The sequence below is a fragment of the Bufo gargarizans genome, chromosome 3, assembly GCF_014858855.1.
Source record: "Bufo gargarizans isolate SCDJY-AF-19 chromosome 3, ASM1485885v1, whole genome shotgun sequence".
In the NCBI taxonomy this organism is placed as follows: domain Eukaryota; kingdom Metazoa; phylum Chordata; class Amphibia; order Anura; family Bufonidae; genus Bufo; species Bufo gargarizans.
In genome coordinates this window covers 567,936,207-568,007,874 of record NC_058082.1, presented here as the reverse complement: position 1 = coordinate 568,007,874, position 71,668 = coordinate 567,936,207, and the positions used below count along the sequence as shown (strand labels likewise).

General features: G+C 49.1%; 3 protein-coding genes across 3 annotated transcripts; 2 read left to right on the top strand and 1 right to left on the bottom strand.

Annotated features, from left to right (window-relative positions):
- The first annotated feature begins 17,979 nt into the window (after positions 1-17,979).
- On the top strand, positions 17,980-22,116 carry LOC122930733. The gene is made up of 2 exons (XM_044284308.1): positions 17,980-18,146; positions 21,012-22,116. The coding sequence occupies exons 1-2, from the start codon at positions 18,001-18,003 to the stop codon at positions 21,973-21,975; spliced, it is 1,110 nt and encodes a 369-aa protein (XP_044140243.1). The 5' UTR covers positions 17,980-18,000; the 3' UTR covers positions 21,976-22,116.
- A 2,810-nt stretch (positions 22,117-24,926) lies between these two features.
- On the top strand, positions 24,927-34,106 carry LOC122932866 (serine/threonine-protein kinase SIK1-like). Its single transcript, XM_044287515.1, has 14 exons — positions 24,927-25,049; positions 26,025-26,169; positions 26,250-26,366; positions 26,698-26,761; positions 26,846-27,007; positions 27,273-27,397; positions 27,488-27,611; positions 29,015-29,217; positions 29,301-29,417; positions 29,502-29,591; positions 31,048-31,192; positions 31,271-31,474; positions 31,575-31,746; positions 31,821-34,106. Exons 2-14 carry the CDS (start codon positions 26,026-26,028, stop codon positions 31,966-31,968), a joined length of 1,815 nt encoding a protein of 604 aa, XP_044143450.1. The 5' UTR covers positions 24,927-25,049; position 26,025; the 3' UTR covers positions 31,969-34,106.
- A 1,363-nt stretch (positions 34,107-35,469) lies between these two features.
- On the bottom strand, positions 35,470-37,933 carry LOC122933083 (alpha-crystallin A chain-like). The gene is made up of 3 exons (XM_044287840.1): positions 37,745-37,933; positions 37,181-37,303; positions 35,470-35,784 (listed from the first exon to the last, which is right to left on the bottom strand). The coding sequence occupies exons 1-3, from the start codon at positions 37,931-37,933 to the stop codon at positions 35,575-35,577; spliced, it is 522 nt and encodes a 173-aa protein (XP_044143775.1). The 3' UTR covers positions 35,470-35,574.
- Positions 37,934-71,668: the final 33,735 nt, after the last annotated feature.

Below are 71,668 nucleotides of genomic sequence, written 5' to 3'. Positions count from 1 at the left end.
GAGTACTCCACCAACATGGCCAGTGGCGATGACACCGTTATCAGCGTTACAATACCACTTCTATGTCTCCTTGAGAAAACACTTAGGGCGATGATGGAACAGGAGGTGGCCCAGGAGGAGGAGGAGGAGGATGAGGAAGAGGGGTCATTTTTAGCACTTTCAGGCCAGTCTCTTCGAAGTGACTCAGAGGGAGGTTTTTTGCAACAGCAGAGGCCAGGTACAAATGTGGCCAGCCAGGGCCCACTACTGGAGGACGAGGAGGACGAGGATGAGGAGGAGGTGGAGGAGGATGAGGATGAAGCATGGTCACAGCGGGGTGGCACCCAACGCAGCTCGGGTCCATCACTGGTGCGTGGCTGGGGGGAAAGGCAGGACGATGACGATACGCCTCCCACAGAGGACAGCTTGTCCTTATCCCTGGGCAGCCTGGCACACATGAGCGACTACATGCTGCAGTGCCTGCGCAACGACAGCAGAGTTGCCCACATTTTAACCTGTGCGGACTACTGGGTTGCCACCCTGCTGGATCCACGCTACAAAGACAATGTGCCCACCTTACTTCCTGCACTGGAGCGTGATAGGAAGATGCGCGAGTACAAGCGCACGTTGGTAGACGCGCTACTGAGAGCATTCCCAAATGTCACAGGGGAACAAGTGGAAGCCCAAGGCCAAGGCAGAGGAGGAGCAAGAGGTCGCCAAGGCAGCTGTGTCACGGCCAGCTCCTCTGAGGGCAGGGTTAGCATGGCAGAGATGTGGAAAACTTTTGTCAACACGCCACAGCTAACTGCACCACCACCTGATACGCAACGTGTTAGCAGGAGGCAACATTTCACTAACATGGTGGAACAGTACGTGTGCACACCCCTCCACGTACTGACTGATGGTTCGGCCCCATTCAACTTCTGGGTCTCTAAATTGTCCACGTGGCCAGAGCTAGCCTTTTATGCCTTGGAGGTGCTGGCCTGCCCGGCAGCCAGCGTTTTGTCTGAACGTGTATTCAGCACGGCAGGGGGCGTCATTACAGACAAACGCAGCCGCCTGTCTACAGCCAATGTGGACAAGCTGACGTTCATAAAAATGAACCAGGCATGGATCCCACAGGACCTGTCCGTCCCTTGTCCAGATTAGACATTAACTACCTCCCCATAACCATATATTATTGGACTCCAGGGCACTTCCTCATTCAATCCTATTTTTATTTTCATTTTACCATTATATTGCGATGCTACCCAAAGTTGAATGAACCTCTCCTCTGTCTGGGTGCCGGGGCCTAAATATCTGACAATGGACTGTTCCAGTGGTGGGTGACGTGAAGCCTGATTCTCTGCTATGACATGCAGACTAATTCTCTGCTGACATGAAGCCAGATTGTCTGTTACGGGACCTTTCTCCTCTGCCTGGGTTCTGGGCCTAAATTTATGAAAATTGACTCTTACAGTGGTGGGTGACGTGAAGCCTGATTCTCTGCTATGATATGAAGACTGATTCTCTGCTGTCATGAAGCCAGATTGTCTGTTACGGGACCTCTCTGCTCTGCCTGTGTGCTAGGCCTAAATATATGCCAATGGACTGTTGCAGTGGTGGGTGACGTGAAGCCTGATTCTCTGCTATGATATGAAGACTGATTCTCTGCTGACATGAAGCCAGATTGTCTGTTACGGGACCTCCCTCCTCTGCCTGGGTGCTGGGCCTAAATATATGCCAATGGACTGTTGCAGTGGTGGCTGACGTGAAGCCTCATTCTCTGCTATGACATGCAGACTAATTCTCTGCTGACATGAAGACAGATTCTCTGTTACGGGACCTCCCTCCTCTGCCTGGGTGCTGGGCCTAAATATATGCCAATGGACTGTTGCAGTGGTGGCTGACGTGAAGCCTCATTCTCTGCTATGACATGCAGACTGATTCTCTGCTGTCATGAAGCCAGATTGTCTGTTACGGGACCTCTCTGCTCTGCCTGTGTGCTAGGCCTAAATATATGCCAATGGACTGTTGCAGTGGTGGGTGACGTGAAGCCTGATTCTCTGCTATGATATGAAGACTGATTCTCTGCTGACATGAAGCCAGATTGTCTGTTACGGGACCTTTCTCCTCTGCCTGGGTTCTGGGCCTAAATTTATGAAAATTGACTCTTACAGTGGTGGGTGACGTGAAGCCTGATTCTCTGCTATGATATGAAGACTGATTCTCTGCTGACATGAAGCCAGATTGTCTGTTACGGGACCTTTCTCCTCTGCCTGGGTTCTGGGCCTAAATTTATGAAAATTGACTCTTACAGTGGTGGGTGACGTGAAGCCTGATTCTCTGCTATGATATGAAGACTGATTCTCTGCTGACATGAAGCCAGATTGTCTGTTACGGGACCTTTCTCCTCTGCCTGGGTTCTGGGCCTAAATTTAAGAAAATTGACTCTTACAGTGGTGGGTGACGTGAAGCCTGATTCTCTGCTATGATATGAAGACTGATTCTCTGCTGACATGAAGCCAGATTCTCTGTTACGGGACCTCCCTCCTCTGCCTGGGTGCTGGGCCTAAATATATGCCAATGGACTGTTGCAGTGGTGGCTGACGTGAAGCCTCATTCTCTGCTATGACATGCAGACTGATTCTCTGCTGACATGAAGCCAGATTCTCTGTTACGGGACCTCTCTCCTCTGCCTGTGTGTGTGCTGGGCCTAAATATATGCCAATGGACTGTTGCAGTGGTGGCTGACGTGAAGCCTCATTCTCTGCTATGACATGCAGACTAATTCTCTGCTGACATGAAGACAGATTCTCTGTTACGGGACCTCCCTCCTCTGCCTGGGTGCTGGGCCTAAATATATGCCAATGGACTGTTGCAGTGGTGGCTGACGTGAAGCCTCATTCTCTGCTATGACATGCAGACTAATTCTCTGCTGACATGAAGACAGATTCTCTGTTACGGGACCTCTCTCCTCTGCCTGTGTGTGTGCTGGGCCTAAATATATGCCAATGGACTGTTGCAGTGGTGGCTGACGTGAAGCCTCATTCTCTGCTATGACATGCAGACTGATTCTCTGCTGACATGAAGCCAGATTCTCTGTTACGGGACCTCTCTCCTCTGCCTGTGTGTGTGCTGGGCCTAAATATATGCCAATGGACTGTTGCAGTGGTGGCTGACGTGAAGCCTCATTCTCTGCTATGACATGCAGACTGATTCTCTGCTGACATGAAGCCAGATTCTCTGTTACGGGACCTCTCTCCTCTGCCTGTGTGTGTGCTGGGCCTAAATATATGCCAATGGACTGTTGCAGTGGTGGCTGACGTGAAGCCTCATTCTCTGCTATGACATGCAGACTGATTCTCTGCTGACATGAAGCCAGATTCTCTGTTACGGGACCTCTCTCCTCTGCCTGTGTGTGTGCTGGGCCTAAATATATGCCAATGGACTGTTGCAGTGGTGGCTGACGTGAAGCCTCATTCTCTGCTATGACATGCAGACTGATTCTCTGCTGACATGAAGCCAGATTCTCTGTTACGGGACCTCTCTCCTCTGCCTGTGTGTGTGCTGGGCCTAAATATATGCCAATGGACTGTTGCAGTGTTGGCTGACGTGAAGCCTCATTCTCTGCTATGACATGCAGACTAATTCTCTGCTGACATGAAGACAGATTCTCTGTTACGGGACCTCCCTCCTCTGCCTGGGTGCTGGGCCTAAATATATGCCAATGGACTGTTGCAGTGGTGGCTGACGTGAAGCCTCATTCTCTGCTATGACATGCAGACTAATTCTCTGCTGACATGAAGACAGATTCTCTGTTACGGGACCTCTCTCCTCTGCCTGGGTGCCGGGGCCTAAATATCTGAGAATGGACTGTTCCAGTGGTGGGTGACGGGAAGCCAGATTCTCTGCTATGGAACCTCTCTCCAATTGATTTTGGTTAATTTTTATTTATTTAATTTTTATTTTAATTCATTTCCCTATCCACATTTGTTTGCAGGGGATTTACCTACATGTTGCTGCCTTTTGCAGCCCTCTAGCTCTTTCCTGGGCTGTTTTACAGCCTTTTTAGTGCCGAAAAGTTCGGGTCCCCATTGACTTCAATGGGGTTCGGGTTCGGGACGAAGTTCGGATCGGGTTCGGATCCCGAACCCGAACATTTCCGGGATGTTCGGCCGAACTTCTCGAACCCGAACATCCAGGTGTTCGCTCAACTCTAGTGATGATGAGTACAATAAAGGAATTTAAGAGGGGACTGGATGTATTTCTGGAGTGTAATAATATTACAGGCTATAGCTACTAGAGAGGGGTCATTGATCCAGGGAGTTATTCTGATGCCTGATTGGATTCGGGAAGGAATTTTTTATTCCCCTAAAGTGGGGAAAATTGGCTTCTACCTCACAGGTTTTTTTTTCCTTCCTCTGGATCAACTTGCAGGATGACAGGCCGAACTGGATGGACAAATGTCTTTTTTGGCCTTATGTACTATGTTACTATGTTACATCCTGGCGCAGTTTAAGTCCATTCTACTTGCAGTGGATTTTTTGTGTGACTCCGGCCCACAGCAGTTAAAGTTAGCCTCTAAGGCTATAGCCCTCTCTTCAGTGGGTAGGAGGCCACTATGGCTAAAACTTTGGGTGGCAGATAATGCCTCCAAGTATAATTTATGCAGCCTCTCTTACGAGCCAGGAAGGCTTTTTGGGGCCGAACTGGACCACATTATGGAAGGTCTTGCCGATAAAAAAGGTAAATGCCTCCCTCAAACCCCTAGGGCTAGGGGTAGGCAGGGTAGAGGGTCCAGATCCTTTCAGGGCCAATCAAGGCCTCAGCGATGCCGTGGGTCCAGGAAGAGAGAATTATATAGGACAATAAGGCTGACCAGTGACGGCCCTCCCCTTCTACCAGATCCAGTCCTAAATTTGACTCCTATTCTTTCAGACCTCCAAGTCAGAGGCCGTTTAACTTTTTTTTCTAAATACCTGGACAGAGTTTGTTCCAGATCCCTGGGTCCTGAATATAATAAGGACAGGGTACACGATAGAATTTCTTTCTGTTCCCCCAGAAAAATGTGTTTTGACAAAATTACTTCCCCGCGAGAAGCAAGTGGTGTTGGAGGAGTCTATACTGGAATACAGGCAGAAAGGAGCCTTGGAGGAGGTACCTACAGAAGACATTGGGTCTGGCATTTATTCGCCAGTTTTTCTGGTTCCCAAGGCCACAGGAGGTTGGCGCATGATCATAGGTCTCCACTACCTCAACCGATTCATAAAGAATAGGCGGTTATGGATGGAGTCCATAAAATCGGTAATCAGCATCCTAAGCCTTAAAGGATGCCTATCTTCACATCCCTGTGTGCCAGGCCCACAGGAAGTATCTACGAGTGGCAGTGAGTCTCAGGGGGACAGTGAAGCATTTTCAGTTTGCCACTCTTCCCTTTGGCATCACAACCGCCCCTTATATCTTCACCAAAGTGGTGATAGCTGTAGTAGCTCCCCTCAGATTGAGAGGCCTGGAGATCATTCCATATCTGGACGTTTGGCTCCTCAAAACCCACTCGGTAGAGACTCTTCATCTTCTGCAGGCTCAGTCCTTCCTCCAGCGTTTGGGCTGGATTATCAATTGGCAGAAGTCGGAGATTTCTCCCTCCACTACCTGGAGGTTTCTAGGGTTCATAAAAGGTTCTGCCAACATGACGCTCTACCTTTCTCTGGAAAGGAAGTTACGCATTTCCAAGACTGCAGATCAACTTATGGTTCCTCTCCGGGTAACTATCAGAGTATTGATGAGGATGTTAGGCCTAATGTCAGCAGCCGTGGATGCGGTTCCTTGGGCCTTGTGGCATATTCGCCCTCTTCAAGCGGAAGTTTTGAGTCTATGGGATCGAACTCCCAGAGGGCTAGAGAGAAAGTGCTCCCTGTCATCTCTAGCCCACCGCTCGCTGAAGTGGTGGAAACAGGTCAAAGATGGGAGGTCCTTGATCCAACAAGGTTGGATCCTGTTGATGACAGATGCATCCCTTCTAGGCTGGGGTGCCCATCTAGGGGAACTTCAAGTTCAAGGATCCTGGAGCCCTCAAGAGCGTTTGATGTCATCCAATCTAAGAGAACTCAGAGCAATCCGGATGGCTCTCTTTTATTTGTTTTCCCCTTATCAGAAACAAGGCTGTAAGGGTTCGCTCGGACAATTCTACTGCAGTGTCCTACATCAACAGACAGGGAGGAACAAGGTCTCAGTGTCTACTCTCAGAAGTAGGTCTAATTCTGTCTTGGGCAGAGCAGAATCTTTCCCACCTCTCAGCAGTCCACATTCGGGGGTCCCTGAATGTGGTTGCAGACCAGCTCAGCAGAGGAGTCCCAGCTCTAGGAGAAATGTCTCTGAATCGGGAGATCTTTCATCAGATCACTCTCTGGTGGAGTCACCCAGACATAGATCTCATGGCGACAAGACTCAATACCAAAGTGGAAACGTTCTGTTCCCTGTATCGGGAGGACAACTCCTTGGCAGTAGACGCTCTGTCAATTCCATGGAAGTTCAGGCTGGCCTACATCTTTCCTCCCATCGCCATGATATTGATGAAGATTCGGCAGGACCAAGTCTCAGTAATAGCCGTGATTCCATTCTGGCCCAGGAGGTCTTGGTTTACCCTGCTCATGCAGATGAGCCGAGGGCAATAATGGAAGCTTCCCCCAATGCAGAACCTGGTGTCCCGGGGCAATCACCCTTCTAGAGCCTGAAGGGCTATCAGCAGTGGTCTTAATAACGATGTCTCATTCCAGAGCTCCTGCGACAGTTAAGGCCTACGCCAGGGTAAAGCGTATTTTTCTTCTATGGTGTGCATCTCATCAAATACCATCTCAAGGTCCTCCAGTATCTGCTATTCTCCAGTTCATGCAGGATGGACTAGATAAGGGCCTCAGCCCTTCTACACTCAAGGTACAGATCTCAGCCCTGTCTGCTGCCTTTGGCAGATCTTTACATCAAGACCCTCTGATTAAGAGGTTCCTTAAATGAGCCCTACGTCTTAAGCATAGCACTTTTAGACCTATACCGCAGTGGGATCTCTCAGTGGTGCTTAAAGGATTGAGTGGTCCTCCCTTTGAACCCCTGGAAGAGGTGAACTTTAAGTTTTTATCCATGAAGGTAACCTTTTTTTGGGCCGTAACTTCGGTCAAACACATTTCAGAGCTTCAGGCCTTTTAGGCGTATGAGCCATACACTTTTTTTTTACCGGACAGAGTCTTTTTATGTTTCTTACCCACCTTTTTGCCTAAGGCGCCCACTGTGCCCAACATTAATCAAGTTGTGTCTTTTCCTGTGTTATGTTCCTCTTCTTTCTCTCCAGAAGAAAGTTCCCTCCATACTCTGGATGTGGCCAGATCTTTGAGAGTCTACATTGAGAGATACCGGGAGTTCAGAAGGTCAGAAAATCTTCTTATCCTGTTCTTTGGCAGGAATAGAGGGAAGAAGGCCTCTAAGCCTACTCTAAGTAGATGGGTCAGAGGGGCCATCAGATAATCTTTTGCTTCCCAAGATAGGCCTCCTCCTGCCTTTGTCACTGCTCACTCCACCCGAGCAGTCTCTACTAGTTGGGCCAAAAGGTCTCTTATTCCTCTGGAACAGATCTGTTCCGCGGCCTCCTGGAGCTCACATTCTACCTTTGTGAGCCATTATAGACTCAACCTCAGGGGATCAGAAGACACTGCCTTTGGGCGGTCTGTTTTGAATTCCATTCAGCATTGAAATCCCTACCCTTTAGGTTAACTTCTTGCTAAGTCCCCACATGTGCTGCTGGTTAGGACGTAAGGGAAGCGTTAATTTCTTAACGATAATTTGTTTTCCCTTAGTCCTAACAGCAGCACACAAATATCCCTCCCTTATGTGTATGGGGGGTTTGGCCTCTTATAGTGAGGTAATGGGGGCATTAATTTACTTGATTACTTGACTTCATTAAATATTTCGTCTGTCCTACCAGTTTCACTGGGGCGGATAAACCCCACATGTGCTGCTGTTAGGACTAAGGGAAAACAAATTATCGTTAAGAAATTAACGCATATAACCTTCATGTGGATGTATAGACCCTGTATATAGAGGCTCCATGTATATATATAACCTTCATGTGGATGTACAGACCCTGTATATAGAGGCTCAATGTATATATATATAACCTTCATGTGCATGTATAGACCCTGTATATAGAAGCTCCATGTATATATATAACCTTCATGTGGATGTATAGACCCTGTATATAGAGGCTCAATGTATATATATATATATATATATATATATATACAGTACAGACCAAAAGTTTGGACACACCTTCTCATTCAAAGAGTTTTCTTTATTTTCATGACTATGACAATTGTAGATTCGCACTGAAGTCATCAAAACTATCAATTAACTCATGTGGAATTATATACATAACAAAAAAGTGTGAAACAACTGAAAATATGTCATATTCTAGGTTCTTCAAAGTAGCCACCTTTTACTTTGATTACTGCTTTGCACACTCTTGGCATTCTCTTGATGAGCTTCAAGAGGTAGTCACCTGTAATGGTCTTCCAACAGTCTGGAAGGAGTTCCCAGAGATGCTTAGCACTTGTTGGCCCTTTTGCCTTCACTCTGCGGTCCAGCTCACCCCAAACCATCTCGATTTGGTTCAGGTCCGGTGACTGTGGAGGCCAGGTCATCTGGCGCAGCACCCCATCACTCTCCTTCATGGTCAAATAGCCCTTACACAGCCTGGAGGTGTGTTTGGGGTCATTGTCCTGTTGAAAAATAAATGATGGTCCAACTAAACGCAAACCGGATGGAATAGCATGCCGCTGCAAGATGCTGTGGTAGCCATGCTGGTTCAGTATGCCTTCAATTCTGAATAAATCCCCAACAGTGTCACCAGCAAAGCCCCCCCACACCATCACACCTCCTCCTCCATGCTTCACGGTGGGAACCAGGCAGGTAGAGTCCATCCGTTCACCTTTTATGCGTCGCACAAAGACACGGTGGTTGGAACCAAAGATCTCAAATTTGGACTCATCAGACCAAAGCACAGATTTCCACTGGTCTAATGTCCATTCCTTGTGTTCTTTAGCCCAAACAAGTCTCTTCTGCTTGTTGCCTGTCCTTAGCAGTGGTTTCCTAGCAGATATTCTACCATGAAGGCCTGATTCACACAGTCTCCTCTTAACAGTTGTTCTAGAGATGTGTCTGCTGCTAGAACTCTGGGTGGCATTGACCTGGTCTCTAATCTGAGCTGCTGTTAACCTGCGATTTCTGAGGCTGGTGACTCGGATGAACTTCTCCTCCGCAGCAGAGGTGACTCTTGGTCTTCCTTTCCTGGGGTGGTCCGCATGTGAGCCAGTTTCTTTGTAGCGCTTGATGGTTTTTGTGACTGCACTTGGGGACACTTTCAAAGTTTTCCCAATTTTTCGTAATGATGGCCACTCGTTTTTCTTTACTTAGCTGCTTTTTTCTTGCCATAATACAAATTCTAACAGTCTATTCAGTAGGACTATCAGCTGTGTATCCACCTGACTTCTCCACAAGGCAACTGATGGTCCCAACCCCATTTATAAGGCAAGAAATCCCACTTATTAAACCTGACAGGGCACACCTGTGAAGTGAAGACCATTTCAGGTGACTACATCTTGGAGCTCATCAAGAGAATGCCAAGAGTGTGCAAAGCAGTAATCAAAGCAAAAGGTGGCTACTTTGAAGAACCTAGAATATGACATATTTTCAGTTGTTTCACACTTTTTTGTTATGTATATAATTCCACATGTGTTAACTCACAGTTTTGATGCCTTCAGTGTGAATCTACAATTGTCATAGTCATGAAAATAAAGAAAACTCTTTGAATGAGAAGGTGCGTCCAAACTTTTGGTCTGTACTGTATATATATAAAACTTTCATGTGTATGTATAGACCCTGTATATAGAGGCTCCCTTTATATAAGTGAAAATTTACCCACCTGAAATTTTCGTTTCCTGTAGTCCTGCGGCAGCACAAAATACATATGGGTTTTATTCCCCTAGGTACAACCCGAAGCGACAGGTTAACAAGCTTAATTAGAAAACTAACTCAACCAATCACACGCCAGATCCACCCCTAAAACCCTGACACCAGTGAAGCCTCCTTGTATTATAATAAAGCAAAAAAAAATACATTATTAAGGGAGGGAAAGTTGTGCTGCCTAAGGACTACAGGAAACAGAAATTTCAGGTGGGTAAATTTTCACTTTTCCTGGACGTCTTACGGCAGCACAAATACATATGGGATTTGAAAAGCAAAAATGAATGGGGGGGGGGGGGGTATAGAAGATGCTAACTCCAACACTCTTTTCTCAAAAGTAGAGCCCTCTGCCTGCATTAGCTCCAGTTGATAATGTTTCATGAAGGTGGAATTCGAGGACCAGGTTGCCACCGAGCAGATCTGGTGAAGGGACACCTGCGCTAGATCTGCCCATGAAGTTGCAGTTGATCTGGTTGAGTGACCTTGATAAGGCGACACTGAACTTCCTTCCATCTTTCTACTGTACTGTGTATCCATCTTGCTCGCTCTGTTACTCTTATTCGGACCATGATGCTAAATGAACAGATTCTCCGCTGATCTAAACTGTTCTGTCTTCTCTAGATAACACGAGATAGCTCTTCTTACATCTAACAGATACAGTGATGGCTGTTCTTCTCCAACAGGATCTGGACATAGCACCGGTAGGGTGATGTCTTGTTTATAATATTATAACTGGAAGCCACATTTGGAAGGGATCCAGACATTGTTCGAAGAACCAGACAGTGACCCAGGTCTCTGAGATATGGATCCCAGATAGACAGAGCTTGGAGCTTACTTATTCTTCTTACAGACACAAGAAAGAAAGAATGTCTTTAAGGTCATCAAGTGCAGAGATGCTTGCTGTAAAGGCTCAAAAGGCGAGTTGGAGAACACCAACAAAACAAGAGAAAGGTCCTAGAAAGGAAGCAGAGAATGAACCGCTGGATTAGCGATCTTTAGGGCTCTGAAAAACAACTTTACCAGGCAGATATTGGCGAATAATCCCTGAAGCTGAGCGTCTATGTGTCACTACCAGAGCTTTGAGAAGTTCTCACAGCTCTGTGTCTCCACCCCTGCGATGATGTCACTTAGAGCTTGGAGGTGTTCTCACTGTTCTGTTTCTCCGCCCCTGTGATGAGGTCTTTACTCTCAGCTGTTTCTCCTGCAGTTGATTTTCCTGCCTTTAAATCACCCCTCCTCCTGTTGCAGGGCGTGGATTATATTTCTCATTTCAGTTGTAGCTCTGGCTTGAGTAACTTCACTTGTAAGCTATCAGTTCACTGGACCTGGTTTCTGCTGCAGCAAGCACTCCGGATATTGCCAGCTGTCCTTGGATCCGTCTTCTCTGCGGCTGCATCTCCTTCAGCTAAGTGTGCAGATATTGTTGTTTACCTGGTTGATCCTGCCAGTAGCATATGCTTGTCTCAAAGATTAAGCCATGCACGTGTAAGTACGCACGGCCGGTACAGTGAAACTGCGAATGGCTCATTAAATCAGTTATGGTTCCTTTGATCGCTCCAACCGTTACTTGGATAACTGTGGTAATTCTAGAGCTAATACATGCCGACGAGCGCTGACCCCCAGGGATGCGTGCATTTATCAGACCAAAACCAATCCGGGGGCCCGGGCGCGGCGGGGCCCGCGGGCGGGGGTGGTCTCGGCCTCCCCGATTCCCGCCCGCCGCCGCTCTCCCCGGCCGCTTTGGTGACTCTAGATAACCTCGGGCCGATCGCACGTCCCCGTGACGGCGACGATCCATTCGGATGTCTGCCCTATCAACTTTCGATGGTACTTTCTGCGCCTACCATGGTGACCACGGGTAACGGGGAATCAGGGTTCGATTCCGGAGAGGGAGCCTGAGAAACGGCTACCACATCCAAGGAAGGTGAGTCCTGGGTGTCCGGAGTCCACCCGTAGAGGGGGGGGGGGTACTGTCACTACCAGAGCTTTGAGAAGTTCTCACAGCTCTGTGTCTCCACCCCTGCGATGATGTCACTTAGAGCTTGGAGGTGTTCTCACTGTTCTGTTTCTCCGCCCCTGTGATGAGGTCTTTACTCTCAGCTGTTTCTCCTGCAGTTGATTTTCCTGCCTTTAAATCACCCCTCCTCCTGTTGCAGGGCGTGGATTATATTTCTCATTTCAGTTGTAGCTCTGGCTTGAGTAACTTCACTTGTAAGCTATCAGTTCACTGGACCTGGTTTCTGCTGCAGCAAGCACTCCGGATATTGCCAGCTGTCCTTGGATCCGTCTTCTCTGCGCTGCATCTCCTTCAGCTAAGTGTGCAGATATTGTTGTTTACCTGATTATTTTCTGACTGGATCTGAGGTGGCCACGGTTCCCTCCATATACTGAGTAGGGCACCGGTGGCCGTGCCCCTTCCACTATTTTAGGGGTTACAGTGGCCATCAGTCTGAGGTACGCGGGCATGCCTCCTTCCACCATTTGGATCCAGGCATGTGCTTTAGCAGCATAGGGAGAGCTTTGAGGGTCTGACAGGGGTCACCCCTTATCTTCCCTAGTTTGGGTCCGGTCAGTAGCTCTTTTCACTGTGTTTGCTCTTGTTACCCTCAAACAGCCGTGACACTATGGCTGTAAACTGTAACTTCAGATTCTTGAACTTGAGGCCTTTACTGACACCATCTTGCAAGAACTGAAGAATGGTGGTTATAGCTTTAGGATCCCAAGATTGCCCGGTACACCTTGAAGATCTTCCAGACTCTATTATAGGTTTTAATGGTTGTAGGTCTTCTGGAGGCTAGAATTGTGCTGACAACCTCAGAGGAGAGGCCTAACTAATAAGGTTTGCCGCTTAGCCTCCAGGCCGTTAGATGGAGCATCTTCAGATTGGGATGAAGGATTCCTCTCTGGGATAGAAGATTGGACCTCAGTGGAAGTTTCCAGAAGATCCCTCTCGACATCATCAATGCCAGATAAAACCACGCTCTGCGCAGCCTGAATGGGAGTACTGTTATTGCTTCTGTCTTTTCTTCCAATATTTTCCTCAGGACCTTGGGGATTAGAGGAAGAGGAGGGAAACATATTCGTTTTCCCATCCAGCAGATAGATAGACAATCTGCAGCCAATGCTTGCTTCTCCCGATGGAGAGAGCAGAACTCTTGTAGCTTTGCATACTCCATTGATGCCACGGCATCCAAGTCCGGCATTGCCATATCCTGGACAGATTAATTGAAGACTTCAGAGTTCAGACTACATTCCCCGGTGGGGGGGGGGGGGAGGATTTATATTCCAAAGACAGTAGGGGACTCCCAGTACCCCCCTGTTTATTTATATAGAAGACAGTCGTAAGGGTGTCTGCAAGTGATGCTGAAAATGCTTTGCAGCTAAAGTTACTGCTCTTAACTTCATCTTTAAGGATAAGGGCTTGTTTGCGATGCTCTTTACCCAATGATTGCCAACATGGGCACTCTGACTCCATGATGAGGTATCTTTGGTGAGGAGAGTCCAGGGCTGAGAAAACAGATAATGACATCTCTGGAGATGAGACCAAATTAACCACCAATGAAGGTTTTAACCGGTCGAGGAATGAATGGACACCATATTGTCCAGGTCTTTGTGAGCACAACCATTCCATGATGCCAAGATGTTGCTCTGGAGATTATCTCATGTGATCCTTTCCCTATTGAACTTCATCGATTCATGATATAAGGAGCTATAGCACTCTCATTGCTTCTCTGATGGAGATCGTGTGGCAAGTGGAGAGGTTAGTGATTTCTCGTCCAATCTTCCATCTTCTTTCTACTGTATGTTTCACAGACATATTGTGAGAGTTATGCATCAGAAAACCGTGTTCTTGTAAAACTTGTATTGTTCTGTGCAGATCCTGCAACAGTAGAGTTGCAGAAGATGCTCTCAGTAACCAATTATCTGGGTAGGAAGCCACAGTAAGTCCTCTCAATCTCAGGACGGCTGATAGAGTCACCACTCTTGGGGCTACCACAATTCCTAAAGGCAGACATATGAATTGGAGATGTTGCAGACCTGTTCTTGAGTGTAGAGCTATCTGAAGAGATGTGAGATGCTGGGAAAGTATTGGTATGTGTAGATACGCATCCATTAGGTGTATTGTTACAAGATAATCTCTATTGTATAATAGAGGCATCCCTGAGCTGATTGTCTCCATCTTGAACTTTTGTCTGACCAGAAATCTGTTCAGGTAGGTAAGATCTATTATGAGCCTCCATTTGTTTTACTGTCTTGGGCACTAGGAACACCTCGGAGTCTATTCCTTTTACTCTTTCTGATGGCAAAACTTTCTTTAAGGCTGACTTTTGAACGCATAGTGAGATTAGTCTGGGCACCACCGGCGACTTAATCCTTATTATCGTGAACTTGTCCTGAGGAGGGGAAATGAACTCTAGTGTGTAGCTTTCTTGTAGTGTGGAAACCACCCAGGTGTCTGAGGAAGTGGCCGCCCACTGGAACCAGGATTTTTGCAGACCGGGCCTACAGGATCATAGATCAGCAGATTTTTTATTGCTGCCCCTTCTCTTGAATGGTTAGCCTTTTCTTTTGTATCTAAATCTTCTTTGTTGGAAAATCTAAAAACCTTTTTAAATCTGGAAATTTAGCTCCTTTTCTCTCATTCAGGGCTTCCAATATCTAGTCCAACTGTGGACCGAACCTGAGCCCTGGATGAAAGGGCATGTTACAGAAATTATTTTATTGATTTATTTTTCTAAAATATCCCCAGGCCATTGTTTGATCCATAAAGAACATCTGAGAGTTGGCCAGGGCCACAGCTCTGGAGCAGAACCTCTTACATTCTAAAAGGGGCATCACAGAGGAGTTCTGGAGCTGCCTTGAGTAGGAGGAAAATAGAATAGTATAGCTCTTGGACATTTTTTTTTGACAGCTTAATAAAGTTCATGTAATGTGTCCTTCTGAAGGAGAAACAACTCCTCTGGGTCATCTGAGTCTAAGTCATCGGATGATTCAGATGCAGAGAGACCTCAGAGGATAACGGCTGCGGAGATGAATCACGTGACTCTTTCCTCGGTCTCTTATATTTCTCTGCAGGTTGAATCTCCTCAAACACAGAGTTTAGTTAGTTTTTAACTCAATAAAACCTGGAGCAGAACAGACAGAGGAGACCTTGTCAGGAGGCTTCAGGTAAAGGCCGACCACGGCTGATACATAATCTGGGCCTGCTGAGAGGAAAGAGAAAATACCATCAGTATGTGTTCTAGCAGCTAGAAAACGTAGGAAACAAAGGGTGCTGGATATTGGGGTCACCACATAGCAGTGCTGACTGTGCGATATTGGGGTCACCACATAAGCGGTGTCCCCTAATATCCCACACTCAGCTCTGCTATGTGTTGACCTCCATATTCTGCACTCAGCTCTGCGGTAAGGATGATGTGTCCGCGCGTGCGCACTCAAGGTTAGGGAGATCTTATGGAACATTTTGCGCTGGAAAATCTACCTACTCCTAAGTGCGCACGCGCTGTGTATGGTTTTGTGCATGAAGTCCTTCTCCCGCGGCGCTGCAATGATTTTTTGCTAATCCAGTGGATGTGCAATTGCGCAGCGCCGCACACACCCTCCTCCAACTGATTCCTGTGCGTCCGCATCACTTCCATGCTTCCATGTCGGGCCTTCACGCTGGGCTTCCATGCCGGGCCTTCATGCTGGGCTTCCATGCCTGGCCTTCAGGCTGGGCTTCCATGCCTGGCCTTCATGCTGGGCTTCAATGCCGGGCCCTCATGCTGGGCTTCCATGCCGGGCCCTCATGCTGGGCTTCCATGCCGGGCCTTCATGCTGGGCTTCCATGCCTGGCCTTCATGCTGGGCTTCCATGCCGGGCCTTCATGCTGGGCTTCCATGCTGGGCCTTCACGCTGGGCTTCCATGCCGGGCCCTCACGCTGGGCTTCCATGCCGGGCCTTCACGCTGGGCTCCCATGCCGGGCCTTCACGCTGGGCTTCCATGCCGGGCCTTCACGCTGGGCTCCCATGCCGGGCCTTCACGCTGGGCTTCCATGCCGGGCCTTCACGCTGGGCTTCCATGCCTGGCCTTCATGCTGGGCTTCCATGCCGGGCCCTCATGCTGGGCTTCCATGCCGGGCCCTCAAGCTGGGCTTCCATGCCGGGCCTTCATGCTGGGCTCCCATGCCGGGCCCTCACGCTGGGCTTCCATGCCGGGCCTTCACGCTGGGCTTCCATGCCGGGCATTCACGCTGGGCTTCCATGCCTGGCCTTCAGGCTGGGCTTCCATGCCTGGCCGTCATGCTGGGCTTCAATGCCGGGCCCTCATGCTGGGCTTCCATGCCGGGCCCTCATGCTGGGCTTCCATGCCGGGCCTTCATGCTGGGCTCCCATGCCGGGCCTTCACGCTGGGCTTCCATGCCGGGCCTTCACGCTGGGCTTCCATGCCGGGCCTTCATGCTGGGCTTCCATGCCGGGCCTTCATGCTGGGCTTCCATGCCGGGCCTTCATGCTGGGCTCCCATGCCGGGCCTTCACGCTGGGCTTCCATGCTGGGCCTTCACGCTCCCTGCATACAGCTTGGAAAGTTCTATATCCTCCAGGACACGACATCTGTCTCTTCTGAACCTGAGAGAAAGAAAAAATACAAGGAGGCTTCTCTGGTGTCAGGGTTTAAGGGGTGGACCTGGCGTGTGATTGGTTAATTAATGTAGAGTTTTAATTAAGATTGTTAACCTGTCTCTTCTGGTTGTACCGAGGGGAATAAAACCGGTATCTATGTGTGCTGCCGAAGGACGTCCAGGAAATGTATATAACCTCCATGTGGATGTATAAACCCTGTATATAGAGGCTCCCTGTGTATATATATATCCTTCATGTGGATGTATAGACCCTGTATATATATATCCTTCATGTGGATGTATAGACCCTGTATATAGAGGCTCCCTGTATATATATATATCCTTCATGTGGATGTATAGACCCTGTATATAGAGGCTCCCTGTGTATATATATCACCTCCATGTGGATGTATAAACCCTGTATATAGAGGCTCCCTGTATATATATATACCCTTCATGTGGATGTATAGACCCTGTATATAGAGGCTCCCTGTATATATATATATCCTCCATGTGGATGTATAGATCCTGTATATAGAGGCTCCCTGTATATATATATATCCTCCATGTGGATGTACAGACCCTGTATATAGAGGCTCCCTGTGTATATATATATATATTTCCCTTACGTCCTAACCAGCAGCACATGTGGGGGTTTATCCGCCCCAGTAAAACTGGTAGGACAGACGGAATATTTAATGAAGTAAAGTAATCAAATAAATCCGCGCCCCCATTACCTCACTATAAGAGGCCAAACCCCCCATACATCAGTGTGTTTTTTTCTGTCCTTGGGACTGCAGGACAGACGGGGCAGCCACTTGGCTGCCATGCTCTTAGATTTCATGCTAACCTTGTGTTTCTCTTTCAGGGTTGCAGCTTATCTGATGAAGCTGGTGCTGCCGGCAGTTTGGAGGCACGGAGCTCATGCATTCAGCTTCCTGTTTGGCTGACACACATTGTGTTCCAGCGCCCTCTGGTGGTTTGTTGCTGAACAACAATGAATAAAGTTTGTTCAAACCTGGCGTCTGACGTCATTTTGGGCGCCAAATTTGAATATATAAAGCCTCCAGTCCTTCCAGGCTGTGCTGTTTGCAGCCTTGGGTTGGTTTCTGAGGCAGACTACTTTAGTCACCAGCTTTCCTGTGTCTGGTAGGTTTGCTGCTTCCTTGGTTAGCTAATGAATAGACATTGTTCATTCATTTTTAACTCTTTCTCTGCAGATAATGTCCTCTGCCGGTGATGGGGATCGGACTGGGCGCAAGACGTCATCCAAGCGCAAGCATTTGGCGTGTAGGGATTGTGACACCCCTCTAGCGGACTCCTATGAATTTAATAGGTGTCCCTCTTGCCGTCCTCCTCCTCTGCCTCCTGATACGGAGCCTACCATACGGGACTTAGTAGTCTGGGTAAAGGACTTTGTGGAGTCCTCAATGAACACCCTAAGGGATTCCGTGTCATCCAGAAGACCCAGTGTCCGATCTCCTCTGAGACCCACTCCTATGCAGGAGGAAGCCTACCATACCGTGGACGAAGTCCATTCCTCTGAGTCTAGCGGGGAGGAAGAAGAGGCTGGAAGGTACGCCTTTCCTGTAGAGAAGACCCAGAGGTTACTTAGATCCATCCGGTCGGGGGACCAGGATGTTGATCCCGGGGAAGCTTCAGAGTCCACCTCTAGGGGGCCAAGGGCCTTCAAAGTGGACGAGACTCTGTCTCGATTAATGAAGCTAGAATGGAAACATCCTGAGAAGGCACCGGTCATCTCAAAGCGCTTCAAGTCCATGTTTCCGATTGTGACTTCCCAATTTGACCAGTGGGGCACTGTGCCCAAAGTTGATTTGGCAATTGCAAAATTGTCTAAGAGGACTCTTGTCCCGGCTGATGACGGCTCCAACTTACAGGACCCGATGGACAGGCGGGTAGAATGCACCTTGAGAAGGTCTTACTCCACTGCTGCTGCTGCTGCATCTGTGGCCATATCCACTACGGAGGTAGCCGTCTTCCTCCAAAGACGCCTCCGACAGGTGCAGTCGGATATCGACTCTGGCATATCCCGTGATGACATCCTGGCGCAGTTTAAGTCCATTCTACTTGCCGTGGAATTTCTGTGTGACTCTGGCCCACAACAGTTAAAATTGGCCTCTAAAGCTATGGCCCTCTCTGCAGCGGGTAGGAGGCCACTATGGCTAAAACCTTGGGTGGCAGATAATGCCTCCAAGTATAATTTATGCAGCCTCCCTTACGAGCCAGGAAGGCTTTTTGGGACTGAACTGGACCGCATTATGGAGGGTCTTGCCGATAAAAAGGGCAAATGCCTTCCTCAAACCCCTAAGGGTAGGGGTAGGCAGGGTAGAGGGTCCAGATCCTTTCAGGGCCAATCCAGGCCTCAGCGAGGCCGTGGGTCCAGGAGGGGAGGATCATATCGTTCCGGTGGGAACAAAAACAATAAAGCCGACCAGTGACGGCCCTCCCCTTCCGTCAGATCCAGTCATAAATTTGACTCCTATTCTTTCAGACCTCCCAGTCGGAGGCCGTTTAACTTTTTTTCTAAATACCTGGACAGAGTTTGTTCCAGATCCCTGGGTCCTGAATATAATAAGGACAGGGTACAGGATAGAATTTTTATCTGTTCCCCCAGAAAAATTTGTTTTGACAAGATTACTTCCACGCGAGAAGCAAACGGTGTTGGAGGAGTCTATACTGGAATACAGGCGGAAAGGGGCCTTGGAGGAGGTTCCTCCAGAAGAGATTGGATCCGGCGTCTATTCGCCAGTTTTCCTTGTTCCCAAAGCCACAGGAGGTTGGCGCATGATCATAGATCTCCGCTACCTCAACCGATTCATAAAGAAAAGGCGGTTCCGGATGGAAACCATCAAATCGGTAATCAGCATCCTGAGCCCAGGGGACCTGATGGTCACACTGGATCTAAGGGATGCCTATCTCCACATCCCTGTGTGCCAGGCCCACAGGAAGTATCTACGAGTGGCAGTAAGTCTCAGAGGGACGGTGAAACATTTTCAGTTTGCCGCACTTCCCTTCGGCATCACAACCGCGCCCTACATCTTCACCAAAGTGGTGATAGCTGTAGTAGCTCCCCTCAGATTGAGAGGCCTGGAGATCATTCCATATCTGGACGATTGGCTTCTAAAAGCCCACTCGGTAGAGACGCTTCATCTTCATCTTCTGCAGGCTCAGTCCTTCCTCCAGCGCTTGGGCTGGATTATCAATTGGCAGAAGTCAGAGATTTCTCCCTCCACTACCAGGAGGTTTCTGGGGTTCATAATAGATTCTGCCAACATGACGCTCTACCTTTCTCCGGAAAGGAAGTTACGCATTTCCAAGACTGCAGATCAACTCATGGTTCCCCGCCGGGTAACTATCAGAGTATTGATGAGGATGTTAGGCCTAATGTCAGCAGCCGTGGATGCGGTTCCTTGGGCCTTGTGGCATATTCGCCCTCTTCAAGCGGAAGTTCTGAGTCTATGGGATCGAACTCCCAGAGGGCTAGAGACAAAGTGCTCCCTGTCATCTCAAGCTCGCCGCTCACTGAAGTGGTGGAAACAGGTCAAAGATGGGAGGTCCTTGATCCAACCTTGTTGGATCCTGTTGACGACAGATGCATCCCTTCTAGGCTGGGGTGCCCATCTAGAGGAACTTCAAGTTCAAGGATCCTGGAGCCCTCAAGAGCGTTTGATGTCATCCAATCTGAGAGAACTCAGAGCAATCCGGATGGCTCTCTTTCATTTTTTCCCCCTTATCAGAAACAAGGCTGTAAGGGTTCGCTCAGACAATTCTACTGCGGTATCTTACATCAACAAACAGGGAGGCACCAGGTCTCAGAGTCTACTCTCAGAAGTAGGTCTAATTCTGTCTTGGGCAGAGCAGAATCTTTCCCACCTTTCAGCAGTCCACATTCGGGGGTCCCTGAATGTGGTTGCAGACCAGCTCAGCAGAGGAGTCCCAGCTCTGGGAGAAATGTCTCTGAATCAGGAGATCTTTCATCAGATCACTCTCCGGTGGGGTCGCCCGGACATAGATCTCATGGCGACAAGATTCAATGCCAAAGTGGAAACGTTCTGTTCCCTGTATCGGGAGGACAATCCCTTGGCAGTAGATGCTCTGTCAATTCCATGGGAGTTCAGGCTGGCCTACATCTTTCCTCCCATCGCCATGATACCCAGGGTATTGATGAAGATTCGGCAGGACCAAGCCTCAGTAATAGCCGTGATTCCATTCTGGCCCAGGAGGTCTTGGTTTACCCTGCTCATGCAGATGAGCCGAGGGCAATATTGGAAGCTTCCCCCAATGCAGAACCTGGTGTCCCGGGGCACTCAGCTCTGCCTGGATCCATCCAGACTCAATCTGACAGCCTGGAGATTGATGAGTCCCTTCTAGAGCCGGAAGGGCTATCAGCAGCGGTCTTAAGAACGATGTCTCATTCCAGAGCTCCTGCGACTGTCAAGGCCTACGCCAGGGTAAAGCGCATTTTTCTTCTATGGTGTGCATCTCATCAAGTACCATCTCAGGATCCTCCAGTATCAGCTATTCTTCAGTTCATGCAGGATGGACTAGATAAGGGCCTCAGCCCTTCTACACTCAAGGTACAGATCTCTGCTCTGTCAGCCGCCTTTGGCAGATCTTTACATCAAGACCCTCTGATTAAGAGGTTCCTTAAAGGAGCCGTACGTCTTAAGCCTAGCATTTCAAGACCTATACCGCAGTGGGATCTCTCAGTGGTGCTTAAAGGGTTGAGTGGTCCTCCCTTTGAACCCTTGGAAGAAGTGGACTTTAAGTTTTTATCCTGGAAGGTAACCTTTTTGTTGGCCGTAACTTCGGCCAAACGCATTTCAGAGCTTCAGGCTTTTTCGGCATATGAGCCATACACTTTATTTTTACCGGACAGAGTCCTTTTACGTTTTTTACCCACCTTTTTGCCTAAGGTGCCCTCTGTGCACAACATTAATCAAGTTGTGTCTTTGCCTGTGTTATGTTCCTCTTCTTCCTCTGCAGAAGAAACTTCCCTCCATACTCTGGATGTGGCCAGATGTTTGAGAATCTACATTGAGAGATCCCGGGAGTTCAGAAGGTCAGAGAATCTTCTTATCCTGTTCTTTGGCAGGAATAAAGGGAAGAAGGCCTCTAAGCCTACTCTAAGTAGATGGATCAGAGAGGCCATCAGAGAATCTTTCGCTTCCCAGAATAGACCTCCTCCTGCCTTTGTCACTGCTCACTCCACCCGAGCAGTCTCTACTAGTTGGGCCGAAAGGTCTCTTATTCCTCTGGAACAGATCTGTTCCGCGGCCTCCTGGAGCTCACATTCTACCTTTGTGAGCCATTATAGACTCAACCTCAGGGGATCAGAAGACACTGCCTTTGGGCGGTCTGTTTTGAATTCCATTCAGCATTGAAGTCCCTACCCTTTAGGCTAACTTCTTGCTAAGTCCCCACATGTGCTGCTGGTTAGGACGTAAGGGAAGCGTTAATTTCTTAACGTTAATTTGTTTTCCCTTAGTCCTAACAGCAGCACACAAATATCCCTCCCTTTGTTTTTTGAGAGTTTCTTGTTATGACACACTGATGTATGGGGGGTTTGGCCTCTTATAGTGAGGTAATGGGGGCGTGGATTTATTTGATTACTTTACTTCATTAAACATTCCGTCTGTCCTACCAGTTTCACTGGGGCGGATAAACCCCACATGTGCTGCTGTTAGGACTAAGGGAAAACAAATTATCGTTAAGAAATTAACGCATATCCTCCATGTGGATGTATAGACCCTGTATATAGAGGCTCCCTGTATATATATATATATATATATATATCCTCCATGTGGATGTATAGACCCTGTGTATATATATATAACCTCCATGTGGATGTATAGACCCTGTATATAGAGGCTCCCTGTATATATATATATATATATATATATATATATCCTCCATGTGGATGTATAGACCCTGTGTATATATATATAACCTCCATGTGGATGTATAGACCCTGTATATAGAGGCTCCCTGTATATATATATATCCTTCATGTGGATGTATAGACCCTGTATATAGAGGCTCCATGTATATATATATATAACCTTCATGTGGATGTACAGACCCTGTATATAGAGGCTCCCTGTATATATATATATATATATATATATACCCTCCATGTGGATGTATAGACCCTGTATATAGAGGCTCCCTGTGTGTATATATATATAACCTCCATGTGGATGTATAGACCCTGTATATAGAGGCTCCCTGTGTGTATATATATATATATATATATATCCTCCATGTGGATGTATAGACCCTGTATATATATATATCCTTCATGTGGATGTATAGACCCTGTATATAGAGGCTCCATGTATATATATATATATCCTCCATGTGGATGTATAGCCCCTGCATATAGAGGCTCCATGTGTATATATATATATCCCTCATGTGGATGTATAGACCCTGTATATAGAGGCTCCATGTATATATATATATCCTCCATGTGGATGTACAGACCCTGTATATAGAGGCTCCCTGTGTATATATATATATATAAATATATATATATATAACTTCCATGTGGATGTACAGACCCTGTATATAGAGGCTCCCTGTGTATATATATATCCTCCATGTGGATGTATAGACCCTGTATATAGAGGCTCCCTGTGTATATATATATATATATATATATATCCTCCATGTAGATGTATAGACCCTGTATATAGAGGCTCCATGTATATATATATATCCTCCATGTAGATGTATAGACCCTGTATATAGAGGCTCCCTGTATATATATATATCCTCCATGTGGATGTATAGACCCTGTATATAGAGGCTCCCTGTATATATATATATCCTTCATGTGGATGTATAGACCCTGTATATAGAGGCTCCCTGTGTATATATATATATATATATATATATATATATCCTTCATGTGGATGTATAGACCCTGTATATAGAGGCTCCCTGTGTATATATATCCTCCATGTGGATGTATAGACCCTGTATATAGAGGCTCCCTGTGTGTATATATATATATATATATAACTTCCATGTGGATGTATAGACCCTGTATATAGAGGCTCCCTGTATATATATATAACCTCCATGTGGATATATAGACCCTGTATATAGAGGCTCCCTGTATATATATATAACCTCCATGTGGATGTATAGACCCTGTATATAGAGGCTCCCTGTATATATATCCTCCATGTGGATGTATAGACCCTGTATATAGAGGCTCCCTGTATATATATCCTCCATGTGGATGTATAGACCCTGTATATAGAGGCTCCCTGTATATATATCCTCCATGTGGATGTATAGACCCTGTATATAGAGGCTCCCTGTATATATATATACCCTTCATGTGGATGTATAGACCCTGTATATAGAGGCTCCCTGTGTATATATATATATCCTTCATGTGGATGTATAGACCCTGTATATAGAGGCTCCATGTGTATATATATATACCCTCCATGTGGATGTATAGACCCTGTATATAGAGGCTCCATGTGTGTATATATATATATAACCTTCATGTGGATATATAGACCCTGCATATAGAGGCTCCCTGTGTATATATATATATATATATATATATATATATCCTCCATGTGGATGTATAGACCCTGTATATAGAGGCTCCCTATATATATATATATATATATATATATCCTCCATGTGGATGTATAGACCCTGTATATAGAGGCTCCCTGTGTATATATATATATATATATCATTCATGTGGATATATAGACCCTGCATATAGAGGCTCCCTGTATATATATATATCCTCCATGTGGATGTATAGACCCTGTATATAGAGGCTCCATGTGTGTGTATATATATATATATATATATATATATATCCTCCATGTGGATGTACAGACCCTGTATATAGAGGCTCCCTGTGTATATATATATATATATCCTCCATGTGGATGTATAGACCCTGTATATAGAGGCTCCCTGTGTATATATATCCTCCATGTGGATGTATAGACCCTGTATATATATATATATATATATAACCTTCATGTGGATGTATAGACCCTGTATATATATATATACCCTCGCTATCCCCCCTATACATATATGGAATATTCCCCCTCCCAGCGTCATGTCTACATCATCCTGCAGTTCCGTCTTTTGCCGCCAGGTGTCCGACTCTCGCCGTTGACGTCACTCTCCTACTGCGCAGACGCATTCAGAGCAAACTGAGACCTGACGATTATGGCACCAGCTGTTTTTTAACGTCATCTCTTGGTAACCATAGTAACGGAGACATCAATGCGCGCGTCAGAATTCCCGGTCACCAAGCAACGGGGCGGACTTCTACTTGTTTTGACGTAAGTGTGACGTCAATGAGGCGGAGTTATGGAACAGAGAGTCTCAGGGACACGTGATGAACGGAGAGAGAAGTGAAGAAACCGGGAGAGGAATCCCGGAGACCGGGAGCTGAGGCCGGCAGGTGAGACTGACAACCCGACACCCGAATCTCCCTGACACCCGGACCGGGGACACCCGAATCTACCCGACACCCGGACTGGGGACACCCGAATCTCCCCGACACTGAGACCGGGGACACCCGAATCTCCCTGACACCCGGACCGGGGACACCCGAATCTCCCTGACACCCGGACCGGGGACACCCGAATCTCCCTGACACTGAGACCGGGGACACCCGAATCTCCCTGACACCCGGACCGGGGACACCAGAATCTCCCTGACACCCGGACCGGGGACACCCGAATCTCCCTGACACCGGGAACGGGGACACCCGAATCTCCCTGACACCGGGACCGGGGACACCCGAATCTCCCTGACACCGGGACCGGGGACACCCGAATCTCCCTGACACCCGGACCGGGGACACCCGAATCTCCCTGACACCCGGACCGGGGACACCCGAATCTCCCTGACACCGGGACCGGGGACACCCGAATCTCCCTGACACCGAGACCGGGGACACCCGAATCTCCCTGACACCGAGACCGGGGACACCCGAATCTCCCTGACACCCGGACCGGGGACACCCGAATCTCCCTGACACCCGGACCGGGGACACCCGAATCTCCCTGACACCGGGACCGGGGACACCCGAATCTCCCTGACACCGAGACCGGGGACACCCGAATCTCCCTGACACCGAGACCGGGGACACCCGAATCTCCCTGACACCCGGACCGGGGACACCCGAATCTCCCTGACACCCGGACCGGGGACACCCGAATCTCCCTGACACCGAGACCGGGGACACCCAAATCTCCCTGACACCGAGACCGGGGACACCCGAATCTCCCTGACACCGGGACCGGAGACACCCGAATCTCCCTGACACCCGGACCGGGGACACCCGAATCTCCCCGACACCCGGACCGGGGACACATGCTCTGTATCCCCTCCCCCACATTGTGTGACCCCCGGACTCTCCGCTCTCTGGCAGGATGGTGATTCTCAGGGACAGCTGTGGTCGGGGTGTCGCCCCCCGCAGGCCGCTCCGGGTCGGATTTTATGACATCGAAGGGACACTCGGCAAGGGAAACTTTGCGGTGGTGAAACTGGCGCGGCACCGAGTGACCAACACCCAGGTAACACAGGGAGAATGGCGCTGCTGTGGGGGCGGAGCCTGTGGGTCGCGGCGGTCTCACTCCCCTCCTCCTCTTTATAGGTCGCCATTAAAATCATTGATAAAACACGACTGGACCGCGCCAATCTGGAGAAGATTTACCGGGAGGTCCAGATCATGAAGCGCCTGCGCCACCCCCACATCATCCGCCTCTACCAGGTGAGACCCCTGTACCCATACCGCCCCTCAGGCGGCCCTCGCCCCTGTGCCCCCCAGGCGGCCCTCGCCCCTGTGCCCCCCAGGCGGCCCTCGCCCCTGTGCCCCCCAGGCGGCCCTCGCCCCTGTGCCCCCCAGGCGGCCCTCGCCCCTGTGCCCCTCAGGCGGCCCTCGCCCCTGTGCCCCTCAGGCGGCCCTAGCCCCTGTGCCCCTCAGGCGGCCCTAGCCCCTGTGCCCCTCAGGCGGCCCTCGCCCCTGTGCCCCCCACGCGGCCCTCGCCCCTGTGTCCCCCACGCGGCCCTCGCCCGCCATTATTCTTCCTCTCTTGTTGCAGGTGATGGAGACCAAAGACATGATCTATCTGGTGACGGAGTACGCCCGGAGCGGGGAGTTATTTGGTGAGTGAGGACTTGTCGTAGCCGGTGGAGTAGACCTCATGCCCGATGGCTGCTCACCCTGTGCTCACTACCTGTGTCCTGCAGATTACCTGACCGCGCGAGGACGCCTGTCCGAGGAAGAAGCCCGTGCCAAGTTCCTGCAGATCCTGTGTGCCGTGGAATACTGTCACTCCCAGAACATCGTCCACCGCGACCTGAAGACTGAAAACCTGCTGCTGGGGGACAACATGGAGGTCAAACTGGCCGGTGAGTGACTGCCCAGAGAGATGGGGGTGAGGGGTGGTCAGCAGGTGGACACAGGCCCAGGGATGGGCAAGTTGGGTGGGACAGTGCAGTCAGTGAGTGGGCACAGGTGTGGGGATGACATAGACACGGTGGGTGGGCCTTTACGTTCAGGGGGAGGGTCATAATGGGTGGGACAGCGTGGTTAGGATGGGCATGGTCCATGGGTGGACACAGGAGCAGGGACGGGCAGGGCTGGCGGTAACCGTCTGTTACTATTTCTCTGCAGATTTTGGCTTTGGTAACTTCTACATGGAAGGTCGACCCCTGAACACCTGGTGCGGGAGCCCCCCGTATGCTGCGCCGGAGGTGTTCCAGGGAAAGGAGTATGAGGGCCCCCTACTGGATATCTGGGTGAGGACACGCACGTAGCAGGACCGTGGGTGTCACGGGCAGCGGGTTACCGTCGCAGCTCTCTCATGTGCAGTCCCTTCTTCTCTGCAGAGTTTGGGGGTCGTCCTGTATGTTTTGCTTTGTGGGTCATTTCCCTTTGATGGACCAAACCTGCCGATCCTGCGTCAGCGGGTCCTGGACGGGCGCTTCAGAATCCCGTACTACATGTCCCAAGGTGAGGCGCCCCCTGTGGACGCAGGAGGGAGTACATGAATAGCTTCCCTGTTTTTCTTGCCTTCCGATCTCCTCATCTGTGTTTTTCCTGCCCCCCGATCTCCTCCTCCTCCTGTGTTTTTCCTGCCCCCCGATCTCCTCCTCCTCCTGTGTTTTTCCTGACCCCCGATCTTCTCCTCCTCCTCCTGTGTTTTTCCTGACCCCCGATCTTCTCCTCCTCCTCCTCCTCCTCCTCCTCCTCCTCCTCCTCCTCCTGTGTTTTTCCTGACCCCCGATCTTCTTCTCCTCCTCCTCCTCCTCCTCCTCCTCCTCCTCCTCCTCCTCCTGTGTTTTTCCTGACCCCCGATCTCCTCCTCCTCCTCCTCCTCCTCCTCCTCCTCCTGTGTTTTTCCTGACCCCCGATCTCCTCCTCCTGTGTTTTTTCCTGACCCCCGATCTCCTCCTCCTCCTCCTCCTTGTTTTTTCCTGACCCCCGATCTTCTCCTCCTCCTCCTCCTCCTCCTCCTCCTCCTCCTGTGTTTTTTCCTGACCCCCGATCTTCTCCTCCTCCTCCTCCTCCTCCTCCTCCTCCTCCTCCTCCTCCTCCTCCTCCTCCTGTGTTTTTTCCTGACCCCCGATCTTCTTCTCCTTCTCCTCCTCCTGTGTTTTTTTTCCTGACCCCCGATCTTCTTCTCCTTCTCCTTCTCCTCCTCCTGTGTTTTTCCTGACCCCCGATCTTCTTCTCCTTCTCCTCCTCCTGTGTTTTTTCCTGACCCCCGATCTCCTCCTCCTCCTCCTCCTCCTCCTCCTCCTCCTGTGTTTTTACTGACCCCCGATTTTCTCCTCCTCCTCCTGCTGTGTTTTTCCTGACCCCCGATCTTCTCCTCCTGCTGTTTTTCCTGCCCCCCGATCTCCTCCTCCTGTGTTTTTCCTGCCCCCCGATCTCCTCCTCCTCCTCCTGTGTTTTTTCCTGACCCCCGATCTTCTTCTCCTTCTCCTCCTCCTGTGTTTTTTCCTGACCCCCGATCTTCTTCTCCTCCTCCTCCTGCTGTGTTTTTCCTGACCCCCGATTTTCTCCTCCTCCTCCTGCTGTGTTTTTCCTGACCCCCGATCTTCTCCTCCTGCTGTGTTTTTCCTGCCCCCCGATCTCCTCCTCCTGTGTTTTTCCTGCCCCCCGATCTCCTCCTCCTCCTCCTCCTCCTCCTCCTCCTGTGTTTTTTTCCTGACCCCCGATCTTCTTCTCCTTCTCCTTCTCCTCCTCCTCCTCCTCCTCCTGTGTTTTTTCCTGACCCCCGATCTCCTCCTCCTCCTCCTTCTCCTCCTCCTGTGTTTTTCCTGACCCCCCCCCCCGATCTTCTTCTCCTCCTCCTGTGTTTTTCCTGCCCCACGCTCCTCCATGGCTTGACGCCTGTGCTCTACCCTCAGACTGCGAGTCTCTGCTGCGCCGGATGCTGGTGGTGGACCCGGGGAAGAGGCTGAGCATTGCACAGATCAGACAGCACCGGTGGTTCCAGGGTGTGGCCCCCCAGCAGCCGCTCCTGCACAGTGATTTCCTGGCCCCCCAGCTCAGTGTACAAGTCCTGGCCATCATGCAGAATCTGGGCATTGACAGAGAGCGCACCCTGCAGGTGAGTAGTGGCACAGCCTGTCCAGCAGGGCTCCTCGGAGCAGCTCCGTGTCTGGGGGTGACTCTTCTTCTTTCGGTTCTCAGGCTCTACAGAACGACACGTATGATCATTACGCCGCCATCTACTACCTCCTGGTGGAGCGGCTGCAGGAGTCACGGTTTGGGCAGCTCCCGGAAGCCAGAGCTTCAGACTGTGTGAAGGTGAGGGCTGTGCGGAGGGGGAGGGTATGAGGGGCCACACGCCCCCTGGTGGCAGCACTGACTCAGGATCTCCTCTTCCCACAGGCTCCCCTTTCCTCTGCTGTTTCTCCTCTCCTGTGTCAGCCGCAGGCAGCAGTGGCAGATTATGATTGTGAGCTCAGCGGCCCACTGCAGGTAAGAAGAAGGCCACACATGTACTGGCACACACTTACACGTATGTTTATGTACTGGCACACACTCTTATATACATGTACTGGCACACACTCATATACATGTACTGGCACACACTCATATATACATGTACTGGCACACACTCTTATATACATGTACTGGCACACACTCTTATATACATGTACTGGCACACACTCTTATATACATGTACTGGCACACACTCTTATATACATGTACTGGCACACACTCTTATATACATGTACTGGCACACACTCGCACGTATGTATATGTACTGGCACACACTCTTATATACATGTACTGGCACACACTCGCACGTATGTATATGTACTGGCACACACTCGCACGTATGTATATGTACTGGCACACACTCGCACGTATGTATATGTACTGGCACACACTCGCACGTATGTATATGTACTGGCACACACTCGCACGTATGTATATGTACTGGCACACACTCGCACGTATGTATATGTACTGGCACACACTCGCACGTATGTATATGTACTGGCACACACTCTTATATCGCACGTGTGTATATGTGTAAAATCTCTTTAACCCCTTCACGCATTTGGACATACAGGTACATTATGGCATGCCAGGGGATGTATGGGGCGGGCCTCTGCAGTGAACCCGCTCCATACGCGCGATCTGCCCGCTGTATGATACAGCCAGCATCCGGCTGCACTGACAGGAAGCAGCGATTGTGCCGCCCCCCTGCCATTTAACCCCTCAGGTGCCACTATCAAGGCTGATCGCAGCACCTGTGAAGTGATGCGGCTCCATCTTTCTTCCGATCGGAGCCCCCGCAGTGAAATCGCGGGGCTAAGAGCGGTTGCCATGGCAGCCTGGACGCTGCTGAAGCCAACCAGACCTGCCATGGCTTTCTCCATACGAGGCACAACGTAGAAGGGAGAGTGACCGGAATAGATCTCTGTTATGGTCAATAGGAGAGGGGATCAAAAGATCCCACGTACGAGGCCTCTATGGGGGATAATTGCTGTAAAAAAATAAAAATAAAGTAAAAAAAAAAACACCAATATATTAAAAGTTTAAATCGCCCCCCCTTTTCCAATTTTACCCATAAAAATACATAAACAATAAAAAAATTAACATATTGGGTATCGCCGCGTCCGAAAATGTCTGAACTATTAAAAATTCTCGTGCAGTGAACGCAGTAACAGAAAAAATATTAAAAACCCGCGATTTGCCTTTTTTTTTTTTTTTTTTTTTTTCATTTCATCCTCCAAAAAAAGTGAATAACGGTGATCAAAAATGTAAAAATGAAGATAGGCCTGGTCTTGAAGGGGTTAAACGGATAAATCGATGACTCCTTGCACACGCGTGTACATCCTCGTATAGATGCGTCACGTCACACTTACACGGACACTGTGGTCGCGGCGCGCAGAGACCTGACTCTTCTGCTCTTCTCTGGCAGTCTCTGCTGTATCTGGGGGAGCCGTCTCTTCTTGGGGCCCCAGTTTCGGCCCCTCGCCCTCCGCTGCAGGAGTCTTCGTTGCTGGAGGAGCCGCAGCTGTGTGAGCAGACCCTGAAGAGTAGAGATCCGCGGCCGGCAGCACCAGGTAGATGGCAGCTGCTGAATTCCTCTGTGCTGCTTGTCGTCTGGCGGTGCTGTGCGCTCACTGACTTCTCCTCCGCAGATATTCTGGTTTCCTCCGCGTCTTCCCCGTGTCACAGTCTGGAGAGCTGTCTGCGGCCGTCCTGTGACCCGCGCTCGGCAGCGCCCCTCAGTGCCCAGTCAGCGACTCCTGTCCTACAGCATCAGGAAATCCCCTCCCCCAACTGTCTGCTGCCCGTCACCTTCCAGGAGGGGCGCCGAGCATCCGACACCTTCCTGACACAAGGTCAGTGCCTGCAGACGTATGACATGTACTGTACGTGTAGCTGTATGTATGATCCGTGTACATGTGCTGCTGTCCATTAACCCTTCGTACGTGTGTTCAGGAGCCAGTGCACTTCGTCAGCTCCGGAGGTCTGTTCGAGTTCGTGGTCTCCTGTGTCTCAGTAAGCTTCGTCATCGAGGGCTCTCTGCCCGAGTCGGGGGGCGCTCTGCGGCCAGCACTCATGGTTCTGGAGACTCCCCAGGGTTCCTGCTGGACGTCCTGCAGCAGCAGAGGTAAGTGGTCACTGCTGAAGACTGTTCCCAGCAGCCACGAGCCGGGAGTCTCATCGTTGTCTCTCTTCCTGCAGGCTGCTACAGATTTCCCTCTGCCCCCCCACCGCCCCGTCTTCTCCGCTCCCCGAGACTTCTGCAGATTGCTACTTGGAGCCCAAGTTTCTTAAAGAAGCTCATGTGTGGCCCATGACTGTGGACTGTGGGTGCCCCACTGTGCAGTGAATGATGGGGAGTGTAGTAGGCATCTTAGACTTTACCTCGTACCTGCTCCTGGGCGGAGGGCCTTGCAATATATCACATGCACAAAAGGGGCCGCTCTGTCGCTGGAGGGGTCCGCACAGCACTGACCTGGACCAAGCAATAATCACAAGCACAGAACAAACCGGCAACTTGTCTCCTCCTTAGTGTTTGTATTTACTGTATGTAGCAAGGGCTGGCCGCCATGACACCGCGGTGTGCGCTGGAATTATGACGTGGACCGCCACAACACCGCGGTGTGAGCTGGAAGTATAATGTGTGGACTGCTGGCCGCCACAACACTGCGGTGTGCGCTGGAAGTATAATGTGTGGACTGCTGGCCGCCACAACACCGCGGTGTGCGCTGGAAGTATAATGTGTGGACTGCTGGCCGCCACAACACCGCGGTGTGCGCTGGAAGTATAATGTGTGGACTGCTGGCCGCCACAACACCGCGGTGTGCGCTGGAAGTATAATGTGTGGACTGCTGGCCGCCACAACACCGCGGTGTGCGCTGGAAGTATAATGTGTGGACTGCTGGCCGCCACAACACCGCGGTGTGCGCTGGAAGTATAATGTGTGGACTGCTGGCCGCCACAACACCGCGGTGTGCGCTGGAAGTATAATGTGTGGACTGCTGGCCGCCACAACACCGCGGTGTGCGCTGGAAGTATAATGTGTGGACTGCTGGCCGCCACAACACCGCGGTGTGCGCTGGAAGTATAATGTGTGGACTGCTGGCCGCCACAACACCGCGTTGTGCGCTGGAAGTATAATGTGTGGACTGCTGGCCGCCACAACACCGCGGTGTGCGCTGGAAGTATAATGTGTGGACTGCTGGCCACCACAACACCGCGGTGTGCGCTGGAATTATGACGTGGACCGCTGGCCGCCACAACACCGCGGTGTGCGCTGGAAGTATAATGTGTGGACTGCTGGCCGCCACGACAGCGCAATGTGCCCTGGAAGTATGACGTGTGGACCGCTGGCCGCCACAACAGCATGATGTGCGCTGGAAGTATGACGTGGACTGCTGGCCGCCACAACAGCATGATGTGCGCTGGAAGTATGACGTGGACTGCTGGCCGCCGTTGCACAGTGTTGTGCGCTGGAACTGTCTGTGGATCTTAGAACGCTGCTAATTCATCAGATGAAACTTCATGCTCCCAAACCTCCTCAACGGCGTCACACTGTAACTTGTCCCTTTTCCCTACCCCAGATGCCCATGGCTGCCTCTCCTCCTTTATCCTCTCCACTGTACCTGACCTCGTGGCTGCCTCTCCTCCTTTGTCCCCTCCCCTGTACCTGACCTTGTGGCTGCCTCTCCTCCTTTGTCCCCTCCACCGTATCTGACCTCCGTGGCTGCCTCTCCTCCTTTGTCCCCTCCACCGTATCTGACCTCCGTGGCTGCCTCTCCTCCTTTGTCCCCTCCACCGTATCTGACCTCCGTGGCTGCCTCTCCTCCTTTGTCCCCTCCACCGTATCTGACCTCCGTGGCTGCCTCTCCTCCTTTGTCCCCTCCACTGTATCTGACCTCCGTGGCTGCCTCTCCTCCTTTGTCCCCTCCACCGTATCTGACCTCCGTGGCTGCCTCTCCTCCTTTGTCCCCTCCACCGTATCTGACCTCCGTGGCTGCCTCTCCTCCTTTGTCCCCTCCACCGTATCTGACCTCCGTGGCTGCCTCTCCTCCTTTTGTCCCCTCCACTGTATCTGACCTCCGTGGCTGCCTCTCCTCCTTTTGTCCCCTCCACTGTATCTGACCTCCGTGGCTGCCTCTCCTCCTTTGTCCCCTCCACCGTATCTGACCTCCGTGGCTGCCTCTCCTCCTTTGTTCCCTCCACTGTATCTGACCTCCGTGGCTGCCTCTCCTCCTTTGTCCCCTCCACCGTATCTGACCTCCGTGGCTGCCTATCCTCCTTTGTCCCCTCCACTGTATCTGACCTCCGTGGCGGCCTCTCCTCCTTTTGTCCCCTCCACCGTATCTGACCTCCGTGGCTGCCTCTCCTCCTCTGAGGGGTTATGTGTTGAGTATTTTCCTGCGTGGTTGCAGGACTGAAGGACACTAACGGGTCAAAGACTCATTTCTACTGAGAAAAGAAACTAAATAAATTATTTTTCATACATGATGGGAGTGATTGCTGTATTGTGCCCCCCACCCCCTACAAAAAAATAATCCACAAAATTGCTATGAAGGTTTTGTAGCTAAGGACCGGGCCCCTAGGATCCATGAGCCTTTGTGCTTCCTGTGCTGAGGACTTGTCTGGGCTCCAGAGCTTCCTCAGTAGAAAGTGAGAAGTTCTGACCCGTTCTCAAACACTTTGGGGTAGATTTATCATAGCTGGTGGGGATGCCTCATGTACAATTGCCCCCCCCAGTCCAGCATTTGCCCCTCAGATATGCCCCATGCACATGAATGGGGCCGCAGAAGATGCAGAAAGCACACCATGTGCTGTCCACATCCGTATATGTGGTCTGCAGGCCACCAAAAAATAGAATGTCCTATTCTTGACTGTTTTGCAAACAAGAATAGTCACTTTTACCAGAGCAGGAAGTTCTGACCTGCAACGCACACGGCCAGTATCTGTGTAACGCGGACCGCAGAAACCGCAATGGCTGTGTGCGTGAGGCCTTGAGGTAGAGATATCAGGGTTTTAAGGGTGAGCTGAAATGTGAGCCGAATTAATAAACGCCAACAGTGGTCGGTCAACCTAGGTCAGGTCAACGCTTGGCCATGAGTGCATCTGTTCTCAATCACCAGAAGGGATAAGTCTCTTCCAGTGTGAATGTAAGCGTCACCATGTTGAAACCCTACAGCTTGAAGCTTATTTCCTCTGACATCTGCTGGTGGGAAAGAGTTGGAGGTCGCCATACACATTAGAGACCAAAACTGCTGATTTCAGTCGGACCAGTCGACCATCTAATGTGTATGGAGGCCGTCCAACTCTGTATGGCCCCTTTTATACAGGGCACCTCTCCTGCCAAATCCCATACAACCAGTCAGCACAACATCACTGCCCCGGTTTCCACCTTTTATGTGGATTTTTTTTGCCGAGAGTGGGTGGCTCTCAATGAACATCCCACGTTATGAGGGGATCAGTAACTCTCAGAGCCCAGGGCAAATTCTGTACCAAGGCTTCCCAGCTGCTTGCCAGGTATGGGACTTCAGCCCTCCTGTGAGTAAAAGACGAGGCAGGTGCCGGGGGGAGCCCGCTGCCCTATACTACTACTAATCAGGTTTGATTATGGAGGGGTATGAAGGAAGAAGGTGTCGGGATCAATAGTCTCCCTCATATAAACCTAACTCCTCTGGTAACGGTCCATTACTGGAACCTTCTCACCGGTCTCGCCGTTACTACTTCATGGATCACTTCACTCTTATTGTAAAGACCCCATCCTGTATAGGTGATGGGACTATATAGAGTGTGGCCCCTGCTTAGTTTGGCCCCCTCCATAGCTCCATGCATTCATCACACAGACAGACAGCGCTGATATCAGGTTATCTTTATTGCTGGTTTGGCCCTATGTCTGTACATCGGGGACAGCAGCTCGGGGTAGACTGTAGGGTGGGGTGTACCGAAGGAGAAGGCTGGTTTAGGAAGAGGGAGCGGAGGTGGGCTTCTCATCGCGGGATACAGGGATAGGTCTCTCGCTGTGGCTTGAATCCAGATTGGAATGCAGTTTGGGACCAGAGAAGGTCAGGATGCCGTCGGCAGAGAGGGAGCAGCTGACTGAGGACTGGTCCAAGCTTGGTGGAAGGCGATAGCGGCGGTGGAACTCCCGGGAGATGTATCCATGATCGTCCTGAACACAAACAGCATGTATTCACTATTTTTACACGCCACCATCTCTGTGCCATACGTGTCAACAACCTGAGCTCCATAAAAGGCCTGAACGTCAATACCTTGTGTGGCATTACTTCAATACAAGACAAATCCGAATTGCATCTGACCTATGAGCTCCGTCCCGTGATTGTGAAGAGATCACATGTATGTTACATGCCTCTACCTCTGTCAACTGGATCACTAGTGTCATCTGCTCGAACACCTGCAGCCTCCCTGGTGAGCAGAGTCTAAATGGGGCACTGCAGAGTATGACGCATACAGCCTGCGGGGGGCGCTGTGATGGCTCCTGCCTCGTATTACAGAGTATGACACATGGGGACAAGCAATGGCATAATGATCATTCCTTCCCAAACTGTGGAGGCGATCACTGCATGTAGTAGCAGCGGTCTCCTCTGCTAGCTAGCAAGCTATTGCCAGTAAGGAACGCTTCCCTCCCGACAATCGCTTGCTGATCTGCCTGTCTAATACAGGCTTTACATACACTGCAGACACATCAATCATCCATCCCTCCACCCATCAGAGAATCTAATCTGTGGACACATCAGTCATCTATCCCTACATCCATCCATCAGAGGATCTACCCTGTGGACACATCAGTCATCTATCACTCCACCCATCAGAGGATCTACCCTGTGGACACATCAGTCATCTATCACTCCACCCATCAGAGGATCTACCCTGTGGACACATCAGTCATCTATCCCTCCATCCACCCATCAGAGGATCTACCCTATAGACACATCAGTCATCTATCCATCCCTCCATCCATCAGAGGATCTACCCTGTGGACACATCAGTCAAATATCCCTCCATCCATCCATCCATCCGAGGATCTACCCTGTGGACACATCAGTCAAATATCCCTCTATCCATCCATCAGAGGATCTACCCTGTGGACACATCAGTCATATATCCCTCCATCCATCCATCCATCCATCCGAGGATCTACCCTGTAGACACATCAGTCAACTATCCATCCATCCATCAGATCTACACTGTGGACACATCAGTCATTTATCCCTTCACTCATCAGAGGATCTACTCTATAGACACATCAGTCATCTATCCCTCCACCCATCAGAGGATCTACCCTGTGGACACATCAGTCATCTATCACTCCACCCATCAGAGGATCTACCCTGTGGACACATCAGTCATCTATCCCTCCATCCACCCATCAGAGGATCTACCCTATAGACACATCAGTCATCTATCCATCCCTCCATCCATCAGTGGATCTACCCTGAGGACACATCAATCATCCATCCATCCCATCAGAGATTCTACCCCGTGGACACATCAATCATCCATCCCTTCACCCATAACAGGATCTACCGTGTGGACACATCACCCACCTGTCTTTCACTGTGTTTTCCATGGATCTCCACAAAGTCATCCTGAAGTTTGACTGTCAGATCCTCAGGAGAAAAATGCTTCACGTCCAAGTTAATGATAAAACGGTCCCGGTCTGAGCGCACCTGAAATGAGAGACACAGAGCTCATCCATCTGGCCATCCGCCATCTTACCTGCAGCTGAAGCATGGACATCACTGATACCAGATGTAATGTATACCCAGCTGGAGTGAATCTTTTTAGCATGTGAGAAGATTTCCTGACATAGAATGATTGAACATTTTATGGAGCGGTTATAGAGTTACCGCTAATATCAGAAGGGAAAGGACAGATGATCAAAATGTCCAACCTCAGCTGGAGATAACTAAAATCCAAACAGGCAATAAAAATAATAGAGAGGGAGTCAGGAGGCTTTCAGGGCATGATGGGGTTTGGTATTGTAACAGAGCCCCATTTTGGAGACCACAGACCTAAAGGAACCTCCACACATAAGGGTTCTGCTGGTGGAAGGATTTGTATATTTTAGTGACCACATATTGTACTGATTTGTGACTGGTCGCCCTCACCTCAGAGATGCCAGAGTCCATATATCCCCTGAAGAAGCTCTGCTTGTAGTAAGGGCTGATGGTGGAGGAGAAGAAGGGGTACAGGTCATAATCAAACAGCCCATCTCCAAAAACCTGGTCAAAGACACGGTTGGGATAGAAGGGACCCAGGGCGCGCTTGAACCAAGGGTGCTGAATAGTGATGTCCATGGTTGAGACGTGAAGCCAGACACAGACCTATGTGCCACAATGAGCAGCCAAACCCTTATATATCAGACGAAGTGAAGGGGATCGCACTTTCACATGGGGAGGGATTACACAGAGCCCTCCAGAGAGACATGACTTCATCCACAACCAACCGTCAGCAAATTTCTCTGTCTGACCCGGGGCACAATGTCTGCCCAGCTGGTTTCTCCTGTGCCAGCAAAATCCCTAAATTACTGCATGGGGGTCACAATGGCAAAGTTACAGGAAGCTAAAAATATGAAAGAGATGGTTACTACTATCAAAAAGTGAACTACAGGACAAGAAACAAGCTCAGATATTACATGATAAGATTTCACAGATACTGGGACATCATTAGGACCCAAACTCAGACCTCATAGATAAAGATACATCATGAAGAACCCAGAAAATATCTCACAGATACATCATGAAGAACCCAGATCAGATCTCATAGATATCATGAGGAGCTGAGGTTAGATCTCATACAGATACATCATAAGGAACCTAAATCAGATCTCATAGATACAGACACATCATGAGGAACCCAGAAAAGATCTCACAGATACAGTCATGTGAAAAAATTAGGACACCCTTTGAAAGCATGTGGTTTTTTGTAAAATTTTTAATAAAAGGTTATTTCATCTCCGTTTCAACAATACAGAGAGATTAAAGTAATCCGACTAAACAAAGAAAACTGAAGAAAAGTCTTTTCAAGATCTTCTGTAAATGTCATTCTACAAAAATGCCTATTCTAACTGAGGAAAAAGATAGGACACCCTTGCCCCTAATAGCGAGTGTTACCTCCTTTGGCTGAAATAACTGCAGTGAGACGGTTCTTGTAGCCATCTACCAGTCTTCGACATCGGTCTGAGGAAATTTTACCCCACTCCTCAATGCAGAACTTTTTCAGCTGTGAGATGTTTGAGGGGTTTCTTGCACGTACAGCCCTTTTCAAGTCACCCCACAGCATCTCAATGGGATTCAAATCTGGACTTTGACTTGGCCATTCCAGGACTCTCCATTTCTTCTTTTTCAGCCAATCTTTGGTTGATTTACTAGTATGTTTTGGGTCATTGTCATGTTGCATGGTCCAGTTCCGCTTCAGCTTTAATTTTCTAACTGATGGTCTCACATGTTCTTCAAGCACCTTCTGATACACAGTAGAATTCATCGTGGATTCTATGATGGTGAGCTGACCAGGTCCTGCTGCAGCAAAGCAGCCCCAAACCATGACACTTCCACCTCCATGCTTCACAGTTGGTATGAGGTTCTTTTCTTGGAATGCTGTGTTTGGTTTACGCCAAACATGTCCTCTGCTGTTGTGTCCAAATAATTCAATTTTGGACTCATCTGTCCAAAGAACATTATTCCAGAAGTCCTGGTCTTTGTCAACTTTATCTCTGGCAAATGTCAGTCTGGCCTCGATGTTTCTCTTGGAAAGCAAAGGTTTCCTCCTTGCACACCTCCCATGCAAGTTAAACTTGTACAGTCTCTTTCTGATTGTAGAGGCATGTACTTCTACATCAACAGTAGCCAGAGCCTGCTGTAGTTCTCGAGATGACACTTTAGGGTTTTTGGAGACCTCTTTTAGCATCTTGCGGTCTGCTCTTGGGGTGAACTTGCTGGGGCGACCAGTCCTGGGCATGTTGGCAGTTGTTTTGAAAGCCCTCCACTTGTAGACTATCTTCCGGACAGTGGAATGGCTGATTTCAAAATCTTTTGAGATCTTTTTAAATCCCTTCCCAGACTCATAGGCTGCTACAATCTTTTTTCTGAAGTCCTCTGACAGCTCTTTTGCTCTCACCATGGTGCTCACTCTCACTTCAACAGTCAGGAGCACACCAAACTAAATGTCTGAGGTTTAAATAGGGCAAGCCTCATTCAACATGCAGAGTAACGATCTACTAATTATGTGCACCTGGTGTGATATACCTGTGTGAGATCTGAGCCAATTTAAGAGGGAATACATGTGAGGGTGTCCTATCTTTTTCCTCAGTTAGAATAGGCATTTTTGTAGAATGACATTTACAGAAGATCTTGAAAAGACTTTTCTTCAGTTTTCTTTGTTTAGTCGGATTACTTTAATCTCTCTGTATTGTTGAAACGGAGATGAAATAACCTTTTATTAAAAATGTTACAAAAAACCACATGCTTTCAAAGGGTGTCCTAATTTTTTCACATGACTGTACATTATGAGGAACCCAGATCAGATCTCATAGATATCACGGGGAGCCCAGATCAGATATCATGGATGCTGATACATCATGAGTAGTGATGAGCGAACTTCTGTTTTAAGTTCGGCGTCTAAAGTTCGGCTTCCGGTTAGTGGAGAATCCCGATATGGATTCCGACTTCCGTTGTGGTCCGTGGTAGCGGAATCAATAATGGCCGATTATTGATTCGGCTACCACGGACCACAACGGAAGTCGGAATCCATATCGGGAACCATATCGGGATTCTCCGCTAACCGGAAGCCGAATTTTAGACGCCGAACTTAAAACAGAAGTTCGCTCATCACTAATCATGAGGAGCCCAAGTCAGATCTCATAGATACATATACATTATGAGGAACCCAGATCAGATCTCATAGATATCATGGGGAGCCCAGATCAGATATCATGGATGCTGATACATCATGAGGAGCCCAAGTCAGATCTCATAGATACATATACATTATGAGGAACCCAGATCAGATCTCATAGATATCATGGGGAGCCCAGATCAGATATCATGGATGCGGATACAGCATGAGGAACCCAGATCAGATCTCATAGATACAGATACATCATGAGGAGTGCAGATCAGATCTAATAGATATAGTACAGATACAGCATGAGGAACCCAGATCAGATCTCATAGATATCATGAGGAGCCCAGATCAGATGTCATAGATATCATGAGCAGCCCAGATCAGATCTCATAGATACAGATACTTGTGTAGAGAAGGGTCGGCACTGCTGGATGGATGCGGTGCACGAGTCAGTGGGTAGACGTCCCAATACTTGCAATAGAAGGAAAAAAGACCGGCACTCGCGATGATGATCATCATCGCGAGTGCCGGTCTTTTTTCCTTCTATATATAGATACAGATACATCATGAGGAACCCAGAAAAGATCTCACAGATACATTATGAGGAACCCAGATCAGATCTCATAGATGCTGATACATCATGAGGAGCTCAAGTAAGATCTCATAGATACATATACAGCATGAGGAACCCAGATCAGATCTCATAGATACAGATACATCACAAGGCGTGCAGATCAGATCTAATAGATATAGTACAGATACAGCATGAGGAACCCAGATCAGATCTCATAGATATCATGAGGAGCCCAGATCAGATCTCATAGATACAGATACATCATGATGATCAGATGTGGAACATTCAGGCCCTGAACGATTCAGCCTTCAGATATAAGATACATGACTCATGACTTTAACATATAGATCCTCCTAGAAAGATGGACTAAGGCAGAGAATAAATCCCTGGTGCCCACCAAATACAGGGAAATCTCTGACCCCGCCCAGAAAAACAAAAGCATCAAGCAGGGCCGGAGCTCAAGGAATATTAGTCTGGTTTAAAAAGGAATTCCATGAACAGATCAGACCAGTAAAGAGAGGAGACAGCCATACCTGGGTAGGAATAGGCCGCTCCATCCTCACCTCTCGGGGTAGCTCCACCAGAGTCTCCATACTTCAATTCCGACAGTTTTGAGATCCTACAGAGGCAGCCGCCTATTTCCAGGCCCTGGGCAATGTTCTTGTCTATGGAAACCTCAATGCAAGAACAGGGAAGGAGAGAGACTACCTGACCACTGATGGAAACGTCTATATATTCGGAGCAGACACTGACTGAGCGCTCAGTGCACACCAAGAGGAGCAGCAATGACAGCACAACTAATAAGTTCAGCAGTTTTCTGCCACTTTTATGTTGAAGCCTCGGACTTCAATGGCCAAACCAAGGGAGATTCTCTTGGTAGACATACCCTAAACTCCCATGTAGGCAGCATTGTGGTGGACTACGCCATCACAGATATGTACCCCACAAATGTTGGTGGCATCATAGTCACCCCACAGACACATCTATCCAGCTGCTCCTGTATATTAAATCTACAAGCAAACCACCTGCACAAACCCCACAGCAGACCGGCCTCTTCAGCCTACCTCCATCTTTTAATTGGTCCAAGATGTCAGACCCAAAGTATATTGAGACAATAAACAGCGCAGATATCCAGGAGATGCTCCATAACTTCCATAGTAAAGTGTATGAGCTGAACCCAGAAGGAGTAAATCTGGGGTGTGTCTGGATGGCGAGAAAGATGGCAGCTTAGGTGAGTCGCTCCAGCCTTCAACGCTGCTTTACTGGCCAACACTTAAGGCACCTGCACACCAATGGGGAAAAAACCTTACCCCGGACACCACCCAGATTTTTTATTTTTTCTGGACAAATTATCCCAAAATAATCTATATATTATACTGTATAAAGGACCTATACAGTATATATATGTAGTTAAGGCTGCCCCTCAGCCTGTAATTGTGGGAGGGGCTGAGGCCCCCCTTCTCTTTATAACCCTGTGCTAACCCATAGGCGGGACGTGCAGCCAGGTACATCCGGGTCACGTCGCGCTCGCCGCCCTGTACTCTGCACGTCCCGCAGCTCTGCTACAGGCTGAGGTAAGTTACGGGGACTTACCTGCCCGTTCATATTCTGATCGGATGGCGGCTACACTAACAGATGAGCAGGGGTTCGGGTGTCTGGGCCCGATGCAGATCCTGGCAGGAGCCGGTTCAGGGTGGGGGGAGGTGCCGCCTACCTTTTGGCCATGTTGCGGGGGTGATCTGGGGTCGGGTCCGGATCTACGCGGCGTCCTAATAGGCCGCAGGTTAGGTCCCATGGTCATGTGGCCCTATCATAGGACATGAATAGGTCGCATGGATATCACCAATAATACAGCAGGCATTTACCTGGCGGCAGTGATGGCGGCGGCGTCCCCGGTGTCACTTACTGTTCATGGTGCTGCCGTCGCCCAGAGGAGCCTCTCACACAGCACTGGCCGCCAGCACCAGCATCGCTCCCCCCTCCGCTCTCACGCACTCCAGGAGCAGGGCACTGACTCTCCGTCAGGGCGCCATGTTGCACTGCCGTCTCCGCACCCTGACACAACGCCTCTTCCGCAGCCGGTCACTGCAAGCTCCAAGGTAACGGGTGTCGAGTCGCTGCCGGCCACGTCATTGCGTCGAAGCCCCGCCCACCTGTGTTTCTTCTGCCTTTCCGAGTGTCCCGTTGTTGTGTTCTGGCAGGCGTCCTGGGCTCTTCACAGTCTCCCATCCACAGGGGCTGTTCTCGTAACTAGGGTTTTTAGTCCTAAGGTGGTCACCGGTCCACGGCTCTTCAATCGGTACGGGCGACATGTCTCAAGCTTCAGACATTGAAGACTCATCGTCCATCCCAGAGTCTCAAATATCCGGACAGACGGCCCATGGATCCCTCAGGAATTGGACTATTCCGAAGCTGGTCGCTAAATTGAACAGAAGGGGCATCAGCCACCCGGCATCGGCCAGAAAGGCAGAGCTTTATAGACTTCTAGTATCTAATCTGGGACCTTCCGTAGATCAACCGTTGCTACCCTCGATTCAAAATTCATTGGCACAGCTGCACACCACGATGGGAAGTCTGGCTACTTCGGTAGCAGACATCCAGGCCAGGGTCATGGAGCTCGAATCCAGGGCACCCGCCGCCTCGCAGCCAGTGGCACCCGTGGCAAACCCCCCCTGGCCTCAGTCAGATTCCCCAGGTATGTCCCTCACTCCTCCGGCCATCGCCCCGGCCCACTTCATGGCAGAGAATATCAGGAAGGACATATTGGCAGGGAAAAATGTCAACCTGGCGTCCATTCTCATAGCATCTCACGATGCTAATGAGAACAAAGCGATTGATTGGGGCAAGGTCTCAGTAGTATTAAAGTCTAAAGATGCCCGCCTCAATTGAAAGCTTTCCATACCCGAATTTGTGCTAGCTTTCAGTCTTTACAGGGATGTCATCTGCTCTGCTCAGCCGAATAGGAGTGAAGAGCTTGACTCGTACCTCTACGGGGTCACCGACTTAGGCCACAAGTATGGCGGCACGGCCTTCTACGATTATCATCGTTCCTTTGCGGCCAACGCAGCAGCCACCCTCGCGCAATTCCATTTTTCAATAAATTGGGCTAATCTCGACATGGAGCTCTTCTGCAGACATTTTGCAGGTCTCCGAGCCCCCACTTGTGGTTCGTGTCAGTCCATCTTTCATTCTACCGAATGGTACCCCAATGAGGCTGTTTCCCAATCAGATAGAGCCCTTCCTGGCCCATCTGGGGTCCCCAGGGGCCCGGCCCCCATGGATAAGTTTGGTAGACCTATTGTCTATTTGGGGAAAAGTCAGATATGTAACAATTTTAATTTCGGTCACTGCTTGTTCAGCGGCTGCAGGGCCCTTCATGTTTGCACAGTCTGCTTCCGTGCTCACCCCAGGTCCACATGACCCAAAAGATCCTCCAAGCAGCCATGACTAACCGACATAAACGTGGACTTCCTCGAAGCGCTTCTGAGGGGCCACCACGATCGGCAGTTTGTAGTTAATTTATTGACGGGTCTTTCGCATGGGTTCCATACAGGGTTGGTGGCCCTCCCTCAGTCCAAATGGGAGTGTGATATTCTTCTTTCCGCAAAACGGGATCCGGAGGCAGTGCAGGCATCGATTGACTCAGAGTTGAACAAAGGGTTCCTCATCGGCCCCCTCGATTCCATTCCCTTCGATTTATGGAGGGTTAACCCTATCGGTGTGGTGTCTAAAAAAGATTCAAATAAAAAAAGGCTTATTTATGACCTCTCTGCTCCTCATTCTTCCATCGTGCCCAGCATTAACTCCCTCATACCATCAGAAGAATTCACTATGAAGTACTCTTCCATTGACAAAGCCATACAGTTCATACTCAAGGCGGGTAGGGGAGCTTGGTTGTCCAAAACGGATATAGCAGACGCATTCAAACTTCTTCCGATCCTTCCTCAACTTTGCAATACTATGGTATCAAGTGGATGGGCAAGTATTATTTCTGTGCTGTTTCTTTCAAATTTAATTAATGCACTGTATTATTATATCTCCTTTTACTATGTTGTTTCTACGTGTTGTTTCTCTGCTGCCATCTGCTGGCCGGAATTTGTATGCTGCACGCCTTGTTCCTTATCCATAAAGTTTTTCTCTGCTGGGCGTGGTTTTTTGCAGCCTTGGTCCTGGTCACTTCCTGTAGCCATTTTCAGTGCTGCACTCCTTGTGACTGGAGACACACATCCTGGCTTGTTAAGGCATCAGTTTTTGACCAGCAGTTGCCTCAGCAGTTAGTCTCAGGAAAGACATCCACATGACAGCATCTACACTGCTACTGCATCCCTGTATTGTATAACCGTATGTTGCTGCTCCGGATCAAATAAACCCCCGTTTGATTGCATCCTCATGTCTGCGTCTGGGTCCATCTAACCTGAGCATCTGCCGGTCCGGTCTGCTCCACTGCTTGGATACGAAGGTAGGACAGTCACAAGGTCATTATCAGTTACACCTTCATTCGCCTTCATGTGGGGACAGAACAGTCAAAAACTGCCTTAAAGCCTTATACCCCAGTAAATACCCGTCTCAAAGTCCAATGCCCGGCTACAGGTTCCCTCAGAGCCCAGTGCCACACTCAGGAACCTCCCTTGCAACAGGCCCACTCGCAGCAAATCTGCCCGGCAACAGTGCACGTCCCATAAGCCCAAGGGGAAGCACGGCGTGTCCGCAGTAGATATACTCTTGCCTGGAAGTCCTCCACTACTTGCCAAGCTACTTTCTACATCCTATGTTAACCCTTGCTCGCATGATATAAGAACTGTTTATGCACGCGGGGCCTCCCTCAAACCAAAACCCCGCAATTCACTGAAAACACTTTAGGAACCTTATCGGGGTGCCTCATCTGAGCCGCACGGCAATTTTCAGCCCCCAATTCGAAAGTTCATTTTCTTAAAGAGACAGCGCACCTTAAATCAAAATGGCCGAAAAGGACCTCGTACAGTTCCCCAGTGATGAAACAAAGGAAATGCAACCTGATACTGATCATTATGAAGAGCTGGAGGTAGAATCCACACTTCCAGCAGACCAAGTCACGCGACCAAGGCGCTCTCTCAAACCAACTATAAAGATCACGGAAAATTATCACACCAGGAAAGATGAGCTATGTGACAACCTGGAAGAGCTATGGGAACGAGTTTCCTCCCTCATATCAGGAATTAAGTCCTCCTCAGGCGATGCCACCAGTTTACAAGTTGCTGTCGGGCGGCTGAACTCAGCCCATGAAAGATACAAGAGACTGTTCACAAGGTATATAACCTTTCTAAAAGACTCTAATATTGAAGAAGCCCCGTCAGAATTGTGCAAGGCGGAATCAATAGACAGACAAAGAGACGCCATGGTGCTGGACGCTAAAGATAAAGTGGAACTCTGCATCTCTCATTTGCAAGAAACTAGATCACACAGATCGCATTCATCCAAACATTCCTCGCGGTCCTACAGATCATCATGCTCTAGAAGCTCCGCCCTGAGCGACAGATTACTAGAGGCCCGCATAAAGGCAGAGCAATCCAAAGTGAGGCGTTCCTTCACCGAAAAAGAAGTCCTTGCGAGGGCAGAAGCACAGACGGCGGCCAAGAGGGCAGAAGCGGAAGCCAAGAGGGTAGAAGCGGAGGCTGAAGCCAAGAGGGCAGAAGCGGAGGCAGAAGCCAAGAGGGCAGAAGCGGAGGCAGAAGCCAAGAGGGCAGAGGCAGAAGCTCAGAGGGCAGAAGCAGAGGCTCGAATAAAGATCCTTGAATCAGAGAGAGAGGAGGAAGTCGCATTAGCAAAAGTAAGACTACTTGAGCAAGCATTGAGCCAAGGCCTTGATTCAGTCTGTTTACCACCAGAGGAGATAGACGATCCAGTCGATCGCACCAGCGACTATGTTCTGAAACAGTTATCTGCACCACCCCCAGTGTGCAGTACTGTCCAAGCAAACGACACTGAAACCTCCAAGTCATCTCTACCTGCAGTGCCAGCGATACCCACAGCACCTGAGCAACCCAATAACAGTTGCCCAGGCGCGCCCTCTCAAGGGCATTTATTACAGCAAGATGGCTACCAGGTGTTTCCTGGCCTACCTCCACAGCTCAAGCGGCAGTCATCAGAATCTACAGAGGCTAGACCACAGCTCAACCCTGCAGCAACATCATTCTACCCGGAAGCATCTCACCCTTTCACGCCACGCAGCCTATACGCCCCAGGGGCATCACAAGTTGTCATGGCAACAAGCAGTGAGAGATCAGATATGTCTGAGTTTGCCAGGTTTATGGTGAGCAGAGAGCTTATTAACACCAGTCTCTCAAAATTTGATGACCGTGCGGAGAGCTACAGAGCCTGGAAGGCAACCTTCAAAGCCGCCATTGCCAACCTCAACCTAACCGCAGAGCAGGAGCTCGACCTCTTGATCAACTGGCTGGGCCCAGGCTCCACAAATCGCATCAAGAGCCTTAGAACTGTCTATGTGGGACAAGCAGAAGCAGGTCTCGCTGCAGCCTGGCAGAGACTCGAACGCACCTTTGGCAGTGCAGAAGCAATAGAGAAGGCACTATTCAGGAGACTGCAGAACGTTCCCAAGATCAGTCTCAAGGATGTCCACAAGCTTCAGGATTTAAGTGATCTGCTCATGGAACTGGAGCTCGCCAAAAGAGATCCTCGTCTGTCCGGGCTGTGCTACCTGGATACTGCCCATGGGGTGAACCCAATTGTCGTGAAGCTACCATACAGCCTGCAAGAGAAGTGGGCGGCATCCGTCTCAAGGTACAAAAGAGTGCATGACGTCACCTTTTCCCCCATTTATTCATTTCTGTAGGTTCATCGACGAACAGTCCCAGATGAGGAATGACCCCAGCCTCGACTTCCTGGAGTTCAATACTACAGCTTCAGTGACACCATCATCAAGGTATGAAAGTATTGTGCATAAACACAGAGACTTTAAGAGCAGCGTGAATGTTAGGAAGACTAACCTACCATCATCTGCAGTACCCACTGGTAAACAGTACACTACCTCATCAGGAGACAAGGCCTTCAATCGTGAATGCCCCATTCATAAAAAACCACACTCACTAAACAAATGCAGAGGATTTAGATCCAAAACCATACAGGAGCGCAAGAAAGTCCTCACCGAGCTTGGGGTATGTTTCAGGTGCTGCGCTTCATTGGAGCACATGGCTAAGGACTGTAAATCCATTATCAAGTGTGAGGAGTGTCATAGTGAAAGACACGCCTCAGCTATGCACCCAACTCCACTTACAAGGGATTCACTGGCTGCTGTCACCACCAGTCCCGCTCCAAGTCATGGCGGGGAGCCCCAAAACAACGCTAACACAGCCACTGCTGTTTCCTGCTCATGCTTGGACGTATGTGGGGAGGGCCAGAGTGAGAAATGTTGTGCCCGCATATGCCTTATCAAGGTCTACCCGGAGGGGCTACCAGAAAAGGCAGTAAAAATGTATGCCATCATTGACGACCAAAGCAATCGCTCCCTAGCAGGACCTAAATTCTTTGAAGCCTTTGGAATAAAGGGACCGTCAGAACCCTACATCTTAAACACCTGCTCGGGTCGCATAGAGACTAGCGGCAGGAGGGCACAAGGATTCATCGCTTGTTCCGTCAGTTGGAATACAGAAATACCTCTACCGACGCTGATCGAATGCGATCAAATACCCAACCATAGGGATGAGATTCCTACCCCGGAAGCTGCATTTCACCAACCACACCTAAGGCACCTAGCCAATGTTATCCCACCTATGGACAACAACGCCGAGATTCTACTCCTGCTTGGCAGAGACAATCTAAGGGTACACAAGGTGCGTCAACAGTGTAATGGTCCCGACTATGCACCATACGCCCAGAGACTGGACTTGGGATGGGTAGTCATAGGAAATGTATGCTTGGATCAACAAAGAGTCCACTCTTTCAAAACGTACGTGCGTGGAGATGGACGCACAACTTGCATTAAGCCTTGCCCTCATCACTACGAGGTGAAAGAGAAGCCTCCAGACCCCATACAACCACCTGATGACATTCCTCCCTTCTTTGCCGACAACTTGGGAAGATTAGTCTTTCACACAAGCAAGGACGATGATAAAGTAGCTTTGTCAGTAGAAGACAGAGAATTTATCAAGATAATGGACAATGAGTTCCTTAAAGACGAAACCAATCACTGGGTTTCTCCATTACCCTTCCGAGCTACCAGGGTGAGACTCCCGAACAATAGGGAACAAGCTCTGTCTAGATTTAACTCTCTTCAGCGTACCATGAACAGTAAGCCTGAGATGAGAGAACACATTGTTGCCTTTATCGACAAAATATTCCGCAACAACCATGCAGAACCAGCTCCGCCCTTAGGGAAGAACGACGAGTGCTGGTACTTGCCTTCATTTGGAGTGTATCACCCACGGAAACCTAATCAAATTAGGGTCGTTTTCGACTCAAGCGCCAAACATCAAGGTGTATCTCTTAATGATGTCCTTCTCACAGGTCCTAATCTGACGAATAACCTAGTTGGAGTGCTGATGAGGTTCAGAAAAGAGCTCGTTGCCATCACCGCCGACATTGAACAGATGTTCCACTGTTTCGTAGTCAGAGAGGACCACCGGAATTTCCTCAGGTTTCTGTGGTACAAGAATAATGACATCAACGCAGAGATGGCAGAGTATCGAATGAGGGTACACGTATTTGGAAACAGCCCTTCACCTGCCGTGGCAACTTACGGCCTTCGGCGCACTGCAATAGAGGGAGAATCAGAGTACGGTAAAGACGCCAGAGACTTTGTAGAAAAGGACTTCTACGTAGACGATGGACTCAAATCACTACCGACTGAAGAAGCGGCCATCGATCTGCTCAAAAGGACTCAAAGTATGTTGTACCAAGCCAAACTTAGACTACACAAAATTGCCTCAAACAGCCTGGCCGTTATGAGGGCCTTCGAATCAGGCGATCATGCACCAGGATTCAAGGACATTAACTTGGGACTTGACAGTCCACCTGTGCAGAGGAGCTTGGGCCTCAGATGGGATCTCTCGGCTGACTCCTTCGGTTTTCAGATAAGTTGTGCAGACAAGCCATTCACAAAACGAGGCGTCCTATCAGTGGTAAACAGCCTATTTGATCCGCTGGGATTTGTAGCGCCCATCACCATACAAGGTAAATCTCTACTGAGACAGTTCTCTGAAACAGTCAAGGATTGGGATACCCCACTTCCCTCCGAGAAAGAGCAAAAATGGGAAGCCTGGAAGCGATCCTTGTGTGCCTTGGATGAGATCCACATCCCGAGATGCTATGTTAAAACCTCACTTTCCTCTAGCATAAAGAAAGAACTCCATGTGTTCTCAGACGCCTCCACGGAGGCCATCGCAGCGGTTGCCTATCTAAAGGTGACAGAACCCAACAACCAAAATCATGTTGGATTCGTCTTTGGTAAGGCTAAGTTAGCCCCTAAGCCCGATCATACTATTCCCAGACTGGAACTTTGTGGGACTGTGTTGGCAGTGGAGATTGCGGATTTCATACAACAAGAACTGGGTGTCGACATAGCTGAAGTCCAGTATTACACCGACAGTAAGGTCGTTTTGGGTTACATCCACAATCGGACCAAGCGATTTTATGTGTATGTTAGTAACCGCATAGAGAGAATCAGGAGATCCTCCAAACCCGAACAATGGCACTATGTACCGTCCGAACTTAATCCAGCAGATCACGCCACTAGGCCTATGTCTATAGGTTCCTTTATTAACTCTACTTGGCTTACAGGTCCAGAGTTTCTGCTTGGAGAGGCAGACGAATGTGTACAGGAAGCTTTCAGCATCCAGGATCCGGATAATGATCCAGAAATCCGCGCTGAAGTTAGCGCATTAGTCACTGGAACTAAGCAAACAGCCAGCTTCGGTTGTCAGCGCTTTGAGCGTTTCTCCAGTTGGATGAGACTCGTCAGAACTATTGCAAGGTTAGTGCACATTGCAAGATGTTATCATAATACTCACCAAGATAAAGATTGTCATGGTTGGCATGCCTGCCATAAACCCTTCTCTGCTGAGAACATCTCTCATAGTGAGTACCTCATAATACGTCACGTCCAGCAGGAAAATTTCAACATAGAATGGAAGTGTTTGTACAACAAACAGCAGATTCCTTTAAAAAGTCCTCTCACCAACTTAAATCCAGTTATCGACAGTTTTGGCTTGCTGAGAGTTGGTGGTCGTTTGAATCAAGCCCACCTGGGAATTGCAGAACAAAATCCTCTAATCATTCCCAGCAAACATCATATCACCATCTTGCTAATCCGACACTACCACGAAAGGGCCGAACACCAAGGCAGGCAAATTACTGAGGGCAAATTACGGTCTGCAGGCCTTTGGATTATAGGTATGAAAAAACGTGTGGCCCAAGTACTGCATCAGTGTGTGCACTGTCGTAAAGCAAGAGGAAAACAACTACACCAACAAATGGCCGACTTGCCTGCAGATAGACTATGTACAGAGCCGCCTTTCACCTATGTTGGCCTAGATGTCTTTGGGCCATGGATGGTATCCGCACGCAGGACCCGCGGCGGTCACGCAAACAGTAAGCGTTGGGCCGTACTATTTACTTGCATGAGTGTGCGAGCAGTTCACATAGAGGTGATAGAATCTATGGACACATCCAGCCTTATTAATGCCTTAAGACGGTTCTTCGCAATCAGAGGACCAGTAAAACAATTGAGGTCCGACCAGGGAAGCAATTTCATCGGAGCCTGTAGAGAACTTAACATCGACACCAAGTCCATTCAAGATCAGTTGGCGGAAAAAGGTTGCACCTGGATTTTCAACCCTCCTCACAGTTCCCACATGGGGGGCTCCTGGGAGAGAATGATCGGCATCTCACGCAACATCTTAAATTCTATGTTGATGGATGTAAACTCGTCTAGACTCACACATGAGACTCTAGTTACTCTCCTCGCTGAAGTTTCAGCCATTATCAATTCAAGACCCCTCGTGCCAGTGTCTATGGATCCTGAAACGCCAGCCATACTGACTCCGGCTATTCTACTTACCCAAAAAACTGAGAGTGTGCTAATTCCTAGTGGAGAATTCACTCATGCTAATATCTATCAAAAACACTGGAAACGTGTACAATATCTAGCAGATTACTTCTGGAACAGGTGGCGAAAGGAGTACCTCAGTGTTCTTCAAGGAAGAAGAAAATGGCAACACCACAAACCAAACTTGAAGGAAGGAGACCTTGTATTGATGAAAGAGCAACAAACCGAAAGGATTGACTGGCCTGTTGGGCTAATTTCAAAGGTTTTCCCTAGCAAGGATGGTAAGGTCCGGAAGGTGGAGTTGAAGATCTTCAGGAAAGGCGAGCTTAAAACGTTCTCAAGACCAATCAATGAACTCATCTTAATACTACCCATCGAGAACGTCCCTGACGGGTGAACAGGACTGTATTTAGCTTCGCAGATCTTCTCCATTCCAATTTGGAAAACTGGACTAATCTATGTTTGCGTTCTAACATGTTTCCTTTTACAGGTTGTTTTATATTTTATGGACATTCGTCATAGTGAAATCCCCAAAGTGAATTTCAGACGGGGAGTGTGCTGTTTCTTTCAAATTTAATTAATGCACTGTATTATTATATCTCCTTTTACTATGTTGTTTCTACGTGTTGTTTCTCTGCTGCCATCTGCTGGCCGGAATTTGTATGCTGCACGCCTTGTTCCTTATCCATAAAGTTTTTCTCTGCTGGGCGTGGTTTTTTGCAGCCTTGGTCCTGGTCACTTCCTGTAGCCATTTTCAGTGCTGCACTCCTTGTGACTGGAGACACACATCCTGGCTTGTTAAGGCATCAGTTTTTGACCAGCAGTTGCCTCAGCAGTTAGTCTCAGGAAAGACATCCACATGACAGCATCTACACTGCTACTGCATCCCTGTATTGTATAACCGTATGTTGCTGCTCCGGATCAAATAAACCCCCGTTTGATTGCATCCTCATGTCTGCGTCTGGGTCCATCTAACCTGAGCATCTGCCGGTCCGGTCTGCTCCACTGCTTGGATACGAAGGTAGGACAGTCACAAGGTCATTATCAGTTACACCTTCATTCGCCTTCATGTGGGGACAGAACAATTTCGGCAATCGCTTAACTTTTGGCTCCAAAAGCAGCCCATGGCTGTTTGACCAGCTCGCTGTCACGGACGGTGTACAGGAAACAAGGCAAAGCAACATGTATAAATGACTCGCTGGATCCAAAAGCTAAGGAACCAAGGGAGACCCCTGCAGGAGACCTGGCACTTTCCCTGGCTTCTCAGCCTATGCAAAGATCCGAATGGTGGAGGTTTGCATATCCACGAACCTTGACTATAAAGCCCTGAGCACCCTACAATAGTGAGGGGACACGACCACCGGCTCCCTACACAAGATACAGAGGGAGTCAGGGTCACCTGGGATCCAGCAAACAGAAAATAACAGATAAAAAGGTACAACACTTAGCTTTGAAGCAAACAGGAGAACAGAGTCAGCATGCACACACACTCCAGGAAGTAGTATAAGCCGCCCAGAAAAGCCTTCTGGGGAGGAATTTAAAGGGAAGCAATTAGTCCAAACACATGACAGCTGAGAGAGGCTAACGAGAGGAGGAGCTGAATACCACAACACAGAAACTCAAGGAGGAGGTTCTGAAAGGCCTCTGTCAGAGCTTCTCAGCTGTCTGGTTGTGACACTCGCTCAGGCACTGCACTGGATCCTGGTCAAACACGGTGAGACTCCCATGTGCATCCACTACCTGGATGACTTCCTGCTGGTAGAACACCCATCCCAGCAGCCCTCCAGCTTGTCCACCCTATTAAAACTATTTTCCGCGCTTCAGGTCCCTGTAGCCCCAGGGAAAACGGTAGGCCCATCCAAGTCTATCACCTTCCTGGGGGTCATTCTCGACTCTGTTAGGTTAGAAGCTAGGCTCCCCGAGGAGAAGTTGCTGCAGATCCGGATGGTCATCTTTAAAGCCACCGATTCCTGCTTCCTGACCAAATCAGATCTCCAGTCGCTGCTAGGCAGGCTGAATTTTGCCTGGTCCAAGGACTGTATCATTCGCTTGGACCAACAGGCCATGGCGGACCTATCCATGTGGAACACTTTTATGTCCACATGGAATGGTGTAAGATTGTTCATTCCCCCCGGGGGCCCTTCCTCCCCCACTTTGTATTCGGATGCGGCCGCATCCAAGGGTTTTGCGGCCATTTTCAGGACTCATTGGCTCGCCAGCTCCTGGCCACCACAAATCACCACCGATAAGGAGGCTCTACGTTCTTACCCCCTATTAGAGTTGTATCTAATAGTGGCAGCAGCACAGGTATGGGGCCGGCAGTGGTCAGATTCTAGAGTGATGTTTGTCACAGACAGTCAGAACCTGGTAGACATCATCCACAAAGGCAGAGCCAAATCCCCAAAAATCATGTCCCTCATGCGTAGATTGGTTTGGCTTTCAATGGTGTACAATTTCTACTTTGAGTGCTGCCACATTCAGGGTTCCAGAAATGTTGCCGCCAAAGCTCTGTCCCGCTTTAACTTAAATGTTTTTTTTCCAGAACCTGCCACACGCGGACACAAAAGGGGCGCCAATTCCAGAGTTCAGCGATCTAACTTGGGATTAACATCCTTGATCATGGCAGCTAAAGATCTCTTACAAAGGAGCCTCTCGGTGAACACCGTTAGGAATTACCGCACGGGTTGGAATCTCTACAGAAAATTCACAGATAGACATCCGCAGGGCGATATCGATGACGTCTCGTTCATGATAGCATTTATCGCCCACTGCCATTCCAACCTCGGGCTCTCTCCTTACACCATCCGCCTTTACTTGTCGGGTGTGCAACACCTTTTTACGTTATAGCGACCCAGCCCGAGGCTCATTCTTCACGGCTTAAGCCATCAAGGCCACACTCAGGGGCATTGAAAAAGTCAGCGAAAATAGGCCCTTGGTCTTACAACCCCTGTCTAGCACAATGTTCAGGCAGCTGTGTTCGACCCTGGACGGTAATCCTTTTGGGCCTCTCATCAGCACAGTCGTCAAAGCTGCAATATACCTAGGATTCTATGGGTTCCTCCGGCCCGGAGAATTCACCGTCACCATTGGGGGCGGGCGTCATCTCCAGAAACAGCATTTGTCATGGCACCATTGCAGTGTCCCAGGGGGTCAGTAGTGTATGCTGGGCTTTGTAGTGCAGATTGACCCACTAACCTGGGATCCACTGTCGTCTTCAATGGGGCAGATACTGGAACAGGCAGGTTATTAAAAGTTCGTGACGCCAGTGTCAATTAAACGGTGACACGCCGTGTATGGTATTGTAGAAGAATGAAGCAAGCACAGGATAGCCAACAAAAACTGGAACTTTACTGAATATCAGCGATAATAATACATGGACGCAGTTAGAAGCGCCGTTCCATGAAAGACAGTTGGTTTTATATAAGAATACAGGTGGTTCTTGGAATTACAGAATGGCCGGTCTTAGCAATGTATAATACAGAGTGTTGATTGCAGGAGATGCAGTACAGGCGGCTTGCACACTATTCCTGACTGGTCCTGACACATGTGACTTTCTCTCCAAGGTCTAATGCCCTTTATCTGGCGCACCCTTGAAGCTGTCCTTATCTAGTACCTCCTCTGTTATCTTGAGTACCTCTTGCTTTATCTGATCGGCCTCTGTGGTATTCTGTGTCTTGGCTGATGGCTTACTTATGCTGTTTCATCTGAACGGATGATGACTCAGGAGGGGAACCTTCTCCTTGGATCCGGAACCCGGTTACAGGGCCTTTACTACCCTCTCCTAGTCGGCAGCCTTCAGGCCTGCTATGCTCTCACAGGCCCATAGCCTGGCCTTCTCTCAGACACAGGATCATCTCTGACTCCTCTTCCCACTGTCTGACTGCTTACTACTTCCTGACTGGGCCTTATATAAACTAGGGCTCCCTAGCTCCCTCTAGTGACTCAGAGCTGGAATAACACCCTAGCCGGCCTGCACATGCACGTTTCACAGTAACAGGAAAATATATGGCAGTACATTGACAAGATGTTCTATACCAACCTCCCCATAAATACAGGGGGAACGACAGTACCCAAGTGACCCTTCAGTAGTGACGGGGTATTACTCTCCCGTACACTACACCATGACCACTTCATACTCAGCATTCCTTCAACTAAGACCTCACAAACAGGGCCTCCGACACAGGTGAGGTATTTCCCTTCTCACAACGATTGGTGCCCGGTCAGCGCACTACGGCAATTAATGTCGGGGCTTAAAGCTGCAGCCTCAGATAGTCCTTTGCTACCGTTCAAGGGTGGTCCACTGTCAGCTTCACAGTTCATTTCTCACGTACGCTCGTTAGCGGCAGGGTTGGGTTATGACCTGAAGACCATCTCCGGCCACTCCTTTTCGCATTGGAGCGGCCTCAGCCGCTTCTAGACACCAAGTACCTCCGCACGCCATCAGGAACATGGGGCGTTGGAGGTCGTCTTGTTTCTCCAGATACGTTCCAAATCCACAATCTGAAATTCGCAATGCTTTTTGCTCACTTGCCCTGTAAATCAAACAATAAAGTTGTATTGCAGTACGTTGTGCCTCTATTCTTTGCCCCCTTTTAGGCCTACCCTCGTCCTTGGCTCCCGGTATTAACCAGCCATCTGTAGGGTCCGGTTTTAGTACGCTCTGGGTCGTCGCCCTCGACCACAAGTGTATGTATGTTCCGCGATCACTCAAAAACGCAACCATAGATTTCAACGAAACTTGGTATACACATCCCTTGCTACCTGGAGAGACATCTTGTGGGGGTCCTCCGCCCCTACACAGCAGCTGCATGGAGTCTGTATGTTCCAACTGAGGACACTGAGCTGAGGACATGGGTTGCTAGATGGCCGCTAGCACATCCACAATACCCAGTCCCCATAGCTCTGTGTGCTCTTATTGTGTAAAAAAAACCTGATTTGATACATATGCAAATGAACCTGAGATGAGTCCTGTATGTGAGATGAGTCGGGGACAGGACACATCTCAGGTAAATTTGCATATGTATCAAATAGTTTTTTTTTTTACACAATAAAAGCACACAGAGCTATAGGGACTGGGTATTGTGGATGTGCTAGCGGCCATCTAGCAACCCATGTCCTCAGCTCTATACCCAAAATCCCGGGTTAACAACACAACCCTTTAACAACACACACAAACATTAAATGAAATAGATGAAATATCCCCGTGTGAAGCCGGGTCCTTCAGCTATGAATGATAAACCTTCTACATAACACATGTCTACAGCTCAATATACTGATAGGAACATTACCAGCATTTACTGGGAGATGTAAAATGATCATAATTACCACCAAATTAATATAGTCAAAAACTACCAGCCTCCAAAAAAATCACGGCCACATCAATTTCTTTTCATGGACACAGGAATAAATGTAAGTATTTTTAAGGACTGTTCAGAAGTTTCTGGATGGTTGGCAACCCTGACCCCCATACAGTAAGGCTCACCATCACAGACGCTTGAGGAGTGCTGTACAAGAGCCCCCAGGCCATCTATGATGGCGGGCCAGGCTCCTCGTCCCTCATCCTCCCACCATAGCTCAACGCCGCCCACCCGCCATAGCGCTCACCTTGTCCCTGCAGCTCCGCTCCAGCAGACGCTGGGAGGAGAACCTGCAAGCCCTCCATCGCTGCAACCATCAGCAGGGACCACAGTGCCACAACCCCCAACCAAGCTCTCCGCCAAACAAAAACGGTGTGGGTCAGGTACCCAGACCCCTACCATGGAGCCCCATCTCATTCTCTGGTTGTAGCTCCTCAGGCACATTGGGCAGACCTCCCTGAGGGTATACCCTCCATTCTAGTGGGAGAATATAATTACCCACCCCAAGCTATTGACACATGGGCCAGCTCACCTAGCCCCCCTCCCTTGCTGGCTATCTCACCCCCAGCCTCCTCTGATGCCCCGCAGCTTCTCTGCTGTCCATACATACATGCTACAGACATAGTGCTGTGATGTCACAACAATACTTAGTGCACCAATCAGTAATATCTACTCAGTCCTGATAAAATGTGAAGTTGCACGTATTGTGCAGAAAATATGCGCATCATTAGTGTCGAATTGTGCAATCGCAAAAATAATGACTGGAGATCACGAATTCTAGAATTTGCTCATTTATTGCCTATGCGGCTCATCACTATTCCTAGGATGTTTCACCACTGGAACAATATTCTGGATGGATTAGGAAGGCATCTCGCTGGATCAAGCTGGGTTATTCGGTTGGATGGTGCTGGGTCTTGCCATGCCGGGTGAGCCGTTTTTGCACAACATTGTGTTATTTTTTTTTCATTCACCTTGTTTTTTTTTTTTTTTAAGGCCTCTTTCACACTTGCGTTGTCCGGATCCGGCGTGTACTCCACTTGCCGGAATTACACGCCGGATCCGGAAAAACGCAAGTGTACTGAAAGCATTTGAAGACGGAGCCGTCTTCAAAATGCGTTCAGTGTTACTATGGCAGCCAGGACGCTATTAAAGTCCTGGTTGCCATAGTAGTAGCGGGGGAGCGGTATACTTCCAGTCCGCGTGGCTCCCGGGGCGCTCCAGAGTGACGTCAGAGCGCCCCATGTGCATGGATGACGTGTCCATGCGATCACGTGATCCATGCGCGTGGGGGGCCCTGACGTCACTCTGAAGCGCCCCGGGAGCCGCACGGACGGTAAGTATACCGCTCCCCCGCTCCCCGCTACACTTTACCATGGCTGCCAGGACTTTAGCGTCCCGGCAGCCATGGTAACCATTCTAAAAAAGCTAAACGTCGGATCCGGCAATGCGCCGAAACGACGTTTAGCTTAAGGCCGGATCCGGATCAATGCCTTACAGTGGGCATTCATTCCGGATCCGGCCTTGCGGCAAGTCTTCAGGATTTTTGGCCGGAGCAAAAAGAGCAGCATGCTGCGGTATTTTCTCCGGCCAAAAAACGTTCCGTTCCAGAACTGAAGACATCCTGATGCATCCTGAACGGATTTCACTCTATTCAGAAAGCATTAGGATAAAACTGATCAGGATTCTTCCGGCATAGAGCCCCGACGACGGAACTCCATGCCGGAAGACAATAACGCAGATGTGAAAGAGCCCTTAGTCTTTATTTATAATTTTGAAAGAGAAACATTCAAAACGGTTCTCAGAACCAGAATCGCACAGACTGGTAATATGCGGCAACAGAACTTTGTACAAGAAGTTTCTCCCAAAAAGTAAAATCAATAGTATAATTGAAAGTCAATATGATGGCTGCTGCCTGTTTACACCATAGAGCTAATGATCGCACACTCACTTATATACACCTTCCACAGCGCCACAGGTTCTCCCAACTCCATCGAGGCTACTGATGTCCGAGCAGCCAACCAGGGGCCCCATATGAAACCTCTCTGGAATTCCCCTAGCTAAGGTCAGTCTATATATCGGCTAAGCCACTTCTAAAGGTTGCATCCAATGTTGGACACCGGGGGCTTTGGGGGGCTTTCAGTTTAACAGAATGGACTTCCTAGTATAGAACATTAGAATTTGGTACAGCATCCTATAATATTTGGTTCGAAGTAAGTCATTAACCAGTCCTAGCAGGCTGTCTTTTGGGGAACAGACCACCGGTAATCCTAGCTTCAGGTTTAAGAACTCATGAATCGCTGACCAATACACCACAATAACTGGGAAATTCCAGATCATATGGATCAAACTACCTCTATCTCCATCACACCTAGTGCATTTGGGACTATCAAGTCTGCACATGCGCTCTAGTCTGACTGGGTTCAGGTACATAGGGTGTTGCCATTTGACCTGAATCGGCTGGTCCCTAGTACAGATGACTATTCCACCAGTTTTACACCAACTCCTTCTCATGTCTATCTTCTAGCCCCAGAATATCTGCCTTCCATTTTGCCAAGGCTCAAGATTTCATTCACCGTGGTTAAGTGTGCTACCTTGAATGTCAAAGGGCTCAACTCCAACATCAAAAGGAGACTTTTGCTCTCGAAGTTGAAGACCCTCAAAGCAGAGGTGGTTTTAATACAAGAGACAAACTTCAATGATGACAATCCTTCTGATTTGCAGCACATTACCCCACAGACTAATTTGCCACACACTCCCGTTACAAGGCCGGGGTAGCGATATTGCTTTCCACTTGTTGTCCTATCAGGATAGATTCTTCCGAGTTAGATCACCAGGGGAGGTATGTTCCCTTACAGGGCTCTCTGCCGGGATAACACATCATCCTCTGTAACTTGTATGCCCCTAACACTTCCTAGATACACTTTCTGAATAGAGTGTTCCGAAAGATCTTTCGTGGTTCTGAATTGCTGGTTGATATGGGGGGGACTTTAATGTTACTTTTTCTGACTCCATAGATAGACTAGATCTGCCTGGATGCTCCTGATCCAGATCTGATAGGGGGCTCTAGAGATTTTTGTAAATTAATTAGACGTTATTCCCTCTATAATCTGTGACCAGTCACCCATCCTACTGACAGCTCCTACTCCTTGTACTCCACTCCACACGGAACCCACACTAGGATTGACTACTTTTTTGGGACTATACCCGTTTTAAGAGTATTGCGGGAAGCCACTCTGGGACCAATCACATGGTCTGACCATGCCCCAGTGGAAGTCATTCTAGACCTCAATGTTGGACAGACTCGTCAATGTCACTGGCGTCTTAACAATACTCTTCTCAAAAGGTCTTTGCTCAGAGAAGAATTGCGCTCCCATCTACAGGCCTATTTTGAATTCAATGGGGGTCAGTTTCGGATTTTAGGTGTTTATGGGAGGCACACAAAGCAGTGATGAGGGGACTTTGCATTGCTATGGGCACCAGACTTAAGAAAGACTTAGAAACCACCACGAGGGACTTGGATAAACACCTGAAAAGACTAGAAGAGCAGATGGCTGCCCATCCTTTCCATCACACCCTTAAGGGTATTGTGGCTATCCGAGCCCAACTTAATAAGATTGCCATAAGCAGGGTAGACAAACGCCTACTCTACACACGGCAGAGGTATTATATCTGGGGTAACAACCACGTTCTCTTCTTGCCAAACAGCTCTGAGATCGCCCTATGCAAACTAGCCCATCCGCCATTAAAGGAGAGGAAGGCCGTGTGCTTTACGACCCCCGGAGTATAGCAGTACGATTTTCCTCTTATTCCAAACTCTATAATCTACCTAGTGGTCTTCCAGAGAGTGAGGAATCCAGGGAACGCCTCTTGCAGACGTATGTTAAGTCCTATAAATTTCCCACTCTGCTGGCTGATGCAGTAAGTACGCTTAACGGACCGATTACTCATGAGGAGGTTATAACCCATTTGCCTGAGGCTAAATCTCCAGGGCCTGATGGGTTTCCCTACCTATACTATAAGGCCCTTAAATTGGAGCTACTACCTCACATGGTGACCCTCTTTAACTCCTTTTTGGCTGGGGAATTGGTGCCCACCTTATGTCCTATTCATACCTCACACTGATCCCAAAACTCAGATCTCAACATTTTTATTAAAATACTAGCAACTCAAATGGACTCTTACCTTTCTGCTCTAATCCACAAAGATCAGGTTGGGTTTGTACTGTGTAGACAAGGGGGATACAACACTAGACAGAACATTGATTTAATAGATGTAGTCCATTGTTCGGGAAAGGCCTTGTTGCTTAGTCTAGATGCTGAAAAGGCATTCGACCATCTAAGCTGGCCATTTATGTTTGCTGTTTTGAAAGCTTATGGATTTACTGGTCCATTTCTTCAGGCCATACGTGGCTTGTATTCCTCTCCTGTAGCGATGGTCAAACTTCCTCATACCCATTAAAAATGGCACGAGGCAAGGATTTCCCTTGTCCCCACTTCTGTTTGCATTGTGCATTGAACCCCTAGCAGCGACAATTAGATTGATTCCTGATATCCAGGGCTTCATGGTGCTTGCGGATGATGTTCTTCTTACATTGATCAGGCCCCACATCTCTTCCCAATCTCCACTCCATCTTAGGCTACTTTCACACTCGCGTATTGTGCGGATCCATCATGGACGGATCCGTTCAGATAATAGAACCGTCTGCATTCGTTCAGAACCGATCCGTTTGTATTTTCTTTCAATGGTGTTCAAGACAGATCCGTCTTGGCTATGTTAAAGTTAATGGAGGACGGATCTGTTTTCTATTGTGCCAATGAAAACGGATCCGTCCCCATTGACTTACATTGTGTGCCAGGACGGATCCATTTGGCTCAGTTTCATCAGACGGACACCAAAACACTGCAAGCAGCCTCCAGAGCGGAATGGAGACGGAACGGAGGTAAACTGATGCATTCTGAGCGGATCTGTCACGACCGCTATCCCAGCAGCAGTCGTGTCAAACCAGACGGAGGGGAAGGGGGACCCTTATCTACGGATGGGAAATAGAACGGTCACCCCTGACTAACCCTAAGCTGGCACCTGTCTGTCCTGATACCCTAGACGGGGTGTGAACCCGTGCGGCGAGCAGGATGCCTAAACCCTCAGTCACCCTAACAAGACTAGACTGGGGAAAGGCAGATGGGAGCACTAGTCACCATCACTCACGTCTAGGAGAACAACAGGGGAAGACAGCAACAAACAAACAAACAAACAATCAAACATAGATAGACTTATCCAGTCACGAGCAGAGAAGGTGATCCCAGTAACGACGGTCCACACCGGACGAGAGCTCCACAGCAATACCATCAAACGATCTCCTTCAAAGGTCAGAATAGCACTGGAAGTAAGGACTATATCTGGCAATGACTGCAAGTGAAACTGAAACTAATATAGTAGCTGGGAGTGGCAGACAGGACTCACCTGAGAAGGATGCCTACAAACTCCCAGTCAGGACAAAAAGGTTCACAAGGCAAAACCCTGATGACATACCCTGAACCACGGAGCAAACTCACAAGCTATCGCGAGTAGCAAGTCGCTGCGACCTTCTCCTCCCAGACCTGGCTGGATCAGTCACAGTCGTGACAGTACCCCCCTTTCTACGAGGGGCCACCGGACCCTCAAGACCCGGCCTCTCCGGATGGGACCTATGAAAAGCTCGAATAAGTCTGTCCGCCCTTATCTCTGACGCTGGCACCCACATTCTCTCTTCGGGACCATAACCTCTCCAGTGCACCAGGTACTGAAGAGAGCGGCGAACATATCGTGAATCAACAATCTTTTCTACCTGAAACTCAAGACTGCCATCAACAACCACCGGTGGAGGCGGTAGTGGCAATGGTTCAGGAGGTTCTACATATCTCTTAAGCAGAGATCTGTGGAAGACATTATGGATCCTTAGAGTCTGAGGTAGCTCCAGACGAAAAGCCACCGGGTTAATGACCTTAATTACCCTATAAGGACCAATAAATCTCGGACCTAATTTCCACGAGGGAACCTTCAACTTGATATTTCTGGTAGACAACCACACCAAGTCATTCACCCCAAGGTCCGGACCTTCAGAGCGCTTCTTATCAGCCGCACGTTTGTATCTACCACCAATTCTCTTCAAACTTTCTTGCACACTCTGCCACACTGATGAAAGTGAAGATGCAAATTGTTCCTCCTCGGGAATCCCAGACGGCCCCCCCTCACTAAACGTACAAAACTGAGGATGGAAACCATACGCACCAAAAAATGGTGACTTATCTGTGGATTCTTGACGACGATTATTAATGGCAAACTCGGCTAACGGTAAATAAGATGACCATTCCTCCTGATTTTCGGAAACAAAGCATCTCAAATATGTCTCTAGGTTTTGATTGGTACGTTCAGTCTGACCGTTGGACTGTGGATGGAAAGATGAAGAAAACGACAGATGAACCCCTAAACGAGAACAAAAAGCTTTCCAAAATTTAGAAACAAATTGGGTACCACGATCCGAAACAATATCGGAAGGGACCCCGTGAAGCTTCACGATGTGGTCAATAAAAACCTGAGCCAGTGTATTAGCATTAGGCAATGCGGTAAGAGCAATAAAGTGCACCATTTTACTGAATCTGTCAACAACTACAAGAATAACAGTCTTCCCAGCTGATACTGGTAGATCCGTAATGAAATCCATTGATAGGTGCGTCCAAGGCCTGTTGGGGATGGCCAGAGGAAAAAGACGCCCTGCCGGACGAGTATGATCTACCTTAGAACGAGCACAGGTAGCACATGCAGACACAAAATTAAACACCTCCTGGCACCACTTAGGCCACCAGAACCGACGAGACACTAATTCAGAGGTTGCCTTACTACCTGGGTGTCCTGCCAGTGTGGAGTTATGGTGTTCTTTTAGTATCTCCAGGCGTAAATTTTCTGGCACAAACAGTTTACCCGAGGGGCAGGAGGCCGGGGCGTCCCCCTGAGCTTCCAACACCCTCCCCTCTAAACCTGAGTGTAATGCAGAGACCACCACCCCCTTTTGCAAAATAGGCTCTGGTACCTCAACATCACCCCCTCCAGGAAAACTTCGAGACAATGCATCCGCCTTAGTATTTTTTTGCCCCCGGGCGATAGGTTATTACAAAATTAAACCTAGTAAAAAATAACGACCACCGAGCCTGTCTAGGGTTGAGACGTTTAGCAGACTCCAGATATAATAAGTTTTTGTGATCAGTAATCACTGTGACGGGATGAACCGCCCCCTCCAAAAAATGACGCCACTCCTCAAAGGCCAACTTAATAGTCAAAAGTTACCTGTTGCCAATATCATAGTTCCTTTCTGCAGCGGACAATTTCTTCGAAAAGAAAGCACACGGACGCCATTCACCAGGGGACGGGCCCTGAGAAAGTACCGCTCCCACCCCCACCTCTGACGCATCAACCTCTACAATAAAAGGAAGCGAGACATCTGGCTGTACGAGAATAGGGGCCGAGGTGAATCTCTCCTTCAGAGATGTAAAGGCAGTTTTGGCTGCATGTGACCATTTGGAAAAATCGGATCCCTTTCGGGTCATGTCAGTCAGTGGTTTGACCACCAAGGAATAGTTCTTTATAAACTTTCTATAAAAATTGGCAAACCCCAGGAAACGTTGCAATGCCTTCAGGTTCTCAGGCAGATCCCAGTCCATAATCGCCCGGACTTTCTCTGGATCCATGCGGAAACCTGAATCTGACAACACATACCCCAGAAATTGCAGTTCTTTTACGGCGAACACACATTTCTCTAATTTAGCAAACAATTTGTTGGCCCTTAATATCTGCAGCACTTGTCTCACATGGATCTTATGTGTCTCCAAATCCGGAGAATAGACCAGGATGTCATCAAGATATATCACAACAAATCTCCCGATAAGGTGACTAAAAATATCGTTGACAAAATGTTGGAACACCGCAGGCGCATTAGTAAGACCAAATGGCAGGACCAGATTTTCATAATGCCCTTCTGGAGTATTAAAAGCCGTCTTCCACTCATCCCCCTCTTTGATGCGAACCGGGTTATAGGCTCCTCTGAGATCCATTTTAGAGAACCATTTAGCACCAGCAACCTGATTAAAGAGGTCGGGAATGAGAGGAAGAGGATAGGGATCTCGAATAGTTATCCGGTTTAACTCCCGGAAATCCAGGCAAGGACGCAGGCCCCCATCTTTCTTTTTAACGAAAAAGAACCCTGCAGCCACGGGTGAAGAAGAGGGTCTGATGTGTCCCTTAGCCAAACTCTCCGAAATATAATCTTTCATAGCCTTCCTCTCCGGGCCGGAAAGATTGTATAACCGGGTTTTAGGTAGTTTTGCCCCAGGCACAAGATTAATCGGGCAATCATATGGACGATGGAGGTGGTAACCCCTGACAACCCTTCTCAGAAAACACATCCATAAAATCTGACAGAAAGGCAGGTAGAGATGTTACAGAGAGTGTAGAGAACCTACTACTCAAGCAGTTGTCCTTACAATGTTCACTCCACTCCACAATCTCCCCGGCCTGCCAATCCACCACTGGATTGTGGGTCACCAGCCAGTGAAGCCCCAATACCATAGGAGCCGGAAGACCGTCCAGGACATAACAAGAGATATGTTCTTTATGGAGGTCCCCTACCTGCAGATGGATATTATGGATGATCTGAGTTAACTCTCTCTGAGTAAGAGGGGAGGAGTCGATGGCAAAAACAGGAATAGTTCTGCGTACCGGTTCCGGAGTAAAACCCAGAGCCTGAGCAAACCGTGAATCCACCAAGTTGACCCCTGCCCCACTGTCCAAAAAGACGGAACAGATCTCAGTCTTATTGCCCGCCTCAACGGTAGCGGACAACAAAAACTGAGACATGCGTATGGAGGAAAGAAATACGCCCAGACTGTTATCCTCCGCACAATCTGGGGACTCTAGTTTTCCGGCGGCTCCCTTGTTTGTGGTCTCTTGGGTTCTGAGGAACATACCTTTACAAAATGACCCCTCCCCCCACAACGAAAACAAACCTCTGACCTACGGCGGACCTTAGAAGGATTCACCCGTCTAGTGGCGCCCCCAATTTGCATTGGTTCGACTGGATCATAACAAACCGATCCCTGCCCTATAGAGGCCTCTGTAGAATTTAATAGTCTCTCCCTGAGTCGTCTGTCGATTCTTATGGACAGTGACATAGCAGCCTCAAGAGACCCAGGGACCTCGTATACCGCCAGCGCGTCTTTTAATTTTTCAGACAACCCCTGGCAGAACTGACTCCTAAGGGCCGAGTCGTTCCATAATGTATCAGTAGCCCACCTACGGAATTCGGAACAATATAGTTCAGCAGACCGGTTCTCTTGCCGAAGTCTACGTAGCTTAGACTCAGCCAGTGAGACCCTGTCCGGGTCATCATATACGAGACCCAGGGCTTTAAAAAACTCCTCCACTGATCGTAAGGCCGGAGAGTCTGATGGTAGGGAGAAAGCCCAAGCCTGCGGATCTCCTTGCAGGAGCGAAATTACAATGCCCACCCGTTGTTCCTCACCGCCGGAGGACCTAGGGCGTAACCTGAAGAACAATTTACAAGCTTCTCTGAAGGTTACAAATTGGTCTCTTCCTCCTGAGAACCTATCAGGTAAAGCCAGGAGTACCCTGGTTTCCCGTAGCAACGGTGGAACCCAAGGATTGCTGCTGCTGCTGCTGCACTGTTGCTTTTAATCCTACCACTTCAAGGGATAACCCCTGGAATTGTTTCGCCAAAACCGTAACCGGATCCATAGTGGAACAGAAAAATACAAAGCAAAACAGCAAGCAAAAAAAAAAAAAAAGAAATGTCACTTTTTTTTTTTTTAAATGGCCAGATATACTGTCACGACCGCTATCCCAGCAGCAGTCGTGTCGCACCAGACGGAGGGGAAGGGGGACCCTTATCTACGGATGGGAAATAGAACGGTCACCCCTGACTAACCCTAAGCTGGCACCTGTCTGTCCTGATACCCTAGACGGGGTGTGAACCCGTGCAGCGAGCAGGATGCCTAAACCCTCAGTCACCCTAACAAGACTAGACTGGGGAAAGGCAGATGGGAGCACTAGTCACCATCACTCATGTCTAGGAGAACAACAGGGGAAGACAGCAACAAACAAACAATCTACAGCAGAGGTAGACTTATCCAGTCACGAGCAGAGAAGGTGATCCCAGTAACGACGGTCCACACCGGACGAGAGCTCCACAGCAATACCATCAAACGATCTCCTTCAAAGGTCAGAATAGCACTGGAAGTAAGGACTATATCTGGCAATGACTGCAAGTGAAACTGAAACTAATATAGTAGCTGGGAGTGGCAGACAGGACTCACCTGAGAAGGATGCCTACAAACTCCCAGTCAGGACAAAAAGGTTCACAAGGCAAAACCTTGATGACATACCCTGAACCACAGAGCAAACTCACAAGCTATCGCGAGTAGCAAGTCGCTGCGACCTTCTCCTCCCAGACCTGGCTGGATCAGTCACAGTCGTGACAGAATCCTTTTCCATTCAGAATGCATTAGGGCAAAAACTGATCCGTTTTGGACGCTTGAGAGCCCTGAACGGATCTCACAAACGGAAAGCCGAAACGCCAGTGTGAAAGTAGACTTACATGACTTTGGGACACTCTCAGGTTTTAAGGTCAACACTAATAAGACTGAGGCCTTACCCCTCAATATTCCCCAAGACACTCTTAGTGCACTCCAGACTAACTTTCCATCTAACTGGAAACGGGACTCCCTTAAGTACCTGGGTGTCCATTTAACCCCTTAGTATGCTACCTTATACCGACATACTTTCCTGCCATATATAGGGAAATTGGGGATCTTCTTGACAGATGGACTACACTCCCATTATCTTTATTAGGTCGCATCACAGCAGTGAATATGCCGATCCCCCCTGTATATTTTTAAGACTCTACATGTCTCCGTTCCTCTGACACCTTAAGATGCTACAATCTTGGTTGCTCCAATTCATTTAGGCCAATAAGCGGCATAGAATACCCCAGTCAGTATTGTTGGCGGACAAGTCCCAGGGTTGACTAGGGGTTCCTGACCTTATTAAATATTACTGGGCAGCCCAGCTATGTGGTGTGACAGCCTGGGCATCCCTCCATGCATACTCTATAAGGATGCAGATTGAAAGACTTTGGGTGGCACCTATCCACCCAAACTCCCTTTTCTGGGGGAAACCTCATAGCCCACCTAACCCTGGATGCCTCTTAGGTCCCATGGCACTCACTAGGTCTATCTGGCAGGTCTGCAGCAGCAAATTCCCCCTGGATTCATGACACTCGTCCATGACATCCCTTCTATATCACCTCCTTCTACCAGATGGCCTCACTTCAGCTTCTACTAGGGCTTGGTTCCAGAAGGGTGTTTTTCATTTTGCGGATATGGTGGATCTATTCTCGAGAGAGTTACTGTCCTTCTCTGCACTCCACTCAAAGTACGATCTCCTTTCTTCGTCGAACTACTTTTATGTCCAACTTAAACATTTTCGCTCCGACTATTTTATCTCCCGATGATGTTTGAACATCTGCAAGAGGGGACTATCCACCAAGGGGCTGATATCAGACATCACAGCGTACTTTTGGTCCCGGACCCTACTCTGATCCCTAGACGTATGCGGTTAAATGGGAGGAATATTTGAGGAGGATGATCCCCGATACCATCTGTCGTCCCATATGAAGGAGGTTGGCAAAACCTTCCTGGTCTGTACTCCTTAACGAGAATGAACAGAAGATACTTATCCAATGGTATCATACTCCGGACCGCCTCCATGGGATGAATTCGGCAGTTTCGGTGATGTGTTGGAGGTGTGGGGCTTATCCGGGGACTTTACCTCACATTTTTTGGGATTGTCGTTTCATTCATCCTTTTTGGGGTGCTGTTAGCACTCTCCTCCGAGACCTGCTGGGCTGCAATTTACCCCTCAACCCACTACCATACCTGCTGAACATCACGACTGTCCCAGTTAGAAAACACTACGGCAATACAAGTACTTACAGAATCGCGTTGCCTTATTGCCCGGTTCTGGAAACGTGTTGACCCCCCAACAATTTCAGATTTATACTCTAGGGTTGCTGACATCAGAACTATTGCTGACATCAGAACTACGGAGTATATGATCGCCCTACTGCAAGACAAGCTGGACCTCTTCCATTCTATCTGGGATGTATGGGGCTTACCAGACAGGAGTGATCCTGGAGTTTGGTGGAACGACCCTTACCCTGTTCTTATTGTGTCTGTCCCATCCACTATCTGGTCTGTCTTGGTCTGTACACGCCTAAGCTGCCAGCTTCTGAAGGTTACTTTGGGGAACTGCTCAGCAACTACTGTTACTGCAGTGGCCGGGTTTGGGGTGGCCCCAACGCTACGCTGGGTCCCCCGGACACCGCCGAGGTGTCACCAGGTGTTGCTGCTTTCCAGAAAGGATGGTAAGGTGTGGTGCACCCCAATAGAAAATAAGTTCAGAAAGTCAGGATCTGCAGTAAACCAGGGAGCTTCTTTACTGGAGGGATTCAGGTGCAAAACAATACAGGCGAGGCATTGGGCTGGCTTATCCAGTCTCCTCCCTAGGACGAGGCATAGGGCTGGCTTCTCCAGTCTCCTCCCTAGGATGAGGCATAAGGCTGGCTTCTCCAATCTCCTTCCTAGGACCAGGCATAGGGCTGGCTTCTCCAGTCTCCTCCCTAGGACGAGGCATAGGGCTGGCTTCTCTAGTCTCCTCCTTGAGATGAGGCATTGGGCTGGCTTCTCCAGTCTCCTCCCTGAGATGATTCATAGGGCTGGCTTCTCCAGTCTCCTGCCTGAGACGAGGCATAGGGCTGGCTTCTCCAGTCTCCTCCCTGAGACGAGGCATAGGGCTGGCTTCTCCAGTCTCCTCCCTGAGTCAAGGCATAGGGCTGGCTTCTCCAGTCTCCTCCCTGGCAGAAGAAGAGTTTGATGCTGAGGAAAGGCCTGAACTAGCTGTCCCTCTCTCTCTCTCTCAAGGCTGGTACCCTGGTCCAAGGCTGGGTCTGTGGCTCAGCGTCCCTATCTCAGCGTCTTCTTCTGGTCACTCAGTAGTCTGGCAGAGTCTTCCCTCCAAGCACTGGTCCCTAACTGCAGTACAGTAGGGGCTCTGACTGCTCTCGTTATACACAGTTTTTGCTAGACTGGAACCTTCTAGTGGGAGGGGTGGAGTGGAGAAACTCAACACAAACAGATACAATGTTTCAGCTCCCGTCTCTCAAAGACTTACATTACAGCTTCAATGATACTCAATTGTAATGGCACAGCAGGTATTCCAGACAAAAACACATTTCCAAACACGACATTGTAACGGAACGCCTGGCACCCCGACCGGGTACCTCCGTCGATAGATGCTCCTAGTGCTTTCCGAGGACTCCAAGCACTCCACCTAACACCGTACGCACTGCAGACCCCACAAACCACCGCAGCTTGGTTGGGGGCCTCACCGTCCTCCACCCACGCTGGACCCAAGACCGGGCTTCAGCTTCCAGTGGGGGAACCTCTCCTACATCCAGAGAGCAGGAATCTTGACCAAGTGTAACGGTCGCGTACACACACACAGGGGGGAGGGAAGTGACCACTGCGCTCCACCCTTACCCCTGGCCCTGCCTACTTGCCTCACGAGTCCTAATGACAGGGGACAACTGGACGGCAATCCCTAGCTTGAACTAAGTGCAGGGATGACAGACAGACAAACAACAGAACGTGAACGGACCAAGTCAATACCAGGAAAGCTACAAAGTACAAATGGAGCAAGCAGAGAATAGTCAGGAGAAGCCGGGGTCATAAATACCAGGAGAGTCGTGAAGTACCAAAGGAGTAAGCAGAGGATCGTCAGGAGGAGGCCGGGGTCAGAATACCAGGAGAGCAGCAAAGTACACAAGGAGCAGGCAGAGGATCGTCAGGAAACAGCAGGAGGTAAGTGCGCCAGGAAATACAACATCACAGATGGAACCTAAAATTAACAGGCAACCTGTGGCCTGCAGGCTGCCTGTATTTATAGTGAGGAGTGAGGGTCATGTGACGTGGCCAGCGTCACATGACCGACAGACCAACCAGTCGAGCACCGAGTGATCAGCTCGGCGCTCAAGGCAGACTTAGGAGCAGGGAACCTCCCAGCTAGCAAAGCCGCCCTGGGAACGAGGTCAAGCACAGATCCTTGCTCCCGAAGCTAA

What these genes read in the sequence shown, in the direction of transcription:
- LOC122930733 (XM_044284308.1), top strand. Translation starts at nt 18,001, where the DNA reads ATGAACACCCTAAGGGATTCCGTGTCATCCAGAAGACCCAGTGTCCGA. An exon ending in GAGGAAGAAGAGGCTGGAAG is followed by an intron (nt 18,147 to 21,011) that starts GTACGCCTTTCC and finishes GTCTCATTCCAG; the next exon opens with AGCTCCTGCGACTGTCAAGG.
- LOC122932866 (XM_044287515.1), top strand. Translation starts at nt 26,026, where the DNA reads ATGGTGATTCTCAGGGACAGCTGTGGTCGGGGTGTCGCCCCCCGCAGG. An exon ending in CCGGAGCGGGGAGTTATTTG is followed by an intron (nt 26,762 to 26,845) that starts GTGAGTGAGGAC and finishes TGTGTCCTGCAG; the next exon opens with ATTACCTGACCGCGCGAGGA. An exon ending in AGCTCAGCGGCCCACTGCAG is followed by an intron (nt 29,592 to 31,047) that starts GTAAGAAGAAGG and finishes CTTCTCTGGCAG; the next exon opens with TCTCTGCTGTATCTGGGGGA.
- LOC122933083 (XM_044287840.1), bottom strand. Translation starts at nt 37,933, where the DNA reads ATGGACATCACTATTCAGCACCCTTGGTTCAAGCGCGCCCTGGGTCCC. An exon ending in TGGACTCTGGCATCTCTGAG is followed by an intron (nt 37,304 to 37,744) that starts GTGAGGGCGACC and finishes CTCTCATTTCAG; the next exon opens with GTGCGCTCAGACCGGGACCG. An exon ending in GAAAACACAGTGAAAGACAG is followed by an intron (nt 35,785 to 37,180) that starts GTGGGTGATGTG and finishes GTTTGTGTTCAG; the next exon opens with GACGATCATGGATACATCTC.